This window comes from Zingiber officinale, chromosome 9B (assembly GCF_018446385.1).
Source record: "Zingiber officinale cultivar Zhangliang chromosome 9B, Zo_v1.1, whole genome shotgun sequence".
In the NCBI taxonomy this organism is placed as follows: Eukaryota; Viridiplantae; Streptophyta; class Magnoliopsida; order Zingiberales; family Zingiberaceae; genus Zingiber; species Zingiber officinale.
Window position 1 is genome coordinate 2247898 of NC_056003.1, and position 70523 is coordinate 2318420.

Consider the following 70523-nt stretch of genomic DNA (forward strand, 5'->3'; position numbering starts at 1 on the left):
TTTTCAAGATAGAAATCGAAATTACTTTACAATTTATTATTTCAAAATAAATGTGAAAGTGATTTCAAAAAATTTCTCTAAAAATAATTTAAAAATATTTACAACTAGTTTTCATATAAAAATATCTAATAGTTTTTCAAAAATAATTACTTTGCCTAGCCTAGAGTGACACATGCCTCCTTTGATACAATTCAAGGCGGTCGGAGAAGAAGGTCGTGTTGTACGATACAACTTAACCCCCTTTTGTTTTTTATTATTTTTTGGTTTTTATTTTACTAAAACAAAATTAAAATAAAAATTCTTTAGTATTTATCCACATAAAAAAGGTATCCGTCTAATTCACCCCCCGAAATTTTTTTTCTTGTTCCATCTCTGCTAGTAGCTTAGGGGTGCCATGTCAAACTCCACTTACGCTTAATATATTTAGTAGTGGGTCTGTGGAGTTGAGTTGTCTAGCTCAAGATTAATTACATCCAAGATTTAGGTACCTAAATTAAAAACAAAAAACAGAAAAAAAAAAAAAAAGGGAAAAGAAATAATTAAATATGAGAACAAGTTACACGATCGAGGAACACTGAAATGAAATGAAGAAGAAAGAGAAAGGGAGCGGCGAAAAAATTAATAGAAAATGATAAAATCAAATCTGTAATTTTGTTATTTGAAAGAGATATTAAAAATTAAAAGCAGCATTGTTGTCACATTTCTCTTCGCCTATGTAAAAGGTCTAAGGGTCAGTTTTTTTATATAGAAAATATTCTTTATATTTACGTACCTTTTTGGCAATATATACTATTTGAAAAAAAAAAATCTTTAAAAAAACGAAAAAATTATTTTACTTATTAATTCATAAATTCATATGTTATTTATTACCAAAAATAATTCTTTAAAAATTTAACTTTTTTACAAAATAATATATTAAAAAAATATTTTAAATGTAATTTATCTTTACTATCAAATTTGTCTTCCTAGCAAGGGAGGGAAATCAAGTAGAGTCGCGTCCATTATGTTAAAGTAGATCTATAGATACGAAGATCAAAATTTAAAATTTTCTTTTTCTTTTTCTTTTTCTTTTTCTTCTCCTTCTTCTTTTCACGGTTGCTTTACGAGTAAGTCTTACCCATGCAAGCCAAGCTTTTGAGGTAGCAGATGATTAATTCCTTATCCTCCAACAGCATTTGAAAATTTGAGCTGGCCATGATAACAAGAACCCCTTTAGTTTTGTAGAACTTACTTTACTTTTCGCCCTTTTCTTTTCTTGTTGCATCCAAATATACACAAAGTTATTTGCTTACGATATCACGCTTTTGATCGTGAGATCTCAAATCGCTACATGTCTAACTAGCAGACAGGTTAAGCAAGTTGAGTTGTCGAATGAACTCGAGTGACACATGTGCAAGATCGTAGTAGGTTTGGTCCTGTAAGCTTTTAACTTATATAGATCTTTGTAATTCATATATGATCGAAAATCTCTTACAATGCATATTTACACAAGAATACGTCTCTTCAATATTTCATATAAAGACCCAAACTCAGAAGGTCTAAAACATGATACAAAAGATATTGGACAAACAATCTGCTATCATATATTTATGAAGTACTTTACGAATTTAAACTACATGAAATTAAATTTAATTTAAATGTAAAGATGACCTGAACTAATAATCTCAGACTACCGTTTCTATTCATTACTGAGTACAAATTGAGATCCGAGGCCGAGCAACAAAGTCAAAGCAGACTGATGGGTCGGGCGGGCAATCAATAGATTGGTCGATCGGGAAGAGTGCAGAGCGGCCGTGCGAGCAGTTAGGCCGAGCGGGTGAGCGACCAACCTCACGTCCGAGTCACACAGCAGATAGGTCGACCGGGTAATAAGGCTGAGCAAGTTTGACTGGACAGAACAACCGACCGAGAGAGAGGCCGATCAGGCGAGCAGACAGATCGAGTGAGTGGCCGATCAGACAGAGCAGCAAAGCAACTGAACGAGTGAAAGGGCGGCCGAACTAATGGGTGACCGGGCAAGTGTGCGGTCGGCTGGTCCGAAGTCGAGCTGAATGACCGAGTGAGCCTGAGGCAGACCGGGCACAATCGGGCGAAGCGTAGAAATTGGCCGAGCGAGCGCACTAAGCGAACCGAGACCTACAATGAACGCAGTTTCCTTTAAACAGAATCGGCCCACCGTGATCCCCACCAAGTACTGATGGGCATGACGAACTAAGAGGTCCCCGACTGCCACATAATGTTAGTTGTTCCACTTGGGCAAATTTTGTCCCAACCAGTTCGACATTCGGACTGCGTAGGTCGTGCTCGCACATGAGTCAACTTAGTTCAATACAATCCGGACCCTGAATTTGCACTCATCCTGCTCACCCACGCGTGAGAAAAAGTTTCTTCCCATACATTTATTCACATCAAAGTATACGAATCAATATAAACTAACAAAAACACCTTAAAACTTCTAATGTGGAACTAAATTTTCATTGACAATGAAACTTCTTCCCTCTTCTGCCTCATCTCCATTCACATATATCTAACAAAAAATATATAAAATCGAGTCGATCATTGACATAATCAAAGCCCACCAATTATGCATCCAAAGGCATTACTACTACTACCTCAAGATCCAACAATTAATGCTCATGACAGATACAGAAACGAAGCATATTTTTCTACTTTTGCAGTGGGCTCACACACTGGGAGGATTAGCCAGAGATATCATGTTCAGATCCCACATGATCAATTATTCTCTTTCGGAGTCGAAATGCCAACCCCAACTAGTTGAGCCTAGTCGATTTGTGTGGATTGTTCGATGACAACTTGTGCTGCCTGAAATAATCTATCCTTGTCTTATCAGGACTTCTTACTTGAGGAACACCAAGTCTAGCTAGTGCATAGTTAAGCACCACCAGCAAAGTTGCCATCTAAAGACATCAGAATCTGCTCATCGAAACCCCAATTGGAAGTTGGAACTACTTGAGGAGCAACTTTTCATGGTGTTGGAGTTGTCACATGTGAATAAGTTTTTCAAAATTTAAAAGAGGATATTAAGAATCAAAATTAGATTTGATTATAGAAATATGCTAAAAATTAATATTTGGATCATACTTCCAATAAAAACTTAGATGAACATCAGATTGTTTGTTGATATTGTACTTCTACAACCAGAACACTTCTTACTTTAGAAGATAAATCCATTAAGCTTAATCAACTATTAACGAGCAACTCCAACGTGGGCTTTGGTGGAGATGTGCAAGGAATGCTTCAATACACCCATTTATTCTTCTTTACCCCACATATTTCCTTAAAAGAATAAGGATAAATTATCCTAAATTCTTACATGCAAACTCAATTTTCTCCACAGTTTCTGCGTAAAAAATATTATTTTCAATTCTTGTATATAAATTTTTCTTTGTTTCAACTCCCTAATACACATTGATTTATCTAATTATCCTTATTTTTTTAAGTACAAAAAGTATAAAATGAGGTGTAATTCCTCCTAAATTCAGTACATTTAAACTAGAATCTATTATATTTTCTAACAAGTTGAGCACAACTTTTTTTTTTTCTGCCTGACCAATCAATTGATATACTCGATTCTAGTTAAATAGTGTTGAATTTAAGAGGAATTATACTATTATTTCTATATAACAGAATCCCTCATTATTTATAATAGGTACACAAAGTCTAAAATGAAGTATAATTTCTCCTAAATTCAGCATCATTTAATTAGAATCAAGTATATCAATCGATTAGTTAGGCGGAAAAAGAGTTGTGCTCAAGTTGATAGAAAATATATTAAATTTTATTTTAAATGCGCTAAGAAATTATATTTAATTTTAGACTTTTTTTTACCTAAAATAAATAAAGATAATTAGGAAAATCGGTATACATTAGGGAGTTGAAACAAAGAAAAATTTATATGTAGGAAGTGAGAATAAATTTGTTCTGACGCAGGGATTACTATTAGGAGTTTTAGGATAATTTATTAAAATAACAATCTCTTAAGAATAATTAAAATGTCTCAATTATTATGTGATCCGGTAATGACGAGGGGTCCCATCGAAGAAGGGTTAGAGTAAGGAGGAACAGGTGACGTGGAAAATAAAGTCAAGCGGGATAACAAAGTTGGCCGAACGGACCAGGTAGGGCCGAGCGGACCAGGTAAGGCCGAGCGGACCAAGTAGGGCTGAGCAGACCAAGTATGGCCAAGCAGACATTGCAAGTTTTGAGACAAACAAGTTGGATATTTCCCGAACAAGTAAAAAGTCTTCCGACTGCAAAGAGAGCTAAGTAGCAGCTGGTCTCGCTGGCCGGGCTCCGCGTTCAGTCAAACAGAAATAACTAACGACAGACAGGGAGCAAGGAGACGAGTCGGTAGCTTCGATGGGCATTGCTGAGCGGAGCAACCCGACCGAGCGGACTCTGTCCAACCACGCATCGCCCCTCTAAATATATTATCGTATCCTTTTGGAAGTTTGTGCCGCTGACAACAGGACATGTCAGGCTCATAGGATTGCATGACTACCTAAGGAATAGAGTCAAAGACAATTTTTGACCTATATCTTCCTAGGACACCTAGGAGGACGTGTCTATGCTTTGAGAGGCGTGCATGAGCATCATGTTGACATTATAAAAGGGGATTCCTATCTACAGGGAAAAGTATGCACAACTTCATTCTCTACTCTCTTAGCTGCAATTCTCCATTTCTTGAGATCGCCATAGACTGATTTGAACTTCGAAGGACCAACACCGAAATCCCTTCCTGATCTGATATTGGCGCTTTTATGTTATCTTCACACTTCGAAGTCACATCCTCATCTTGTCATATTCAATGTTTATAAAGAGGATAATTATGTTTACTCTATTAATTTCCCCATAGGGAGAATGAGTCACCTATTTTACCACAGTATATATTCAAAATAAAATTAATAATTTTAATTATATTATAAATAAAAATCATATTAATAAATTATTTTTAAAAAAATAATCAGATTTTAATTTATAAACTCACCTGTTCTGTTTCGTAAAGCGCTTTATGGTCTCAAATAAGCATCTCGTGCTTGGTTTCAGAAATTATCTACAGTGATTACTTTATTGGGCTTTCATCCTAGTAATCATGATTTAGCATTATTTATCAGATGTACGAGTGCATGTCTTATTCTTTTATCATTATATGTTGATTGTAGGATCGAAAAGAATTTAGATATCTCCACAATTGCATGATATTGTCCACTTTGGGCCTAAGCCCTCATGGTTTTGCTCTTGGGCTCTCCCCAAAAGGCTTCCCACGTCCGATCCTCGACCCACCAGGTCTTTCTGCCCCTCGGTCCACCCGACCTACTAGGACTTCCTTGCCTAGTCGCAACTAGGACTTCCTGCCTGGTATCTGGTCCTCTTGATCCGAACATAGGAGCCCCCACATTCTTTGTTCGAGGTCAATATTATACCCACATGGCTCAATCAGACCATAGCTCTTGTGCACAGTCGGCGGTTAAACCTTCTGGCAGCCCGGGCTTTGATGCCAATTGTAGGATCGAAAAGAATTTAGATATCTCCACAATTGCATGATATTGTCCACTTTGGGCCTAAGCCCTCATGGTTTTGCTCTTGGGCTCTCCCCAAAAGGCCTCATGCCAATGGAGATATCTTTTCTCTTATAAACTCATGATCTTTCCCATGTGTTTTCAATATGGGACTATGTTTGCAACCTTGCAACCCCAACATTGATGACATGATTATTACTAGTGATGATTCTGATGGAATTGCTTCCTTGAAGTATGAGTTGGCTCATTGTTTTACTATGAAATACTTAGGTATACTACGCTACTTTTTGGGCATTGAGGTCTGATTATTCCTCGAAAGGTTATCTTTGATCTTAGTCAAAGTATATATTTGATTTGTTTGAGTGTGCTCGTCTTACTGATAATAGGGTTGTTGATACTCCTATTGAGACTAATGCTCAATATTCTCCATCTAATGGCTCACCTTTGCCGGATCCTAGTTTGTACAGAACTATTATCGGAAACTTAGTTTATCTCACCGTGACTCGTCCAGATATTACATATGCTATTCATGTGGTTAGTCAATTTGTCACTGCACCAACTACAGTAAAAAGTAAGCTGCTGTTCTTCGTATTCTCAGGTATCTTCGGGGCACTCAATTTCAAAGTCTTTTATTTTCTTCTACTTCATCTCTTGAGCTGCGTACATACTCTGATGCGGATTGGGTTGGTGATCCTACGGATTGCAAATCTACCACTGGCTTCTACATTTTTCTTGATGATTCCCTCATTTCTTGGAAGAGTAAAAAGTAAGATGTTATTTTTAGATCTTCCACAGAAGCTGAGTATTGTGCCATGACCTTAACTACTTGTGAGATAGTTTGGTTGCGTTGGTTGCTTGCGGATATGAGTATCTCTGTTCATCAACCTACTCCGTTATATTGTGATAATCAGAGTGCTATTCAAATTACGCGCAATTTAGTTTTTCATGAACGGATGAAACATATTGAAATCGATTGTGACATTACTCATCACCATCTTCAGATTGACACCATCACATTACCTTTTGTTCCTTCAAAACTACAGATTGCTGATATGTTTATCAAGGCTCATTCCACTTCACTCTTCCGATTTTTATCTGACAAACTCTCAATTTTTCTGACTGTAGCATCGTGAGTTTGAGGGGGGATGTTAGATTATATAATTTATATTATATAATCTATTAGAATTATTTGTTTATAGCCTTGAGGGCAATTTAGTCTTTTACTTTTCAGTTTAGGGTTTAGATTTAATCTTTTACCTTTTCAGTTTAGGGTTTAGATTTTTTTATAATTAGATATATAAAGGTCTTGTACTCTTTATTTCTCAATCAATTTTGGATTCAATAATATGATTAGTTTTTTCTTCTCTTAATTTCTACAATATCCAGCAGATAATCATACTTTAGAAACTTTCATGTTCAGAGGATTGCATGGCTGCTTAAGGAATGGAGTCAGAGACACTTTTTTACCTATCTCTTTCTAGGACACCTAGGATGACGTGTCTATACCTTGAGAGGCATACATGAGCATCATGTTGACATTATAAAAGAGGGTTCCTATCAACAGGGAAATGTATACACAACTTCATTCTCTACATCTCTTAACTACAATTCTCCATTTCTTGAGATCATCAGAGACTGACTTAAGTTTCGGAGGATCAATACCAGGAACTGCTTCTTAATCTGGTACTGACGCTTTTATATTGTCTTTATCGTGTAAACTTTGAAATCACATTCTGAACTTGTCATCTTCAATGTTTCTGAATAGGTTTATGTTTACTCCATTCATTTTCCCGTGGGCAGAATGAGTAACCTATTTTACCACACGTATATATTCAAAATAAAATTAATAATTTTAATTATATTATAAATAAATCCATATTAATAAATTATTTTTTAAAAAATAATCAGATTTTAATTTATAAAATTGGAAGTTATTGATTTAAGTAGTACTATTTTCGTAATCCACTGGGTTTATTATTACTATTTTCGTAATCCAACCCGATCGACCCCTCGAAATTTTTAGCATTCTCCGACACCACCAACTGTACTCCCTCCAATGGCGGCGCGTCGAGCTCGCCGGCGGTGACACTACGGCGACACGAGACGCAGTGTAAATCCCACATTGATTCGCCGCCGATGACTCTTCACCGTCGCCCTAACCGTGGCCCGACGTCCTCCTTCCCAGCCGCCGCCGCCGCCGCCACCAGTTTCTCCCCCTGCTCCCTCCTATTCCTCTTCTGCTGCTTCTCATCCCTCCTCCGATCCTCTGAAGCCCTCGTCCACCTCCGCTCCAAGCCCTTCTCCTTCACCTTCCTCGACGCCCCTGCACGTTTCGGTGATCCTTCATCCCCTCTCTCTCCCTTTCTCTCCATGCTAGGGTTAGGGCAACGCGGAGAATTCTATAACAGCAGTCGGCTTCTGCAGCTGTTCCGGTCGATGGATTCGGGATCTGCGGCTCTCTGCACGTTGCGGAACCCCTTGACGCTTGCTCTGGTCTCAGGAATAACTGGACGGCCCTCGGCGACGGTAGGGGTGGAGATTCGAGGTTCGTTCTGATCTCCAGGGGGGTGTGCAGCTTCGAGGAGAAGGTCAGGAACGCACAGGGTGCTGGATTTGGGGCTGCCATAATATTCGATGACCAGGAGAAGAACAGCTTGTACGCCAGTAAGTGCCCAATGTTCCTGTTTCTTTCCCACTTTTTCTTTGATGGATCATCTGTGGTTTCGCATCAAAGATGTCTAAGTGTGTATGGTATCTATTGTAATAGATTTGTCGAATGCATCTGAAGTGTATATGATGCCTGCTCATGCGTACAGAAGCACGCACTGCTTAAATGAGGATGGATTTGTAACCTGTGACCGACAACTTCCAAGCTTCTTAGAAACCCTATAATCTAGTACCTTCAGGTGCATTCTCAAGTTGTTGAGATAAATAACAAGGAGATGGAAGAATCACCCATTGTGTAATCAGTTACTTTGGAGAATAATGGTGGTCTAGATTCTAAGACATTCCTTGTGTTCTTTTGAGTTAACTCTCTAATTCAGAAACTCTAGGAAACTGGTGGGTATGAAGCCTAGTGTGAGGAAATATTTAGGTTGATATTATTGTTCTAGTAACAATTGATTATTTGCTGAATTCATTTTGTGTTAGTGTTGCATGATAGTTAATTGTAAGTGTCTGATGTTTTTTCCCTTGTTCATGGTAATCGTAAGTACATGAGTGTGATCTACTATACAGTTGCATGATTGTATGTTTAAGCTGATTGATATGGTCATAGCTTCAGTTTCAAATTGCTAGTATTCCTTCAATGTGTAGGGATTCACAACTTGATATGTGATATTAAGAGTGAACAATCAATTTCTAAGTCATTTGAATTTCAATGCACCAAATATTTTTTTTATAATAAAAAAAACACATATAGGTGGCATTCAGTTGACTCATTGTCCTGCATATGCGGTGCTTCTTAAAGGCAAGTGATTATTAGTGGGTTTGTTTGATTTGGTTCAATATAAACTGGTTGGAATCAACCACAGTTTCAATTTTTAGGTGCCCTCTGATGCTGGCAACATTTGAAATTGCTTGACCCTGCCTTCGAAAGCAATTGCAGGAGGGGGACTGCATAGAATATGCAATGTGGTTCCTTGTCTCACGATGGATGGCATAAACACAACCCTGTTTTTAAAATGCTACTTTCCCTAGATGTATCCTTTATGCAGTTTCTATGTCTTATCCATTTATACAGTTATACTATCCTCTAATTTTTATGCATTTTCTTGTTTCTGTGCTGCAGTGGTTGGAGATTCAGCTGGCATACATATACATGCAGTTTTTGTTTCAAAGATCGCAGGTGACACTCTGATGAAGCATGCCCGTGGGGAAGAAGGGGAATGTTGCATAGGATCCTCCATGGATGAAGCTACTGGAACCATCCTGGTTATATCTTTTGCATCTCTGGTATTCATAATAATAGTACTTGCTGCATTTTTGTTGGCTAGAAACTGTCAGCTTCTTCGGCATCGAATACAAAACCCACCTGCAAGCATGAAACAAGAAGCAGTCGAGCTACTTCCCTGCCTCACATTTAGAACTGCATTCTTAAGTAGCAAACGAACAGCCGAGACCTGTGCTATTTGCCTTGAAGATTACAAAGATGGAGAGTCTCTGAGAGTTCTTCCTTGTCAACACGGTAAACTTTTGTAATTAGCCTTCGATACAAATTGCTTATAAGTTTTCCTTCTTTGGCAAATAGAGATTTATCTTGTTCTGATCGGCTTTACTTTGCACGCTGGAACCATTCAAAAATGTCTTTCAATATTGATCCTTATTGGCTTTTACTACCATAGTGATAAAACTGGGTTAACCTGATGGTTGAATCAGAAAAAAGTGGAACCAAGTTGCGCTCCAGGTTGGTTTTGCTTATAGATTGGTTAGGTAAAAAATTGGGGGAAAATGGTTTGAATGATTTTTTTTAAACACAAAAAAAAAATCAGATGATTTTTCAAAAATCATCCTGGTTTTATCATGGAATCAAAATGTCAAATATGCCCCTTTTTGAAGTAATGGCATGAAGGGTACATTCCATTTGCTAAAATAAATAAATTAGTTTCTTAAATTTTTATGAAATATTATACGTCTCATTTCGTATCTTCTTAAGCTCTATGTTGTTAATCCTCCATGTTTTGATCCTTTACTCATGCCTTGAGTCATTTGATGTTTAGAATCAAACTATTTTTGTTATTTAAATGATGAATTTATAAATAAAATCAATAAATTTGCAGATTAATGAATTGACCTAGGTCGGTTACCAATTGACATGGCTGGGTCAATGTCAGAGTCGGTATGCAGTTCGACCAATTGATCCTTGTTCTGACCACTGAACCGGTGAGACACATCACTCATCCGGTTCAATTTCTATTTTGGTCTTTTTCAACTATGTTTACTGAATGCTTTGCTTTCTTGCATTATGCGTTTGATTAATTTAATCTTTCTCTTCATTTCTCTACTTGCTTTCTTGATTTTATCTCAGAAATCAATTCTATCATTTTAGTTTGCAAATCTACACCTGCTTTTTATTATCATAAACACTCGTTGGTCAGTAACATTGTTAAGCACACTTTTGCAGACTTCCATTTGGTGTGTGTGGATTCATGGTTAACCAAGTGGGGAACATTTTGCCCAGTCTGTAAACATGATATGCGCTCATGATAATGGTTTTCCACTCGAGTACTTTTAACTTTCCGTGTGTATATCAAGACTATAAGTGGATAAGGTTTATGATCCTAAAGATGATGCTGGTTAAACCGTCTCAGGCCTCTTACTGTAAAGGAGAGCAGCAGAGGCACAGAGTTGACACCTGATTGTTCACCTAACTTACTAAGTTAAGTGGGCAAATGTTTTCGCCATGGAGTTGAGCATCTCGCATCCAGTTGTTGTTTGTGTGAATTACTGGAAGGATGAGGAATAATGCGGATATTGTTCTCTTTGCAACCTGTTTTTTTTTTTTTGCTTGTAATGACTTCGTAGACGCTGGATTGGAAATATATTCTTTGATGAAACAAAGGCAAGCAGTTGAGACCTCTTAGCGTGGGTATTGAAGGCCTTGGAGTTACTTGTTTATGCAGTTAAATTTTTTGCTCTGAGGCCGACTTTTAAGATATAAAAATATCCCCTTTTGGCTTTTGATAGATAACCATTGATGCAGTATTAAATTTTCCTTGTCTAATTTATTCTATTTCTAATCTTCTTGATGATTTTAAATATTTGAGGAGTCGATAGCAAAAGAAACAATTTATTATTATTGTGGAATAAAAGCACTAATGCAAAAGATAATGGTTTCTGTTCTTCAACATATTTTCTAATTACATGAGTTCCCTCTTATCTTAGACTATAGAATAGTGAACACATTCTCCAGAGAGATGTCAATGTACTAAATGTTCGTTAATCTCGACGTTTGACTACAATCAATTACATTTTGGCCTCTAAAATTCTTGGATATTCATATATATACAGGCAAGTGCTCACCGCCATGTAAAGGGAAAACAAGCCTCTCTATTTGCATGCTCTATCTGCAGTCATTCTTGAAGAATTGAATTCACTTCATAGCTGTGAAAAAACTAGCATTTTCAGAAAGAATAAAAAGCAAAAAAATGGTATCCTCACTAATAAAAGGGTGTCGTTGGGTAATTACATCTATAGATGAGAATATACAAATATTGAAAGGCTGAAAATAAAGATATAATTGATTCGGTCAGGTAATAAATCATCTGCATTTGGTCACATTCACCGAATTCAGCAGTTAACAGACTCCTGATGAAGCTGACTCTTTCGCTCATGGATCTTTTTCAAGCTCACGAGAGATCAAAGGAACCCTGGCCTTCGCTGATGGCATAAAGGATTCTTTTGTGCATGATTTCCTGCAAAGAGATTCCATCAGAGAAGTGATAGATAAGGAGTATTACTTGGCAGTTAGATGATTAAATTATGGAAATAGACCTTAGTTGAGTAGGGTGGGAGTTTAAGGTAGTTTGCGCATGTCATAACGCTAGGCAAGTCGTCATCCACTGATTCAGAGACCCCATTCTCATTTGCTGTAGAGTTTGCTACCGCCGAAGAAAGCTGGCATAGATGCATTTTTAGATGATGAACCACAGCAAGAAAATAGGAATGTTAAAAATCATCACGCCTTAGATCCACAATGTGTTTTGATGATTCAGAATTACCTTCCTAACTATGGTCAGCTTTGGATTTAATGCAGCTAAACCACCAGGTGGAAGCCTTGGAGCACCGGTTACAAATTGGCAAAAAGCATGTTGCTGCTCTGCTGTGAATTCTCCCATTATATCAAGCAGCTGCATGATACAATAATTTAAAATAATAAATAAATCAATGATTAAAGTCAACTATGAGAAAATTAGTTACAATTCAGTTACATGAATAATTGAAGGGCTTTTGGCAGTGTAACCATGGTCGAACTTTATATTGTCAGCTAGAGTGTCAGGCTGCAGAATGCACAGTTGGTATTCCATTAGTTCCTAACGATTTGAATAAAAAAATAGCAAACTTGGTCATCTACTCGTTATACAAGGACAAGTTACCTCCCACAATTCTGTACGACCACAGGTTAGAATGTCGAGCTCATGTGACGAAAATATTTGTAAAGAGGAGATGTCAAAGACCTGAAAAAATAGGGGAACAAAGTGGTATGAATAGAAACGATTACTTTAACCAAATTTAAAATAAAAACCATAAATATATTTTTGGAAGTTTGCTATTACTGACTGCTGTTTCAGTGAAAAACATAAAAGACTAGTAATTCACGAGGAAGCATCGTATTTCTCATAGGTCTTTTGAAGGATCCAACGATAGCGTGGCAGAACCTAATGAGTGATAACTAAAACTCATTGTTTCATTACTTCTACTTTATTCAATATTTGCATTGGTGAGTCATTACTTCTATTTGCTACAATGGGACAAGGGATTAATTTCCGACAAACACATGCCCTTTGGGGAAAAAAACCTAGCCAAGTTAGTGGTCGGCTATAAGATGACCCCGTGATTTACCTCCCTTTACATAACCAGTAGATGGGTCGTGAGGGGCGTCTAGGATGAGTATAATCACCTTTTTGCTATAATTGGTGAGTGATAACCAAAACTCATTGATTCACTATTTTTGCTTTCACCAATATTGATGCAGTTCACCATTCCACCATAACATTTTTAAAATCTACCATCTGGATTTTGACAAAACGCAATCTTAAATCCGTGATGGAAATCCACCGTGATCAAAGATACAAAAAATGCAAAACATACCTCTGTTTCTATAATGGAATGAGTAACTGATAGGAAAATATGTAGAACTATCAACAATGCAAAAAAGCTTCAAGTGATATAAAAAATTGATAATTTTCAAGAGGGGTCCTTTTGATGTTTTTGATACAGCTTAGATTTTTGCCTATAAATTTTTATTATGCTTCTTGAAATCACAATAAAGCAATGTTTGACATGTTCATAATAAATCTAAATATTCAAAATTAATGCGTGTGAAATATAATAAAATACAACAAAGTAATAATTAGATTACATTGTTCATCTATCCACTTTATGAATAATCATGCTTTGAGATACTATAATGATGCAATGTTTAATTATATTATAAATGCCAAATATATTTTCCAAAAACAATTATAAGTTTAGGATCTTATAGTCCAACACTTTATCTTATGATCTGATCTTTGAAACCCTCACTGTTTTTAGGTATGATCTTATTTTGCTCAGCCAACTTGATCAGGTAAAGACCTTTTGGTGAATTAAAATGGAAAATAACACGAAGAAATGAGTATTCAAAAGCTATTACCTGGTTGAAACCCGCTCTAAATGCCTCCATCTGTCTTATAATGCCTGCCTTAATAGTTGCATCAACTACTAGAGTAACATACTCTTCCAAGTTGTTAGCATCAACCTAAAAGCAACAATGATTAATAATTCATCTAATGGTGCCAAACATTGAAACAGGAGAAATTAACTCTATCCTTCTAGTTAGTACCATTATATTTTCCCCTCCATCTTTAAGAATGTATTCAGGATAACCAGGAAGGGTGAAATTTAAGCACAGATCTTCAATTGAGGCACCTTGGAAACAGACATCAGCAATTGCCATTTGGTTATTACCAGGATTTGAATTCAGAAATTGTTTGCGGAGTACAAGGGCTTGCAATTCTTGTAATATCTTTCCAAACTCAGCATCAAATAAGAGGATGTCATGCAATTCAAGCTCCTGTATTAAAGAGTAAGTTCATCTTAACCAAACTAATGAATGATTTGCGTGTAATATAACTGAGATATAAGGTTTCAACTTAGTGACTTACTTGGCCCAATACAAGTTTGTAGAATGCCATTGAAAGCGGCAAGTCCAGCAGCCGACCATCTTGTAGAGCTTTTGCCATAGTCTGACCAATCAGACGAAAATACTCAATAACCATTGAAAACTGACTACCATCAGAAGCATCCACACTAGGCGGCCAAGGACGAGGGAATAAACCAAGAGGAGCTTGTATAATATCGCGTCCTCCAATAGGCAAATCCTTGACTGCTTTCTTTGCTCGTAAACTATCATCACTCTCTCTACTATCTGTTCCATTTCCATCAACTAGCATTGCAGAACTCTCCGATGTAGTGTTAGACCTCCATAAACTCAATTCAACCCTTTGCAAGTCATGACTTAAAAGGGTATAGAACTCCAATGTTGGGCCCAATCCAGTGCCTACCTCACCAAAATATTCTACTTCAAGGACAGCTTTCTGACTAGCATACATTGTCATAACCTTTACGGCAGAGTCCAAGATACGATTCCGGGCTACACGAACCTTTTGCCTTTGCAGCCTACCAACTCGAACCTCTCTTTCACTTGTTGAATTCTGATTATCAGAATTCTGTTGTTGCTGAAGTCGATGCAATGCTCGAGATAGACCAAAAGCTGTTGAATAGAAATATTGCCTCCTGGTGTCAAATGGAAAAAGAAAAGGGCACGCTTTTGTTAACTGACAACACCATGGAGGAAGGCTACCACTACAAAGGGCTAGCGCGTCCTGCATTTGCCGAGCAAGCTTTGGAGTTAGCTTTCTATTCACAAATTCCTCAGGTGACACCTTTGGACCAATTCTATTAAGTTCATCTAAATTAGAGATTTTTGCTTCTGCAAAATCATCAATAGTGGACTGAGTTCTCAGACAGGTTGACAAGTGATTTAAAACATTCAGGATACGGAATAATGCTAATACATTATATGAAGGATTGGATTTTTCAAGATCACAAGGAAGCTCCCCTTGCAAGATGCTATTGAGCAGGGACATTCCTTGACAATTATTATTACTAATGAAATCCGAATTAGATGCAGCTTTTAAAGATTTTGAAGAATTTGAACATCCTTGGGAAGTCTTGTCAATCTGCCCAACAGTTTTCTGGTATGTTATTGTAAATATATCACTCCAGAAGCCATTGTCATCACTGTGAAATTCAGATCCATTGAGTTTCTCATCTTCCTCTTCAAGATTAAGATGGCGCTGGAAAGCTTGATAAATGGTCAGGTTCTTGCTAAGCTGTTTTCCCCCGACTGTGAAGATCAGTTTATTCTGATGGTCACTTGAACTGGTACCAGATGCAAGTCCACGATAATCTCGGCCAACTCTGATACCTCTTCCACCTATTGAAGCAAGCCCTGCCATTGCAGCAGCAGCAAATGACATTGCCCCCTTTGAACCAAACACACTTCCCCTTCGGAACTCAGAAGATTCAGTGGCTCTTTCTGTGGAAGACCTGTCACTCAAAGTGGATATTGTTTTTAGCTGATTATGTGTTGCTGAACCATCTGCCACACCTTCATCGGAGGCATCTCCAAGCTTGACATCATGTACCTTCTCAGGTATGCAGACAGGAAGAGAGTCATCTCTCAATACCTGAAAGGTAACAATTTCCAGCATCATTATAATTTAACTACATAACAAGACATGAAAGTACAACATATAGAAATCCACAGATATTCTATTCAGAGTATAACAGCTTCAATTCTTTATGTTGATACTTACTTGTTATGCCAAGAGATGCAAAAATATATAGACTTCAAATCAGTACAAATGAGGGAAATTACTTCATAAAATGATGAAATAGAAATAAATATCTTAGAAATACCTCTTCATGATCATCTTCCTCATCAGAGATGTCATCATCAACAAGCATAAGTGTGTCGTCCATCTCAACAGGAGACATATCAAACTCCTCATCCTGTATATACCACCACTACTTTTATTAAAAAATAATTCAGTAGAATTGAAGAGAAAAGAAGTAACTAGAGTCACCACAGGATAACACTCTAAGAGATGCCAAAGAATTGTAACAAAAATAAGCAATCAATAATCATGGGATTGAAGCAAAATATAAATATCTAAGGGAGTAATTAGTTGAGCAACCGCTTAAGCAATTAGTATCATGATTCCTCAAGGATGCTATTTTTGACAGGCACTTTTAGTACATCCAATAATACTTTTATTTAAGATTTTTAATGCCAAACAGAGAATAATAAATTAAATGAAGTGCGCACAAAAGTGTAAGCTAAACATAACTCAGAAAATAGAGAGTAATTGCACACAGAAAGTTAAAAGGATGCATTCTAAACCCATCCTTTATTACCTGATTAACTTTTACATCCATGTTGTTTATGCATATCCCATTAGATAGTAACAGCACTAATCAGGAGGATCCATAAAATATACCAATAAGAGAGACATTGGCAAAATCTCAACTATTATCATAGCTAAAAATCAATCACCTTTTCTACACAGTTCAAAAAAATATTCTTAGTGACCACCCTTGTTTCTCTCTACCATTATAGAGGTGAATTTTTCTATAATGAAGCATATAAAATATCATAAACTTTTTTATTTGTATTTTTAAACTAATATTTTTTATAAAAAAAATTAATGAAAATACATTGCACAATAAATTTTTAGTTTCATGAAAAATTGACCTATATTTTGTGTTGAAAATGTATTCTCTATTACAAAATTATTAAAGATTAATTAAGTTCATTCAAAACATTCAACCATTGTCATCTATAAAAACTTTAAAATATATAATGATAAATGTGAAATTTGACCCTATATACCAACAAAAATGGTATTCTCTCTTTCTTAAAGAATAAATGTCCAAGTCTCCTTTGGTAAAAACTGCAACTCATTGAACCAACTAACATGCCCGACCAAATAAATTCTCAGATCAATGTGCAGTCCAATTAGTTGATCCAGTTGTTCAACCATAGAAACGGAACGCATGCATCTTGGCTGGTTCAATCTTCAATTTGGTTCTTATGACTATGTATGTAATGATTCAAAACAATGATATCAGGCCAGTTTCATTTCCTAATAATCCTTTTCTCTTTTATTTTATTTTCTCACTACCTTTTCCCAAACAATTTATACTCCACTCATTGAAAGTAAGGAGATCAAGGGATCTCTTCATCCTTGACGAACGTTAATTATCATCATTCATTGCTTTGATCATGTGCGTCTCTTTCCACCATGCTACAACAAGTGACATAGTGACAATATCATACAGCATCAAGCAAGGATATTAGCAGCATACTGACAGCAAAGGTATCTAGCAAGTTTTTATCTCAAAATAATTCCTTTCTCTTTTATTCCAAGTTTTCTCATATCCTCTTATAAAAAGATAAAATGAATCCAAGAAAATCTTAAATGTTAGCGATCCACACCTGTGAATGTGATCATGTCTCTTAGTCAGACCACCATGCTATATAATTCTGATAATGAAAATGAAAATTAAGTTGAAATGCATAGTGGAAGGTTAAGCCTTTCTCCTGCTAACCTAGGTATTAGGAATTTTCTTTCTTAATTTGGGATTCAAATAGGGATAGTTCTCATCAAATTTTGTCTTGGAGGGCTCTACTAGGATGGAATTAGATTGAATTTTGGGTTTGCAAAGGAGGTTGTAGTGTGCGGTTCAGTTTGGCTTAACTGCAGTTGCACCCAGATGGGTTAGGTTTAGGTTAGCCAAAATCAGACCAGCTGGTTGTGTTTAGAATAAATTTGGGTTTTGACCCTTACTTTGTTCTGGGTACCCTCTTCCAATCTCTCCCATCAGTCAACCTCTCCCCCTCCTGATAGTGATATCATCTTCACCAGCAGCTCAAATCACAATCTCATCACCATGAGCTCCTCATGATGCCTGCTCTCAATCATGTCTCTCCCACATGTTCAATTGTGCATCACCTTGTGATCAGTCACTTTTATTCATCACACAATTTTCCGTGTATGATTGCAAGTTTCTCCCCACATAGTTCCCTTTCATGAGTTTACTGAGATTCAGATTCGTTGATTCTTTCCTTTTGGATCAGCAATGATGGAGGTGAACATTCTTTTAATTTGGTAGATGTCTGTTCTGGTATTATATTAGTTATTAGAGGTTAATTTACTTTATAGGTCCATTAAATGGTTCCTTCTTGTGGTAGGATCTTGTGTATTTTGTGGGTGAAAGCTTGGAGAGGGTTGATATACGCAGCTCATCTATTGTGGGTGAAAACTTGGACAAGTAATGTGCACGAGGGCAAAACTTGATTTTATTTATTAAATTATCACTTTTATTTTGTTTGTTCAGCATTTTCTGTTTCTGCTTTAAGAAAGTTTATATGTCAATGCTATCGATCCCTCCTTTTACACAAAGTAGTCTACTGACGTATTCAATTGTACTTTCTATTAAACCAAAGAAACCCAATAATAAACAAACAGGTTTGCCATTATTAACATTTATGTCTCTTTCTCTAGCGTGGAATTCTTAGGGGTAAAATGTGCGATATATTCTGAATTGCCATAAGTGAGATACCCTAAAAATAAAATCCAATTTCTGATAGAATACACCGACCTCAGAGGTAGATTCGCCATGTGCAGTTTTCATTTCTGTGTCTTTGTCTGAGGCAGCTCTTCTGCGGGCAGCGTTTCTTGTTTGTGGTCCTCTTGATTCATCTGCACTACATTTCACGACAGCCTTACCCTTCCCTTTGGAAGAACTTGCACTTACTTCTGAACCATCTTTTGTAGCTGGAACTCCAGTCATAACTGATGATCTAGACCTGGTTGAAGGACGGTGTCCAGGAGTTGATGGTGTAGGAGCAGCAGATCCAGTAGTAGCAGCAGCTCCAGGATCAGAATTGCCAGCTGATGATGATGACTTATGTGCTGAGTCACTTCGCTGAACTCTTGGCCAGAGGAAATCTTCAACAGCAGCTAGACTGGCTAATGGATCAATAAGCACAACATTTGATGAATAATCACGAAGAGATTTTTCACCTTGTGCGCGGCATAAACGCAGCTTAAAAGGTTGACATAAGGCCCCTAGACCAGAGGAGAAGCGTACACTTCCATAGCTAGACCTAGCCAATGGACTTATTGCAACGGGAAAATGTTCTAAAGAAGATAAAGCATTTTGAAGCTTTTGGACCAAAATACTCATATGAACTTTGCTACCATCCTTAAGTTCCAAAGGAAGTGCAGTCGCAACAAAATACTTGTACCTTCGAAGAGCTTGCTGCCGAAACTTTGGCAAATTAGCTTCAGAAACTCTCTCTTTTCCAAATGTGCCACAAGTAAAATAGTCTAACAATGCCAAAACAACACCGCTGCCAATAAACTCAAAAGTAGATACACCATCACCTTTTTGAAGTTCGGTCAGTATCTCCATTATCACTTCATTTAGTTGTTCCTCATTACTAGCAGATAAGTCAAAGGAGGACACCCCAGAGGCTTTACCTTTACCTTTAGTCTTTCTCTTTGCATTTTCAATGATGGAGTTTAACTTAGAGCAAAGATTTTTCAAATGAATGAGATCCTCTGTGAGTCCAGCTTCAGTTGCACCTGGGTCTGCTGGAAAATATTTATCTTTGAAAGACTTGGCTAGAGAACTAACTGTACCACAAAAATTCGTATTTTCCATTAGTGATTCGCCTGAAGTTGCACTAGAAACTTCTGGTATAGATCCTTTTGGATCATTGGGTGAGATGTTTTCAATGTTTGAAGCACCATTACGTCGTTGATTACGACGAGAACGCCAAGATATTCCAAGTGAAGGATCACAGTCCTTTTCAGAGATAGGCGGAAGAGAAGGAACCGCACTTAAAGATTCTGATGATATTAGTACATCAACAGCATGAACAACCCCCTCCCTCACAAAAATCTTGGAAAATGTTCCAGGAAGCTTATCCATAAGAATCTCTGCAATCTGAATAGCAGGAATCAAGAGTTGTGGGTCTTTACATGCTAAAATGCCAGCTAAGAAACTGCAATTGAGTAGAACGAAATTTGTTATGCTTTCAAGCCAAGTTACCAAATTTGAAACCTAGTCAACAAAGAAGGTTTAAGCATAAATTATAGGAGTAACTACTTTGTATGATGTGAACTTTCAAGCTCCTTTCAAATATAAGTTGACATATGATTTCGCTTGGATAAATATAGTTCTCATCTTATTTCAATTATGGGGAAATCGTTCAGTGTGCACTTATTTTTGCCTGTGGACTTGCCATCTAGCATGACCAGTGAGGAAAGGAAATTGCATTAGTGGTGCCTTAGAAATTATAGCTAAAAATTGTCACTTGAATTTTGTCAACGGGGACTTGCCATGTGGTAATTCTTTCACTGTAAACAAATGGATAGCGTTCCACGCCTAAGATTATTTATATAAGTTGTGCAAATCTATCACGTCATGTGGGAATAGGAGGTGGCACTCCATCTGCTTACCTAGTGCAAATAAGCTTCTCATAACAGGCAAAAGCAGAATTAAGGTGGCATTCAGCGCTTGTCCATAACTGAAACATGATGAGAGGTATATGTACAAATACTTAGAAATTAAAAGCTGTGCTATATTTGAGAAGAACATATACATTCTAACTTCAGATGACAGGTAGCCAAGCCATCTACTTGTTTACAGCGCAAAATTGTCACACAACAGGGAAGCAAAATTAACATGTCACTCAACTTTTGGCGATGATTGAAACAAGATGAAAAGTATACGTACAATTGATTAGATAAATAAAGGTTAGGCTATAATTGAGAGAAGCTTCAAAAATCCCAGGTATATACAACAATTCACATTAAATCATAATGCATTTAAGAACACTGATACCTAGATATGTTTGCAACACTGAGCAAGGTCTGGATCATATCTGCTGAGCCAAAATACATCAACTTTGCAATAATAGACAAACATTTATGACGAACAGGACCACTTATACTGGAAGAATACACCTGCACAACAAAAGTTGTAGATGTGTGGAACAAAAAGGCTTTTAAAAAAATGTTCACACAAAACAATAGCAGTACTTGTATTATAACAGGAAGTAGGTCCATTCCAAACTGCTGCAAAAGTTCAGGTTGCTCTTGCAATAATTTCCCATGAGCTGATACTTCGGTAGTAGTTTCACTAGAACCATCATGCTTGCTAGAAGTGCTAGCAGAATGTTTCATAGTTGTTCCTTTCACAAGTACATTAGCGAGCATTGGCAAAGAAACTGTTCCACTTGGCAAGGATGGCAGAAGTTCATCCACAAGGTTCACTGTCACATAAACCTAAATAATTTCACTAGTTTAAGTTAATATCCAAAATGTCTAGAATGGAGGCCTTAGCAAGGGAGGCAAACGGTGGAAAGAAATTACAACCAAAGGTTAAATCAAAAGAGAGAGAGAGAGAGAAAACATCTACATTGTGATGCTAGGTGATCACTTAACTCTTCTAAAAAAAATGAAACCAACAAATAAAGATCTAGTAGGAAAGCAATAGATCAAGGAGCTTTTTAGAAAACATAGAAAAAACTAAACTGTATATGTTAGTTTACATTTGAATACATAGCAAGTCCAAAGATAAACAAAGTAATCAGTAGAGAGTAGTGAACAACATGTTCTCTCTATAAAGTGATACTAATCATAGTTAACTGTTCTATACAAATCTACCAAACTCTCTGATAAACTTTAATATAAACCTCATCTCATCACATAGAAGTTCTTGGAACATCAAAGGTTAAATTCATCCAATATCCTCGTAGAAAATTGGGCTTCAGTTTATTTACAATGTGCAAGGAGACAACACCCTTAGACGATGTCCTTCATCAAGTCAAGCAGCCTGTCCATTGATTAGATATGGTCATGCCATAAGAGGGAATCCTTCCAGCACTTCAAAACATTGTTCTTACTTTCTTTTTTCATTCTTTCGACATATTCAATTTCATTATGTTTACATGTGGCATATGTACCACCTCAGAGCCATCAACAATTTGAATAAAGAAAATGTTTTGTTCTCATTTGGTTATTGAACTATGCTATCCACCTCCAGTGAAGTCCTAATCAAAGAAAATGTCTTATTCACATTTCGCTGTCTAGCAAAGGGATTGTAATGTCCATCTTCCTTCTAGGAACTTCAAGTGTTTTGCTTTTCCCTTAGTTTATTGCATGTAGATGTAATCAACACTTCAGGAAGAAGCCCAGTCAAAACATTATTGATATTCTCTCTTCATCTGTCACCGCATTGGCTGGAAATTCATGCACTGAGCTGCACTTTATTCTCTTCATCTTTCGGTTCTATCAAATCAATGTGTCTGTTGGTCTGAGGGCAAAGGGATCATAACTTGCATGCTCCAACTATCTCTAGAGTTTCACAATTTCTAGGTAAAGGATCATTGGTTGCATGCCAAAATTTTGTTTCACCTATGTGTGAGTAATATGCTCTGGTTTCATTATTGTTGTGTCTAGTTCATTTTCAAGTTTTAGAGTTCCTCTAGTGTATGAATAGGCTAGAGATACATAGTATTTGTTCATCCATTTGAGGGAAGTATTAATGTCATTCAGTTAATAGATGTTATGTAGTAAGTTTAGTCCCAGATTAGTACTTCTAAGTTTAGATTTTTATTATGAGTGTATATATCCTCGTGTAATGGTTAATTACAATGAAGCAATATAATTTCCTTTCTCCAATTCCACAGAGTGCAAACATATTTTTCAATCAAAATTTTTAGAAAGATCCAACAAGTGGTCTACCACATGTTCTTTTAGTTTACCATGTGTTTTTGTATGTTGAAAGTCTCATTTATATTCCACATTAAAGCAAGGTTTAAAATCTCGATCCATCCCGAGGTTTCAGTAATTTTGGTATCTCGTGCTGTGCCAATATAGTTGCAATATTTTTTTAAATTTTAAATATAAATATATATTAATTTTATTAATATTTGATTATTAAATATAATGTATATTTTGAGATATTGAATTTATATTTCAATATTTTCTCATAAGATAATGCCTATTAAATTTTTATAAAAAATATTTTAAAAAAATAAGTAATTCTCAAAATTCAAAACTAAATTTAAAATTATAAAATCATTTTAAAAGCTAAAAAAAATTATAAAATCATTTAAAAAACTAAAAAAAATTATAAAATTATTTGAAAATCTTAAATTATTTTATAAAATATTTTTAATTTTTTTAAACTAATTAAAAATTTTGAAATAATTTTTAATATTTTATAACTATTATTAATAATAGTTTATTTATTAAAAATACATATTTAAAAAATAAAAAATTAACTAAACAAAAAAAAAAAAAATCATGGCTGTGGTGACCCACAGGCACTGCTACCCCGACGAAGGATTTTAGATACATATAAAATTTTCTTAGAAATTTTTATAATTTTAAATAAATTTTTATATATTTTAATGGGATACAATTTTAAGAAATATATTTTGCTATTTATTTAAGTTAGGGGTTGAGTGGGTCCATTAAAAAAATAATAACATAGTTAGGAGATAAATAAATAAATAAATAAAAATTTTATTATATATTTTTAGAATTAAATTAAATAAAATATATAATTTATTAGATAATTTTATTAGGATTTAATTAAGCCTCTTTGGATTATCCTATCATAGTTACGAGTTGATTGAGATAATCAACGTAAAGTTCAGTTTTACTTTTTAAAAAAACTCTCCATTTTAATTAAAAAAAAAATCCAACACATTGCGACCTCAGCGCGGCCGCGAGGGTCGCACGACCCCTCGAGCACGACCCCTGGGGTGGAGCAATCCCTCCAGAATGGCCACTGGGGTCGCACAACCATTCTGGAGCAGTCACGGGGGTCGCGTGACTTCTCCGCGACTGCCTCTGGGCCTGGTGTTGGGTCATACCGATGTCGGTGCGGAACGAAATGTTTCGACTAGCTCGACACGATATTTCAATCCATGCATCAAAGTGTTTGCATTCAAAGTCACAACAGGATTTGATAACACATCAAAAGCACACTATTGCTTCCCTCTTCTTCTACATAGATCTTTTCCCCTTAAAAGAGAAGACCATTGTAAGAGAATCCAATTGATAAGAAATGTTTATTGGTCAATCATGCTTAGATGAATAGATCAACAACAACAACCAAACCTTTTCCCACTAGGTGGGGTCGACTGTATGAATCTTTTTACGTCATTGAGCTCTATCTCCTATTATATCATCATCTATATTTAAATAAATTTTATCTTAATTTATTGTTGCTAACTAAGTCTTTTTTGGTCTTCCTCTTCCTCGTTTGATATGTATATTTATCATAGTTTCACATCGCCTAACTGGAACATTTATTAGTCGTCTAAGTATATGCCCGTACCATCTTAAATGTGTCTCTCGGAGTTTTTTCTCAATAGATGCAACTCCGACTTTCTCTCTAATGCTTTCATTTCTTATTTTGTCCATCCTCGTATGTCCACACATCCACCTTAACATTCTTATCTCTGCAACTCTCATCTTCTGCTTAGATGAATAGATCATTTCAAATAAATATTTAGATCAACATAGTAATAAATTGTCAATTCTCAGTCTTAGGTACTCTAAAATTAAATTGAAAGGGTCTAATGTGATTGAACTCCCACAAAATACTGATATTATTGCAAATTTATAGACAGATACAATTATAAAATTTGGTTCGTCAGTGCACAAGGCTCCCTTTCAAGCAGGGAATAATTTTCCAAAACTCAATCCTAACCGTAAACACCAAGTGTGCAAATAAGCAGCTTTTAGCAAGCTTCCCCAATACAAGTCAACAACTTAAGAGGGGGGCATCAAAACAAAGAAGAGATGATTGGCAAAATCATAGAAGTACATTAAAAATTAAAGTAGCAATTGTGATCTCAGATCTATTTGCACACAAAAGTTAACTAATATAGTATTCTATGAAAAGTCTTACATGGAGAAATCATTTAGCATTGACAGATGATATTCTTCACTCCATCCATGTTTTTAATAATTTAATTTTGTAAAGTAAATAGGAAATTGTTGGCCATGTTTGAAACACTGAATACAATGCTTTCAGTTAGGTAGAATGAAAGAGAGATACCTGTTCAGGTGGCCTAGTAATGGCAGGTGTAACAGAAGAACCAGAAACAAGTGCAGAACTGAGAAGAATATCTTTAAGTGTGCCACTAATTCCTAAAAGAAGAAGATTTTTAGCTGCTAGAGGAGATCCACTAGCACAAGTTGAAAGTAGACGAATTAAACCCTGAAATAGACAATATATGTACCAGTGAAATAAACTTGAATCAGTCTTCATTGGTAATTCAAAGCAATATGCCTACCGTATATGTAGAAGTACTAAGAGATGCTTGTCCTCCTGAATTACTGGGAGAGATCAGTCCTGCTGCTTGTGTAAGCAATCCATGATTACACAACTCATCTAATTTATCAGGACATAATGCAAATGCTTCTGCAATTCTTGTCAGGCACGCAGAAGCATGTTCTACAACCTTCCATCAGAATTAGCAATCATTCAGTAGCAGTAAATAAACATTCATCAAGTGGGAAAAAATATTGAGAACACAATTTGCAGGTTAAATTTTTTTAAATGATATCTTTAAATATGAGAAGATAAGTACAAAATAACATTCTAATGTGCTTTATATATTATATGTATTAATTTGTCGAGCATTTTCTTATTAAATGTTAATTGACTAACAATATTAATCATTTTTCAACCAAATCCACAGAATTGTGTACATATAGTTTCTGTTTTGATACGCCGACAGTTTTTGAATTTTCTTAGCTGTAAAAACGGGAGTAGAGTTTCTAAGATTCTCTATTTAACTGAAATGAAAAACTGGGGGATAAATCACAAAACAACTAAACTTAATTTACTGAAATGACAAACTGGAACAAGAAAATCACAAACAAAATAAGCCCTGACACCCTTTTGACATCAACATCAATAAGCCATAACAATCCCAACACCAACATTCTATCTTCTTTTGTGATGATAAATTAAACATTCATGTTACCTTTGCATCATGATAGTTGAGGAGGTTGGTCAACAATGGGATTGCTTCCATGACAAAATCAGCTGCATCAGATGGGAGTTTCTTGCACATATTTGCTGCAGTCGAGAGAGCCACTCTCTAAAATGTGGAATCAACAAGATAGATAGAACACAAAAGTAAGATAAATACAGCCACTTCAAAAAACTGATACAATACAACCTGCCAGCAATTAAATAAAATAATAGTCAATGACTGAAATAGACAGATCTTATTTTACCTGAACTCCTGTGGAGAAAAAGTCTAGGTAAGATAGAACTGCCATAAGTGCACCAGCACGTAAGCAAGCTGTTGGGTGTTCTTGTGATATCTTCTTGAGAGCTTGAAGTGACTGCAAAATATACAAGTAACTTAGATGAAAGAAGTTATCATCATCTGGTTCATAGCACATGTTCTTCATCCTACCAAATTTATGTTTCCAACATTTCAAAGAATACAGGCCAATGCACAGCACTACAGATGTACAAAGAAGATGATTCACATCACAAAACCAACTCATTAGTAAAATTAAAAAGGAGTGCCTAGGAAAATTTCAGAACCATGTTAAGCATCATTCCAGTGCTTTGATGCTCCAGGCAAATCAAATTGGGTATATCTATCTTATATTTCCAAGCAATCAAGCAAATAAGTGATGGCCTAATCAACTATTATCATATACTAAATGGAACATACAAACTCACCTGTTCTGCTAAGTCCATGTACTCTATAGTGAGAAGGCGAGCACAGAAACAAGGAATAGCACCATATCGAACAACAGACGCACATGATGAAGGCAGGACATCACATAAGTAGGTGAGGGCCCTGGCAGCAAGTAACATTATGTCGGGATTGCTTTCATGGTTGAGAAGTCCCACAAGCACTGGCACAAATGAGTCCATCGCTAGCGACCCAAGAGAATCCTCAGTTCCAATGGACAGCATCTCGCAGAGCTGGTTCAGTGCCTCAAATTGCTTATCCTCTTCGCCATCAGCACGAAGACCCGCCAAAATCTTTTTCAGACGCCCGCTCTGCTGCGAAGAAGAGGCTGACAGAGCAGACGACGGCAATAGATCATCAAGGCCAGCACCCAATTTCCTGAGAAGCCCCTGAAGGGCGCTGCTAGTTGATGACGGGTTCTGATGGTGGATACCTAGACTACCCTCACCATCAATATCATCATCGGCTCCGCCATCAAAATTCAACCCTAACATCCTCTCGGCGTCCCTATCCCTCTCTCTCGACCTTGACGCTCCCGCCTCCTTTCCCCTGTCGGCAGCATCCCGATCGCGGTCACCAGACTGATGGCTCTTGCCAGAGCTGCGGCGGCGACGACCGACGGAGTCTCCAGCCGAGGTGTCCATGGGTAGGGCAGCGGCAGCGGCAGTGGCAGTGGCAGTGGCGGCGGCAGCAGCAGCAGCAGAGGACGACAACGAGGGGGGAGACGATGGCAGGTTCTGTGAACGGCGGGATCGCGTAGACAGGGCAGGGGGAGCCTGAGAGGAAGCGACAGTGGTGCGGGAGCGTTTGGCGCGGCGGGTAACAGGGGAGGTCTGAGAAGAAGGCGCCGACGAGGAGGCCTCCGCCCGCTTCCGGCTGCGCGTTTCCATACAAAGAAGAAAACCTCCCTCGCCGCAAGGCGGCGGTGCCGATCAAGATTCGGCCGCGGTCATCTGCGATCTAACGCTAAAAGGAAAGTGAAAGGTGAGGCTTTGCGAGAGCGATCGATCGGAATCCCACAAATCGACGGAGATCGGCGGAGATCTTTGACGCGATGGAGAGTAGGTTTCTGGGGTGGTTCGCCCAGTAGGCGAGGCGAAACAGCGGATCGATTTCAAGGGCCGAGCCCGATTCGGTCGTTGGGTCAAGAAACGTCAGCGAGAGAGGAAGGGAGATTAAAAAGCTCGCAGACGCCTCGCATCCACTCATTCCGAGCTCGCGTTGCTACTCCGCAGGCTCTTAGTGGGCCGACCAACCCACTTATTTTGCAGCCCAACAACTTGCGCATCTGCAGTGAAAGACTTATAACATACAATTTATGCTATAAATCTCTCAATATAAACCTCTCCCTCACTACATAGGTAGGGTTTATATTTTTTTTTTATAAACCTGTATCAAAATCTTGAGACAAAGTTTATAAAAAAATGATGGAGAGTGGATAGAGAGAAAATTTAAAAAAAAAATGGAGTTTTTAAAAGAGAGAGCTTTTATGATAATAGAGAGTGGTTTTTAAAAGAAGTAAGAATTTTAGCTTTTGATGTGACAATGATATGGCAAGGCATAAGCCTCTTTAAGAGGTTTACGACTACGGATGTCCTAAGACGCACAACAAAGTACTAGTGCTCATGTCATCATTTCTAATTTTATAATATACAAATTATGGAAAAACAATATTTATATATTTAATTATTGATATGTCTGAGACCGCGGAGGAATAAATCAGGAATGAGTTGGCATTAATGTCAGGTTTATTGTCGTTCACCACGGAACAATAGAAACCAATGAAGAAATTGACTGAAGTTTACAAAACGCTTAAGTAAATCATCGACCTGGAAGAATGAAGAAAAACAATGATAATTTAGGTTTTCTAAAAATCTAGATATATGTCTACATTCCTATGCTCGTAGAAGTGGATGAACTTTTATAGAGTTACGGTTAAGCTCTTACATTCTCCACGTATTCTAAGATTCATGTTGTGTTACCCGCGGTTCTTGAAATAAATGACTATGTTGCTCATCTCTTCCAAAGAAAATGTTGTTTCCGGTAAATTCCGGAGTATGCAAACTGATCGTCGAGGCTAGTGTTCGACACTATCTCCGTAAACGATATTGCTCCGCTACGGTGCTTAACGGATTGTTGCAATTCGTTCCCAAGATACAACGACGACAATCGTCTCGGAATCGTAGCACTCCGACTTCCGAGACCAGCGAACCTTCTCGTAGGCTTCTTGGACTCTTGAATGCACAAGATGAGTGAGTGAATACTTGAGGAAGAGAAGATTAAGTTGAGTCATTTGATTCCAATCTGGAGGGTTCTATTTATACAGAAGGAAGAGGCTTTAGGGAGGGATGTGACCTTTGGGTGGATTAATCTGGGCCGTCCGGACTGAAGAGTTATAACCCTTCACATAGCCCCTTTAATCTCATCCATCAGATCTAAGAGTTGTAACCCTCAGATCTATCAGCCATCGGATCTGGATCCATTGATCCGATGCTTCAGATCATGTCTCATCCCAAGCCGTCAGATCGTGACTCATTGTGATCCTGCCATGTCAGGTACTAGCCTGACACGTCACCCGAGTGCCATGTAGGCACTGCAATGTCACCTGGAGCATAAATTTAAGCTCCTCGCGACGATGCGAAGTGCAAAGTGCAAAGTGCAAAGTGCAAAGTGCAAAGTGCGCCTACAAAGCGCCCAAAGCGCCCATTGCGCACGTGGCGGGTGGCGGGCTCACAGGTGCGAGCACCTGCTCGCCCCTGAGCAGAGAGTACCTGGTACTTTTCTGAGTTAACTCTAATAACTCAACATCATTAATAAGTAAGGAATGCACATCGGAAATTTCCGATGTGGGACTATTCTCCCTTGCATTTCCTTAATGAATAACCAACGTTATTTTGGGCCGACTTTGAACATTAATTTCTCATTCACCCTTAATCGGTTTTGAGCAAATTAATAGTCTAAATCTATCTACGCGAAACGTAGATTTCAATTTTGAAGTCAATTACGACTTTCAACAATTGATGGCTTCCGATTTTTCCTCCTCAAAATCGTATTGGTCCATTTAGGCCCTAATATCCAACAATCCCCCACATGAATGGAAATTAATGTAATGCGTGTATGCATGCTGACACTTTACAAGAGTCCAATCGATAAGTCACTGCATCGGGAGAGGTAGCTTGTGGCTTTGAACCTTCCGTAGTGGAATGCTATCGAGTATACTAGGCTGCGCAGTGAACGTGATGTCTTGAACTGCTCAGCTGTTTGTGTATACTAAGACAATAACACCCACACAGAGACCTATCTCACCTACTTTAGGTTCTCATGGTTGGTTCCGTTTTGGCCATGGACACCATCTTGGATTCATGAGTGTTTCATTGAAGCGGCCTGTCTTCACACTCACATAGGTGACACTTCTATCAAGAGTATCCTACCATACTCCACCTTATAAGATATAGAAGTCACTAAAAGCATAAGCTTAACCTCACTACATGAGGTAGGACAGCACAAATTCATCCTAGGATTGGGATAGAGATAAACTATCTCCTGTGCTGAACCACAACTTCTGAAACTTTGTTGTCCCATTGAACCAAGGTCTTGGGATCTCCAGTCAACAAGGTTGGGTTTTCCACTTCAGTCGTTTTCAGTTGTAGATTTTTTAATCCCATTCCTCTTGATGAGCAGTATACTTGATCTCGACTCAACCCTTTCGTAAGAGGATCTGCCAAATTATCTTTGGACTTAACATAGTCGATTGCAATCACTCCATTCGAGATCAACTGCCTAATGGTATTATGTCTACGACGTATATGTCTTGACATCCCATTATACATACTACTCTGTGCCCTTCCAATCGCCGATTGACTATCACAGTGGATCAGTATGGCAGGTACAGGTTTTTCCCAGCTCGGAATATCTTCCAAGAAGTTCCGCAGCCATTCAGCTTCCTCAGCTGCTTTGTCTAGTGCTATAAACTCGGATTCCATAGTTAACCGAGCAATGCACGTCTGCTTAGTGGATTTCCAAGATACTGCTCCCCCACCGATCGTGAATACATATCCACTAGTGGATTTGGAGTCTTTTGTATCTGATATCCAATTAGCATCACAATATCCCTCCAACACAGCGTGATATTTTCCATAATGTAATCCATAGTTCATAGTATATTTTAAATATCTAAGAACTCGCATCAATGCCTTCCAATGGGCGTCGTTTGGATTACTGGTGAAACGACTCAGCTTGTTGACCGTACAGGCAATATCCGGATGTGTGCAGTTTGTAAGATACATCAAACTGCCTATTATCCGAGAGTATTCCAACTGCGATATGGTCTCACCATGGTTTTTCGCTAAGTGTTGACTTAGATCCATAGGTGTTTTTACAGTAGAAAGATCGTACGCATTGAATCTTTTCAATCGATTCTACATAATGGGATTGTGTTAGAACTATCCTCGATGTCCCGAGAATTTTAATTCCCAATATAACATCTGCTTGACCCATATCTTTCATATCGAAATTTTGGTCAACATTTTCTTTGTAGTCATGATTACATGCCCATTATTAGCATGTCGTCTACGTATGACAGACGATTATATAGCCTTTGGGTGTGTTTTGACATAAATGCATTTGTCACATTCATTTATTCTGAATTCGTTTGACAGCATTACTTTGTCAAATTTTTCGTGCCATTGTTTAGGCGCTTGCTTAAGTCCGTATAACGACTTAACAAGTCGACACACCTTTTTCTCATTTCTTGGAGCTATGAACCCTTCGGGTTGCTCCATATAAATTTCTTCTTCCAACTCACCATTTAAGAACGCAGTCTTAACATCCATTTGATGTATTTCAAGGTCATACAGTGTTGCAATGGCTATTAGCACTCGTATGGACGTAATCCTTGTCACCGGTGAGTAGGTGTCGAAGTAATTAAGGCCTTTCTCTTGCTTGTACCCTTTGGCTACAAGTCTGGCCTTATACTTGTCAATTGATCCATCAGCTTTATACTTGCGTTTTAGTATCCACTTACAACCTAATGGTTTATTACCAGAAGGAAGGTCTACTAATTCCCAAGTATGATTATTCATGATAGACTCAATCTCACTATTGACAGCTTCTTTCCACATTGGAGCATCGGGACTAGAGAGAGCCTCACTTAATGTTCTTGGTTCCATTTCTGACATGAAAGTCATGAAATCTGGCCCGAACGATTTCTCAACTCTAGCCCGTTTGCTACGACGTGGCTCTTTGTTTTGATCGTCAATAGTTCTTTTATAACAGCTAAGTTCGGTAACGACATTCTCGTTTGAACTTCCGTTGTTATCATTTTCAACATTTCCCTTCTTATTTGGGAATACGTTTTCAAAGAATATTGCATTCCGAGATTCTATGGTTGTTCCCACATGAATATCAGGAATGTCTGATTTGTGAACTAGGAAACAATATGCACTACTATTATGGGCATATCCGACAAATACCGCATCGAACGTTTTAGGTCCGATCTTTACTTGCTTTGGTTTAGGTACTTCGACCTTTGCCAAGCACCCCCACACTTTCAGGTATTTGTTTGATGGCTCGCGGCCTTTCCATAGTTCATAAGGAGTTTTATCACTTTTCTTATGAGGGATTTTGTTGAGAATGTGATTTGCCGATAATATTGCTTCCCCCCACAAATTTTGAGGTAAGCCTGAATTTATCAACAAGGCATTCATCATCTCTTTTAGTGTCCGATTTTTACGTTCGGCAACACCGTTCGATTGACGTGAGTAAGGTGCCGTTGTTTGATGAATAATGCCAGATTCTGAACAAAATTCATTAAACGGTGCACCATATTCTCCACCTCTATCGCTACGAATTATTTTAATTCGTTTGTCAAGTTGATTTTCAACTTCTGTTTTATAAGTTCTAAATGCCTCTAGGGCTTCGTCTTTACTTCTTAAAAGAAAGACATAACAGAACTTTGTGCAGTCATCAATAAAAGTAATAAAATACTTTTTACCTCCTCTAGTTTGCACAAATTTCAAGTCGCATAGATCACTATGTATTAACTCTAGAGGAGTCGTTGACCTTTCCACCGAATGAAAAGGTAGTTTCGTCATTTTTGCTTCCACTCACACTTCACATTTGTGTGTTCCGTCAACATTGACGTTTGGTAATAAATTTAATTTGACGAGACGTTTAAGAGTATTATTATGCACATGTCCGAGTCGATCATGCCACAAATTAAAACACTCAACAACATAGCTGGAAGCATTTATTTTATTACCATCAATATTTCGGAGTACAGGCATTACAACCATTTTGAATAGACCCTTTTCTAGGTACCCCTTTCCTACGAAGATATTATTCTTCGTAAGTACAAAGTTGTCTGACTGGAACACTAGCCTAAATCCGGCCTTAACTAGTGCCGCTCCAGAAACTAGGTTCTTACTGATGTCGGGAACATGGAGTACATCAATGAGTGTTAGCTCCTTTCCGGACGTCATCTTCAGAACAACTTTTCCGAGTCCGACAATTGGCGACGTCGTGGAATTACCCATATAGAGCTTCATGCCATTTATCGGAGTATACTTGGAGAACATCGCCTTATCGGAACAGATATGACGAGTTGCTCCAGTATCAATGAACCACTGCTTCGGGTTGGTATCCACCAAGTTGGCTTCAAATACAACCGCAGTGAGATCCAAGTCCTCAAGAGAGGTTGCGACGTGGTTCGCAGCATCCTTTGGCCCCTTGGTTGGCTTCTTCGGGCGTCTGCAGTCCTTGGACAGGTGTCCTGCCTTTCCACAGTTGTAGCAGGATCCCTTGAACTTCTTTGCTTGTGCCTTCTTCTTGAACTGTTTCGGCTTTTTAGCGTTCGGCTCGACCAGGTTGGACATATCGTCTATAGTCCGCTTGGTTCCTCTGCAGTCGGATAACTTTCGATTATCCTCCTCTATTCGTAGCCTCAGGATCAGGTCTTGCAGCCCTATCTCCTTTTGCTTGTGCTTTAGGTAATTCTTGAAATCCTTCCATGACGGAGGGAGCTTCTCAATTACCGCAGCAACTGCGAATGACTCGTTCAGCTTCATTCCTTCGGCGTCCAGATCATGCAGTATTAATTGCATATCTTGGACTTGAGATGAGACGCTCTTTGAGTCCACCATCTTGAAATCCAGAAACCGGCCGACGATGAATTTCTTCAGTCCGGCATTTTCGGTCTTGTATTTCTTCTCAAGCGATTCCCACAAAGATTTCGCTGTCTCCAATGAACAATACACGTTATACAACGTGTTGTCCAAGGCGTTGAGAATGTAGTTGCGACACAGAAAATCTCCGTGCGTCCACGTATCGCAAGCAGCCTTGCTACCGTCCGTAGCGACTGGCGGGTCTTCACGCAAAAACCGTACAAGGTTTAGCGTTGTTAAGTAGAACAGCATCTTCTGCTGCCATCTTTTGAAGTCGGCTCCGGTGAATTTCTCCGGCTTTTCTCCGTGCGGAATGGATGTCGGAACGACCGTCGGAACAGCGGTCGGAATGGCGGTTGGAACGTCGTTGGTAGCCATATCAGTTTGTACGGACTATCGTTTACGACTGTTGTTTCCGGTAAATTCCAGAGTATGCAAACTGATCGTCGAGGCTAGTGTTCGACACTATCTCCGTAAACGATATTGCTCCGCTACGGTGCTTAACGGATTGTTGCAATTCGTTCCCAAGATACAACGACGACAATCGTCTCGGAATCGTAGCACTCCGACTTCCGAGACCAGCGAACCTTCTCGTAGGCTTCTTGGACTCTTGAATGCACAAGATGAGTGAGTGAATACTTGAGGAAGAGAAGATTAAGTTGAGTGATTTGATTCCAATCTGGAGGGTTCTATTTATACAGAAGGAAGAGGCTTTAGGGAGGGGTGTGACCTTTGGGTGGATTAATCTGGGCCGTCCGGACTGAAGAGTTATAACCCTTCACATAGCCCCTTTAATCTCATCCATCAGATCTAAGAGTTGTGACCCTCAGATCTATCAGCCATCGGATCTGGATCCATTGATCCGATGCTTCAGATCATGTCTCATCCCAAGCCGTCAGATCGTGACTCATTGTGATCCAACGCTCTAGATCGCATCACAAGCGATCCACCATACTTCTTTGATCAACGGCTGCCATCCGTTCGCCCAACCAACTGTCCAGTCATCTCCCTTTGCCCACGAGGATGCCACATAGGCACTGCCATGTCAGGTACTAGCCTGACACGTCACCCGAGTGCCATGTAGGCACTGCAATGTCACCTGGAGCATAAATTTAAGCTCCTCAATGCGAAGTGCAAAGTGCGCCTACAAAGCGCCCATTGCGCACGTGCGCACGTGGCGGGTGGCGGGCTCACAGGTGCGAGCACCTGCTCGCCCCTGAGCAGAGAGTACCTGGTACTTTTCTGAGTTAACTCCAATAACTCAACATCATTAATAAGTAAGGAATGCACATCGGAAATTTCCGATGTGGGACTATTCTCCCTTGCATTTCCTTAATGAATAACCAACGTTATTTTGGGCCGACTTTGAACATTAATTTCTCATTCACCCTTAATCGGTTTTGAGCAAATTAATAGTCTAAATCTATCTACGCGAAACGTAGATTTCAATTTTGAAGTCAATTACGACTTTCAACAATTGATGGCTTCCGATTTTTCCTCCTCAAAATCGTATTGGTCCATTTAGGCCCCAATATCCAACAGAAAATGGCTGTGTTGTCCTTATTTCCACGAACAATGGTATGGATATTGAGATCGCACGGAGTCAAGAGCAGCGCAGAGTTGAGAACAACATAGAGCAAAGAGTGGCATGAAGTTAGGGACGATCCAAAGATGGGAACTACCTGGAGTCGAGGAGATACCTTCTATTAAATTTGACCACCACTTCAGTAGGATTATTCACTTCTTCTTAACACGTGACATCCTCTAATTACACCCTATATGTTGCGATATGGCTGATGCGGTGCATGCTAAAAACACGTTTCATAAACATGCACAGCGAAAGACTTAACAATAAATAAACTAATTTATTACATCATGCACACCACTCGCATACAAGATACAATCGCGCAGACAAGATCATAAAATAAAATAAAATCGAATAACAATTATTCTAAATATACTTTACGGATGACCTATAACGAGAATGACATTAACCTTTTGCGACATTATGAACCTCGCCTCTATTCATATCCATGCCGAGCTCTTCAAGGCAACTCAAAGAGAACAAGTTTCGCCTTCGGAATGTACTAACCACGAGCAAAGGAGAGAGATCAAGAAGAGAAAGAAGAAGCAAAAGGAAGATCTTCTTCCTTTGGGTGGCTCACGACAACAAGAGACCCTCTTGTTGTGGTTGATGGCAAGAGAAAGGGAGAGAGGAGAGAAAAGTATTGGGTTTAGTTTTCCAAAACATAATCAACCTAATAATGAATTGTGTGTTAATTCTCTTTTAACCATATCAATATATAGTGTCCTTTAATGAGTTGGATTAGAAAGTCCAAATTCAATCAATTATGCCTTGACCAAAAATTAACTCATTAACCCCTTGGTTTGATTCACAACTAAATTAAATTGGTTCATGGCTAAACTAAATTAGTTCATGACTAAACCAAATATGGTACAATTCTTTCATAAGAGATGTGGCTTATCTGTGCTTCAATTTCGATAAATATTTTCATATTTGTCTTATGTGTGGTTCAACCAAATATTTATCTCTTCATTTGAGAAATTTATTCTCTAACTTATTTTACGTCTTTTAGAGACTCGTAGTGCGTGTAACTCAATAATTAACTACTTAATTATGAAATAGTCATGTGTGACACCTAATAGTATATCATGATTTCCAATTAACCGAAAAATCACAGTTAATCTTAAAACTAATTCTGAACCCTTCAGCAACTACAGTGAGTTGTGTTTCGTTCTTTTCACTCGTCTTATATCTACTTGGTTCAGGACATGGTCTATGTATCTGCTCTCATTAGGCTGACTACGTCACACCTAGCCAAAGTAATATTTCATCGTCATGAGAATTCAAATTACTCATACATGTGTACAAGATTCTCATACTCTTAACATATGATATTTTGGTCAAAGATTTGAGTAATAATTCTAACGAATTGTCATAGGGTATACGTCTTCTCGCAATAAACGATAAAGCCTCTGTGGGCTATCTAAATACTTTCGGATACTTCAACTTATACTTAATTATCTTGGATCCACACCTCCAAGAGATGTTTATTTAAGATGTCAAAATATAAGTCTTCATAACCAAGATTACTTGTATACCTTAATTTGAAGGAAACTTGCACTCGAACTATAGTAAAAACTTCACAAATATATTCATATATGTAGAGAATCATATGAAGTTTTACAGCAAGTCGCTCCAATAAACTAGTTACCATACTAATATCAACGTTTAACTCTCGACATTCTAATGTCTTCAGCTAGTGAGAAATAGTTGTTTGGTCGAACCAAGAAGTATATAACCTATGCTAATCTTATAGAATTGATGATGTCCGAATGTACCAATTCGATGACTAGAAAAATTTCAATATATTCATAATTGCACATGTAGAGATAATCACAAGTTGTGATCCAATCACAAATTCTCATGCTATGAATTGTATTGTGAACATTTAATAAATAAATTTAAAACTATTTAAACATATAATATGCACTCAAATAGTGAATCTATATTTATCAAATAAATAGTAAAATCATAAAGTGATTGCCTTAGGACATCTCTCAAAATCTAACACTATATCACCTGTCTCTCCTTTCAAGTCTAATCAAAGGAGGTGAAAGTCTAACTTGATGGATTGTTGTGTAGTCAAATATGGTGGTTCTTTTTGTCCTGACTATAACAACCACATGGTGAATCCCCAAACGTGTTTTCAAATAGCACTTGCGCATTAAATATGACTACACCTATTAAATGCACACAATGGCCAATCTGTCTTAGTCCTCGAGTCCGAAGTACACGAGTATATTTTTAAGGTTGTATCTCATTAATGTGATGTGACCATCTTATGTGTCCTACCCCGACTGAGGGGGAGGTTGACATCTAGCATTGGATATTGATCTCAACTATGTTCTAAGTCGGGGAAGTTCAGACCCGTAAACGGATGTATGTCGGTGGAGACATACATGATATGCGTAATGCGTTCGACCCTTGCACTATGAGGAGGTTTATATCTCAGAAATATCGTGGTAATTCATCTGAATGATATTCTTTTAAAATGGAGGGCCCTGAAGGCCTCCGTCCCACTAGGGGCGGGAACATTTTATAGGAGATCGGTGGTCGGCTAGAAGGGGGGTTGGATAGTTAGGTCACCTCCAACTCAATTGCTTCTCTACAAAACGTTAGTGCGCAAGCAAAAATACAAAAACTAAAGCAATGAAGGTAAACAAGAATACAAACACTAACACAATTCTTTTACGTGGTTCGGAGATTACTTGTTCCTATTCCACGGTGTGTCCTTGAAGTGGACGAATCCTTGATCCTTCGGTGGATCAGTCCCCGACAATCTCCGGCTAGAGCTTACTCTTCCTCGGTGGAGTACAACCTCTCACAAAGCACTCTTCTTCTTTTGCAAGATGGAGATTAAGAGTAGGAAGAAGAGTATGACTTGGAAGCTTTGGATAATGACAAAGGAGTGATTCAACAATAATCAGTAACCTCCTTCATGCCCCAAAGCTACCTATAAATAAGAGAAGAGAGTTGATCATCATATCAACTCATTTCGGCACCAGTCGACTGGTACTTCCATCAGTCGACTTGTGCTACCATTTGATGTAGCCAACGGCTACTTTGCAGTGTCAACGGTTTGCCAACAACTACTTACCAGTCGATTGGTCGCTGCTGGCTGAACGAACAGAATATTTCTGTTCGCTCCCAATCAACTGCATAGTCGACTGTCACTTCCTACAGTTGACTAGTCCTTATTACATACTCACTCTCATCCTTTCCGGAGTCACCCTTGAAGCCCTTTTCCTTGACCTAGGTTGATTGCATAAAAAATCTCCCTCTTTTTGATGTGTGACAATATATTTAAGTTAGACATAAAAACAACTTGAAATTCACCAGCATAAATATAAATATGAAGCATAAATCCAAGCTCCCCCTTAACATATGCTATACCACTTAATTTTCAAGTTTTACCAAATATGGAGAATTAAGTTTCTAACTTAAAGTTTTCCATTTCTCTCCCTTTGACACCATCAAAAGATTGCACTAAACAATCATGCATACCATGACATCAAAGTTTAACTAAGTTAACCAAAACCATCTCTTGACAGTGCTGGAAAACAGTTACCAGTCGACTGTCATCTGTTTCAGTTGACTGACACATTACCAATCCAAATTCCAACATTCTAAAGCCAACTTCAGAAATGCATAGAAAATTTGAAAAATCATGAAATTTTGAACACATATTTTTTATAATGTTCTTTAACAAGGAAAAATATGTTTCCAAGAAAATTCATCATATTTTTAAAGTTTTGATAAAAACTCAAACACCTTGAAAGTTACTCAAGTTTATATCAATTTGAAAACTTGCTTTGAATTCATATGTTTCAAAATAACTATACCACAGTAAGTAAAACATAGAATTATTTTCAAAATATTTAAAATGCCAAACTATGATCTATAGGCAAGATATCCATTAATTAAACATTTATTTTCTCTATGATTGGCCTATGATCACTAAAAATTGTTGCATTTCATTACTCATCAAAATGTCATAAGTATAAGTGAATTATTTGTATCATCCTATCATCTCACATCTATGTTTAGAAAATAATGCAAAGTCATTGTGAGATGAAATAAAGGTAACATCTACTTAGCCCTCTTTATCATGAATTTCTATCAAGGCTAAGTGCTCCCCCTTAAGATCTCAAATCAATCATTTTTCAAAGATTTGAATTATGATTTCAATGGTTGACTAACCCAAAAATCCTCTACCCTTTGAGAATTGACTTTGGCACCTAATAGAAATTCTTTTTAATTGAGTTAACCAAATATTCCTTGGAGATTCATTTTCTATCTATGGTCTTAGTTTTTGATTGCCCCTAGCAAGTAGACAATGATATGTCTTTTCATTGTTGAATTCATTGTATCCTAACTCATTTTTCTTAAAACTTGCCCTTTGACTCCCAATGATCATATTTAAGGTTTTGAATCTAATTTTAAATTTTATAAGAGCATTGGTAAGTTATTCTACTTTTTCCCTCAATTTCCTATTTTCTTTTTCTAAACATGAATTATTCGAATTAGTAGAAGAAGCATGCATATCATTATCCCTAATAGGCATGGATTCTAATTTTTTTCTTAAACATGCAAATATCATTTTTCAAAGACTTATTTTTCCTTTTTGCCTTGAACAAATTCTCATTTATACTTTTAATAATTTTAATCAAAACATGAAGGGAAAGATTGTATATCTCACTTATCGAGACGTCTGATTCCGAAGTTTATCCTCCCCCTTCACTTAAGCTCCCTTCTTCTTCACTTGAGCTCTTTTCCTCCTCTTTTTCAGATGAAGTGGAGACTATATCTTCTATTCCCATCAAGGTAAAATGGGAGACATGGTGTTCTTCTTCCTCCGATGATGATGGATCATCCCATGTCAAGTCTTTAGATTTTTAACTTTCTTCCCCTATTCTTTTGTCTTCTTCTTCTCTTCCTTCTTCTTTTCTTCTTTCTTCTTCAAGAGGGGGCATTCATCCCTTATGTGCCCTTCTCTTTGGCAATTATAACAAATGACCCTCCTTATTCTACTTTTGCTTCTTGAGCTCTTCCTAACATGAGATTTGTTAATTGAAAACTTTTTAAATGTCCTTCTCATTTTCATTACCATATACGTCTCTTGATCGCTATCCATTGAGGTGCTTGATTCTTCGGAGTCGGAGGATGGTAGGGATGAAGACTTTTTCTTCTTACCCTTTCCCTTGTTTGCCACAAGGGCTACTCCTCTTGATCTATAAGCTTCTCCATCTAACCCTTCAACTCGAATCACGTAAAGCTCCATTGTTGAGAATAACTCATCTAGAGTGCACTTCTCTAGATCCTTTGAGATGTAGAACGAGTCTATTATTGACATCCAATTTGTGGTTCTTGGGAAGGCATTAAGGGCTTTCATCATCATGTCTCGATTTGAAAGTGACTCACCTACACTTGTTAGTCCATTAATAATTTTCTTAATTCTAGAATGTAAAATTGATATTTTTTCTCCTTTCTCAAGCTTGATGTTGTTGAGTTGAGATTAGAGAATGTCTCTTTTTGCCAATTTTGCTTCCGATGGCCCCTCATGAAGCTCCACTAGCTTTTCCCACAAATCTTTGACGCTTGTATAGTTTCCAATCCTTGTTACTTCTTGTTGGGGAAGAACACTTAGAAGATGATGCAATGCTCTTGAGTTTGCTACGTGTTCTTCTCTTTGTTTCTTGTTCCACCTTATTTTTTAATTAACTTATTGTCTTGGTCCTTAGGCATCTCAAAATCATTTTCTATAATTAGCATTATATCGAAATCGATTTCAAATAATACCTCCATTCTCTTCTTCCACAAAGAGAAGTCTCCTTCGAATTTGGGTAGATGGATACTTGAACCGGCCATTTTGATGAAGTGCTCTTCTCGGCAATTAGTCTGTTGAAAGGTGTCCTCGCTCTGATACCACTTGTAGGAGATCGGTGGCCGGCTAGAAGAGGAGTTAGATAGCTAGGTCAACCCTAACTAGATTGCTTCTCTACAAAATGTTGGTGCGCAAGCGAAAATACAAAAACTAAAGCAATGAAGGCAAACAAGAATACAAATGCTAACACGATTCTTTTACGTTGTTCGGAGATTGTTTGCTTCTACTTCACAGCATGTCCTTGAGGTGGACGAACCCTTGATCCTTCGGTGGATCAGTATCCGGCAATCTCCGGCTAGAGCTTACTCCTTCTCGGTGGAATACAACCTCTCACAAAGCACTCTTCTTCTTTTACAAGATGGAGATTAAGAGTAGGAAGAAGAGTATGACTTGGAAGCTTTGGACAATGACAAAGGAGTGATTCAACAATAATCAATAACCTCCTTCATGCCACAAAGCTACCTATAAATAAGATAAGAGAGTTGATCATCATATCAACTGTTCTCGACACCAGTCGACTGACACTTCCATCAGTCGACTGGTGCTATCGTTGGAGGTAGCCAACGACTACTTCACAGTGCCAACGGTTTGCCAACAACTACTTACCAGTCGACTGTAAAAGTACCAGTCGACTGGTCATTGCTGGCTGAGCGAACAAAATGCTTCTGTTCGCTCCCAGTCGACTATCACTTCTAGCTGTCGACTGGTCCCAGTTACACACTCACACTCATCCTCTCCGGAGTCACTCTTGAAGCTTCCTCGGCCTTCGTCCCTCAGATGCATCCGAGCCCACGACTCCTTTCCGTGTCAATTTCACGTTGCCTTCAAGTCTGCTTCCTTCGGTTTCACTCCATTGCTCCTCGTCCGCGGTCCCTCTAATGCACCATTGTTCACCGATCTCATGGACCCGAGCCATAGGATGAGCTTCCCAAGCTTAGCCGCACCAAGTTCCTCATGTGTGTTTCACCAAGTCCTGCATGACTCAAACACATATCAAACCAATATGAAACCTAACTTAAACTCTTTTGCACATATATCAAAACAATGATCGAACTCCGATCAATCCTAGGTCGATTGCAACAACACATTTCCCCTCGAAGGATCTCGATGTGGGGTTTTTGCCAGAGAATTTCAAGGATGATACCCTCAAGGTTGATCTCTCGATACGAGTGGGGATTGCAGCCTGGAGCATTCCAGTTGGTCGAGTCAACATTTGATGAGATGCTTGTAGCACTTTAATTGTTCAAGTCAGCATCTTGAATGGTGAAGGGTTAGGTACTAGCAGTGTTGACTATTGGGATTGCCTTGCAACACCGCCTGAACTATGGCAGCCACTAGCCTGTTGAAATCATCTGTTACCATGGTGATGACATTTGGTCTTCTGGTGTCATCCATCTCAACGTCTCAATTCATGTCTTAACTTAGTTTTCATACAAACGGTGTCAATTTGATCCTGCTTGAGACCGTTGACGAATGAACTGCCGATGAGTTGGCGTTGATATTGACTTTATCATCATTAACTAAGGAACAACAGGGGCCAGTGAAGGGATTAGCCGAAGTCTAAACGAAAGAAAACAAGAAAGAGATAGTTAGAATGATGGTCGGGGTTCCCAATGACTCTAATGCTCAAGTAAGTTTTGGGACAGGGAGAATGAAGAAGAAGAATGGTGTGGTTTAGGATTTATGGAAGTCTAGATGTGTGTCCATGTACCTACACCCGTAGGAGCGTGCGATCTTTTATAGAGTTACGACTATGCTCTCACATTCTTCACCTACTCCGAGATCCACACTTGCGTTACCTACGTTTCCTTAAATTAATGACTACGTTGCCCACCTCTTCCGGAGCAAATGTCTACATTGTATGTATCTTCCGCGAGCAACAATACGGATACAAATATTACACAAAACTGAGCGTGGTGTGGAGTCAGGGATGATCTAGAGTTGAGAATAGCATGGAGCTAGGAGTGATATGAAGTTAGGAACGACCTGAAGTCAGGGAACTGCCTTATGTTAACTTTGGCTATCACCCCAGCAGAACTATTGACTTTTTCTTAACATGTGACACCCTCTGATTTCCTCCCATATCAATTATCATAAACTTTTAATTATTAAATAGATTGAATAACATCAATACTAATTGAATCAGTTCAATTAAATTATTTTCTACTTGATTTATTATTTATTCTACCATTACTTTTTGACTGATGTAGGTTTACATTACAAACTCTGTGTTTACATTGATATGGTGAATGAGGTAGGGCTCCCAAGGTCAAGGTCGAAATCAAGAAAGTTGGCTGAGCTGACAGTCAAAACTAAGGAAGGGTCAACACTCAGGACTAACGTGGTCATACAACTTAGCCAAATAGTCTATCTAATCAGATCTCTTGTCCGATCAGGTCCCAAAGGCTCCACGCTCAATGGAGGCCCACCAAGTCCTCAAAAAGATCGAGTCCTCAGAGAGATCGAGTTCTCAGAAAGTCGAGTCCTCAGAGAGGTCGAGTCCTCAAGAAAGGTCGAGTCCTAAAAAGGTCGATTTCTAAGAAAGTCGAATCCTTAGAAAGGTCGAGTCCTCAGAAAAGTCGAGCCCTCGAGAAAGCTGAGTCCTCAAGAAAGTCGAGTCCTTAGAAAGGTTGAGTTCTTAGAAAGGTCAAGTCCTCGAGATGATCAACATTCCTTAGTCGACCCGATCATGTTCGTGAACAAGGTTCGACGGGATGCTATAGGGGACTCAGTCAGTCTACCATCAAAGCATATTAATAGTCCATTAACCAATGACCTAATATTCCTTTTTAGTAAGTTGTATAATCGTTGTCAGAGCATCAAGAGAATATTCCCTGTGCAATTCATACAGCGGAAGCTTCTACCTTGTAAAGTACAAAAGTGATAGGTCTCATTTGGGAAAGACAATAGTGTGTCAATTTGGTGGGTCCTATTTTAGTAATGCAATAATATTCATGTGGATAGGTGTTACCCCCTTAAGTTTGGCGGCTAGGCTGGACATGAAGGATTGACTCGTTGCTCCTTGATCCAACCTATTAGACATGTGTGCGGGGCACATGCCAAGCAACGGAGCATTTGGACGGCGCGGGGCTGTCCAAGCCCAAGTTTGGCAGGAGGCAGACTTGGCAAGGCGTGGCATGCGCGCAAGGCATGCCAAGCGAAGCGGTGGCGCGGGGCTGCCCAAGCCCAAGTCTTACAGGAGGAAGACTTGGCAAAACAGCAAGCATGGCATGGGCGCAGGTCATGCCAAGCAGCAGATTGGCAGTGCGCGGGGCACTATCCAAGCCCAAGTCTGCAGGAGGCGGACTTGGCAAACTAGCGAGCGTGGCATGTGCGAAAGCCATGCCAAGCAGAGGATTGGCAGTGCGCAGGGTACTGTCAAAGCATAAGTCTGCAGGAGGTGGACTTAGTAGCGAAGCGGGCGTGGCATGTATGCTAGACATGCCAAGCGACAAGTGGAGCAGCAGCATGGGGTTGTCCAAAGCCCAAGCCTTAGTTGAGCAAGGCTTGGCAATGATCCGAGCGTGGCTGTGCACAAGCCATGTCGATGTTGCGGATACGGTAGCACGCGGGGTGCTGCCCAAGCCCAAGTCGTGCATATGGCAGACTTGGCATTGTGGCGAGCAAGACATGTGTGTTGGGCATGCCGAAGCAGCAAAGGCGGACAGACGGGACTTGTCTGTTGTGCGAGCAGATGGACTTGCTCATGTTGCCGACGGAGTAGACAGACGGACTTGTCTATGGTAACGAAGGTGCGGGCTGAGGGACTTGCCCGTGGCGCCAAGGAAGCGAACAGACGGGACTTGTTCGTGGTGCCAAAGAGACGGAACCGTGGGCCGAGCACTTGGCGTGCAAACGTGCTTTGGCGCGGGGCCAAAGAAGCGGAGCCATGGAGAAACGCGGACAGGTGGACTGTTCGTGGTGCGGACAGATGGACTGCCCGTGGTGCCAAAGGTGGACAGATGGACTGTTCGTGGTGTCGAAGACTTGGAGTCGTTGTGCGAACACTGGGCGGACAGATGGACTGTTCGTGGGTGCCAACAAAGCCAGGACGTGGTCAAGCACAAGGGGTGCGGATTGACACTTGGCGTGGACCAATGCGGTGAAGACATGGGGCGAAGCACAAGCGGAACATGCTGACACTTGGCGTGGATCCAATGCAGCATTATGATGGAGCAAGCACATGGGTGCAGGCTGCCACTTGGCATGGAGCCAATGGAAGCCAAAGACACTTGGACATGACAGTTTTGTAAGTTGAGGAAGTTATGTCCATGTGGCACAAGTGGTTGGTGTAACCACCACGTAACCTCCTTTGTAACCGTCGCCTATGCATGATAAATAGGCTTGGTGGGTTCATTGGCAAGGGCATCCAAGAGGGAGTGCCAAGAGAGTGCCAAAGGTGCAAGGGTGTGCCTAAGGAGTGTGCATTGTGAGCAAATTCGTGGGGAATTTGTGAAGGCGGATTGTGAAGAGTTGTGAGCAACTCGTGAAGGATTTGTATGAGTGGATCCTTAGCGGCTTATAAGTGATTCTGTAATTGTTCCATTGTATTTCTTTGTTGAGGCAATAAAGGTTGGGAAGTTTTCCCGTAATTTGTTGGTGTTGCTTTGCTGTGGCTTTCTTGTGGTGTCGCCTTGAGATTTTCGTGTGCATTTGTTGGGAAAGACAATAGTGAGTCAAGTTGATGGATCCTATTTTTGTAAGGCAAAATATTCCTGTGACAATAGGACAAATAGCATTGTATAAGGGGTCTTCTTCCAAAAACATAAGTACGCTTCGCTATCAGAGTTCACTACTCGTCACCACTGTTTTTCATCCTTTTTTTTCTGTCTGACTTGAACATCGGAGTGTCAGCGCATTGGGACATCTTCCTGACCCGGTAACTGACATTTTCTTCTCCCAATTCTTCTTTTTGACATGCAGGATCGATCCAGCACCAGGTTTCTTCTTCCCAAAGTCTTCTTGCAATCAACATCGGGACCAACTAATCAACGCGTATCTTTCCCAATTTCAAACAGAATCATACATATTCATGAAATCTCACCTGGATTTTAAATCATCTCAAAGCATCCAACAAAATCATGGAGAGAGAGGAGGGAGAGACAGAGAAGATTGCCATCATAATATTTTTTAGTAAAGATGATACATTTGTATAATTGTGTCCATGCATGACTAATCACTGGCTTTCAGTTAAAGAATGGACTATACTTTGTTTGAAGTTTTTGTATCATGATCTCGTAGCCTCTTTCTGTTGGATGATAGACATCCCAAAATAGGTACTTTGAAACATCTTCACAGACTCCCGCTGTGAATCTGTTGCAAGTCAGCGTGACCTCAAAGATCCCTGTGCCACAGCATCCCTTCGCGACCTCTTCGAACCCTGCACCAAATGAAAAATTGTAAGAGCTGATCAATGAATGCAGTAGCAGGCACAGATCGATCAAATTTACCGTAAGCATTTGGGTGCTGTATCATATCGAGCAAAGTGTCATACATATCGACGAAAAGAAACTCCGATCCCGGCAGAGTATAATTCAGCCTCTGGATCTCTTTTGCTAGAACAGAGTTGAGCATGAGGGCAGCTTCGTTGTAGCGAGTGACGCATTCTCTTTCGATTCCTCCGGCTAAGCTCCTTTGTGACGGTAGACATCCAATCGGAGAAACTCCGGCGACGGCCACCTTTCGAGCCCCCAAATGGTAAAGTTCCTAGAGTCGATTGGTTGTTCTTTAGTATCATTCAAGCTTAAACCCGAAAAGCATAAACACAGTCATCACCTGCAAGAAACTCGAAGCACATTGCACCACAAATTTGATGTAGGAAGGAAGATCATACTCTACGCTTCGAAAAGGGGTTGAAAAATATGTGTTGGCTAGGTCATCAGTCCCCGTGATCACAGAGTAGAGGCTCTTGGAGATTATGGCATTTGCTCTTTTCTCTCCTGCAATCTCTTTCAGCTTTTGCTTGTACTCCTTGAACAAATTCAGTTGCTGAGTCATCGATATGGCTTGCTGAATCAAGTAGATGAAGTTAGTAGCGTACAAGGTCTTACAAGGACATACAATTCAAGATCGAGATGTGATCAATTACCACTAGTTCACTGGTGAGGGGGTCGTATCCCGAGCCACCGGAGGCAAAGCTTACGCCGGTGAGGATATCGAACGCGCTGAGCTCAGTTCCGAGATACGCCGGCACGTATTGCTTGATTCCTAGATTAGAAGCTGCAACAAGATACGATTGATGAGTGATTATAGGTAATGATGAGTTGTTACTTACCATGGAGGCTAGATTTTGGCATACCCATGATGTCTGAGGGGATGTTGTCACCTCGAGCTAGTCTTGAGACGCAATAACCTGACAAACTAAATATAATCAAGATAGTAAGGATACATCAAGGCAACTATACATAGAGCAAGAAATGAAGATTGACAAAATTACTATTAATAGCGGAAAACCATTCATTTCGATACAAGAAAAAGATTTCTTCTTTGGAGGGAACAGAGGAGCACCATTCATGCTTGAGGTGATCTCCATTCGCTCATCTCTTGCTAGAACAGTTAGTTGCCTGTAATAAAACACCATATCCGTTGAATTGGGTGGAATTAATGGCGTCAAAACAAAAATCATGAGTTTAGGCAGCACCTTTGGCCATGGCCATCACTATGTACGTCAAAACCAAGCAAACCATCTTCATCACTACTGCATGCCTGCAAATTACAATAAGGCAAACGTAAGCTATTTCTTAAAGAATTTTGGTAGATGCGTTGAACATATCACAAATAATATATATGAATATGATATAATTTCAAACGAACTTTATTAGCATTACTTTTAAATTGTTTTCTTTCGTCTCAATAGCACAACTACCACATAGAGTTGAGATGGCCCCAGAATGACAGTTGTTATTAGCCTAGAGACTCAGATTGATTCAGAATACAAATCAGCAACTAATTGTTGTAGCATAGTCAGAAGATATACCAGGAAACAAAGAAAGATGACATGAAACAATAGCTTGTCTTTATTTCTTTCAAAAAATTGTTCTCAAATCTGCATGCAAATCTAAGTTAACTATTAAATTATGCATCAGGAAGCAATGTCTTGCAGCATTTGATAATGAATGCAAAGTTGGATTAAGAATTATGCAAGAAACAGATAGAACTACTAAGGAGAGTTAGACTTGGGAGTACAATCTCATCTATTTGGAGGAGTTATTACTATCTGATAATAATATTTCTGGTCAAATACCAGAAAACATGGGTAATCTTCACAACTTAAGGTATTTTGATGCATCAATGAATAACTTGATGGGGCAAATACCATTGAGTTTGGGTGATCTATGCAACTTGGAAACTCTTGATTTGTCTTTGAATAATATTGGTGGAGAACTAACAAATCTACTTGATGGTTTGTCTAAATGTCCACAAGGATCTCAGTTATGGAACTTTAACATTCATGGCAATAAGTTAAGTGGGTCAATCCCTTTCAGTCTTGGGCAATTATCTCAACTGTAATTCTTGGATATCTCATGGAATTTATTACAGGGCAATATTCCAAGTTGTTTCTTGGATTTCATTTTCAATAATAGCTTTAGAGTGCAGCGTCTGCATTTGCAAAGGGGGAAGTAACTCATCTTGCAACCCAGATAGAAACAACGCATGGACAAAATTAGTAGGATATTACTAATGCATGGACAAAATTAGTAGGATAAATACTTAAAATGTTTTTTCATTTACAATTTAATAAATTGAGAACTTTTACTAAAATTGTTCTAGCATTCAACTCACCTTGACAATTTGTGTACATTTAGTTGCTTCACCGAGACCAATCATGCTTTCTGCAGATATCTAATAATGAGAGGATTTAATCATTTAACATGATTGTACTGACGTAATTATTTTTCTTTCATCAATAATATCACAACTTACCATCTTGACATATGGGAAATCACTCTCTATACCAATTGTAGCTGCCATTGAAGTTTTGCCACTGACATAAAAGAATAAATAGCAGATTGAATAGACAGAAAAGTCAGATTAATCAATTAGAAAGATGGTTGTAAATTTACCTTCCAGAAGGTATGTAACAAGTGGGCTCTGATTGTCTTTGATTTGCTCCACAAGAAGCAGGGCTCTCTCATGGATGTGTTTGTGCCTCTCACCACAATCGATAATCCCATTAAGCTTGAAAGCCATTTGCACAATAAAGATAATGCCACATTATGTAACATTAAGAAAATTCAGAGCACAAAAATCTGTAGGCCCTCCTGAACATCCCCAAGTAGAATTGCTTTCAAGGATGTGGAATCAGCTTCAACCGAGACAATGTCAAACTTGAACATACCTGCGTCGTTCAAGATCATCCATTGATGCACCAAAAGCTGTCCAACCTCATGAAGAGCATTCAAAAAATCATCCATAGTGACTTTTATGCTCTCCTCATCCAAGGGCTTGGTCAAATCATCGAAGCTTATCTGTCGATTCAAGGCATATGAGACAACACTTCTAACAACACCTTCCAGTTTAGCGCCACTGTAATTTTTAGTTCGTGCAACTGCGGTAAGTACATAAAAACATGTAAGGAAATATGCAGCTTAACAAGTCTGTCATTTAACCTCCAAATGATCTGAAAATGTATGCAATCAAAAATCAAACTAGAATACCTAGATGATGAACAAAACAAGAACAAAAACTGCAATATCTGAGTATTCAAAACAAAAGAAAGCATGAAGAAAAGTTTGCCTCTAATTGAATATAAGTAACCCAATCAGAAGGCAACAACTACAAGAATAAAAGTTATTAAAAATTAAGACATCAATCAGCAACAAAATATAGCCTATGAAAGTCTCAAACTATTTGAACAATGAGATTTTAAAAACATTGGCAGGTTCTCTTATCCATTTGTAACAGTTTTACTCCTTCAGTAAGCAAAACACTCAAACTCTTCACAAGGATGCTGACATTCTCTAACAAATATCACATTTACGGCAGCAACTAAACTCCAAAAGAAGAAAACAAAGAATAAAAAATATTCATCATTGTCCACCAAACAAGATTAAGTGTAAGACAACTCACCTCGAATTTGACAGTTCCCTTCCTCACAACAATGTTTTCGGTCTAAACCTCCAGATTTCACTTCTCCTTCCAGTAGAACTAGGAAGCGGTCTCTGACCAGAACCAGCTGGATCCTCTATCAATTTCTGTACATGTTTCGATACTGAAGATACATGATATTAATGTTGAGAAAAAAAAGGCAAAACAAGTTTATCCAAGAAACTAAACAACGTTCCATTTTAAAGTTTTCGCATTCTTCCGAATCGGGAAAAAAAGCACACAACTAGTTCTGTACAATAGCAAATATCACAATCTACAAGTTTCCACAAAAGAATAAAACTTACATAAACCTAAACAAAGACAAAACTTACTTACAAAAACAATGGAATGCCCAACAAAGGAGGAACCTTCAAGCCCATAAAATGGAATTAGCCCAAGAAAGCTCGAACCGAAGAGTTCAAGTACAAGCAGCACGCACCTGTTCGGGAGAGGAGACGAGGGCCTGGCTAGAAAATTCTTGTGAGGGGAAGATGAGGTCGTTCTCCTCATTCTAGGGACTCACCGAGGATGACGGCGTTAAGGTGTGAGATCCGACCAGCGCCCGAGGGGTGCAGGGACAAGGATTCCACGTGCCGGAGGCGGTTGGAGAACGCGATGCCCACCTTCGGAGATGCCGTCGCCTCACCTGTCGTCATCACACACCGATCACGACACCCTTCGGACGAGGAAGAAGACCAACGAGGAGGGAAGAGGTTTTGGCGAAGAGGGACCAAGCACAAGCAAGGAGACGAGTCACCGCTGAGATCTGAGACACCCTAAGCCCTTCACATCCTCTTCCAGGATGAAGAAGAGGAGAAAACAAAAGAAGTGCAGATTCATTCTGCCTTCCTCTTACAGGATGAAGAAGAGCTCGTCGGGGAAGTTGGGTGGATTTTGGTGGCAGCGAGGTGGGATCGAGAAGAGATCAAGAAAGAAAAACGTGAAGTAGATGAAGAGATCGTAGGTTGGACGGAAATGCTTAGGGATCGAGAAGGTAAAGGGGTGGAATCGGCGGCAAAAATTTCGGGGAGAGGGAAAGAAAAACTCGGCGGTAAAAAATGACGAAGGGAAAAAAATGGTGAGGAAAAAATATGGTATTCAACAACACTTAATAGACAACGGTTTTTAAAAACCGTTGTCGTAACCCCCAAAAAAAGCGCACATAGACAACGGTTTTCAAAAATCGTTGTCGTAGCCTTTAAAAATTGTTGTTGTAGCTCCAAAAAAGCATAAATAGACAACGGTTTTTAAAAACCGTTGTTGTAGGTCAAAAAAATTGCTAAAAGACAACGGTTTTTGTTAAAACCGTTGTTAAAAGGTAAAAAAACAACAGTTTGGTATAAAACAGTTGTCGTTTGAGTATTGTTGAATGAGGATTTTCTTGTAGTGTGTATTAAATTTGACCACCACTTCAGTAGGATTATTCACTTCTTCTTAACACGTGACATCCTCTAATTACACCTTATATGTTGGGATATGTCTGATACGGTACGTGCTAAAAACATGTTTCATAAACATGCACATCGAAAGACTTAACGATAAATAAACTAATTTATTACATCACGCACGCCACTCACATACAAGATATAATCGTACAGATAAGATCATAAAATAAAATGAAATCGAATAATAATTATTCTAGATATACTTTACGGATGACCTATAACGAGAATGACATTAACCTTTTGCGACATTATGAACCTCACCTCTACTCGTATCCACGCCGAGCTCTTCAAGGCAACTCAAAGAGAACAAGTTTCGCCTTCAGAATATACTAACCACGAGCAAAGGAGAAAGATCAAGAAGAGAAAGAAGAAGCAAAAGGAAGATCTTTCTTCCTTTTGGGTGGCTCACGACAACAAAAGGAGACCCTCTTGTTGTGGTTGACGGCAAGAGAGAGGGAGAGGGAGAGAAAAGTATTGGGTTTAGGTTTCCAAAACTTAATCAAGCTAATAATGAATTGTGTGTTAATTCTCTTTTAACCATATCAATATATAGTGTTCATTAATGAGTTGGATTAGAAAGTTCAAATCCAATCAATTATGCCTTAATCAAAAATTAACCCATTAACCTTTTGATTTGATTCACAACTAAATTAAATTGGTTCATGGCTAAACTAAATTAGTTCATGACTAAACCAAATAGAGTCCAATTATTTCATAAGAGATGTGGCTCATCTATGCTTCGATTTCGACAAATATTTTCATATTTGTCTTATGTATGGTCTAATCAAATATTTATCTCTTCATCTGAGAAATTTATTCTCTAACTTATTTTACGTCTTTTAGAGACTCGTAGTGCGTGTGACTCAATAGATTTCCGATTTATCTTAACCATCTATAATTAACTACTTAATTATGAAATAGTCATGAGTGACACCTAATAGTATATCATGATCTCCAATTAATCGAAAAATCACAGTTAATCTCAAAACTAATTATGAACTCTTTAGCAACTACAGTGAGTCATGTTTTGTTCTTTTCACTCGTCTTATATCTACTTGGTTCGGGACATGGTCTATGTATCTGCTCCCATTAGGCTGACTATGTCACACCTAGCCCAAGTAATATTTCATCGTTATGAGAATTCAAATTACTCATACATGTGTACAAGATTCTCATACTCTTAACATGTGATATTTTGGTCAAAGATTTTGAGTAATAATTCTAACGAATGGTCATAGGGCATACGTCTTCTCGCAAGGAGCGATAAAGCCTCTGTGGGCTATCCAAATACTTTCGGATACTTCAACTTATACTTAATCATCTCGGATCCACACCTCCAAGAGATGTTTGTTTAAGATGCCAAAGTATAAGTTTTCATAACCAAGATTACTTGTAACCTTAATTTGAAGGAAACTTGCACTCGAACTATAGTAAGAACTTCACAAACATATCCATATATATAGAGAATCATATGAAGTCTTACAATAAGTCACTCCAATGAATTAGTTATCATAACTAATATCAACGTTTAACTCTCGACATCCTAATGTCTTTAGCTAATAAGAAACAGTTGTTTGGCCGAACCAATAAGTATAACCTGTGCTAATCTTACAGAATTGATGATGTCCGAATGTACCAATTCGATGACTAGGAAAATTTCAATATATTCATAATTGTACATGTAGAGATAATCACAAGTTGTGATCCAATCATAAATTATCTCATGCTATGAATTGTATTGTGAACATTTAGTAAATAAATTTAAAACTATCCAAACATATAATATGCACTCAAATAGTGAATCTATATTTATCAAATAAATAGTAAAATCATAAATCGATTGCTTTAGGACATTCCTCAAAATCTAACACTATATCACTAGTCTCTCCCTTCAAATCTAATCGAAGGAGGTGAAAGTCTGCATTCTTGTCCCAACTATAACAACCACATGGTGAATCCCCAAACATGTTTTCAAATAGCATTTGTGCATTAAATATGACTACACCTATTAAATGCACACAATGGCCAATCTGTCTTAGTCCTCGAGTCGGAAGTGCGCTAGTATATTTTTAAGGTTATGCCTCATTAATGTGATGTGACCATCTTATATGTCCTACCCCGACTGAGGGGGAGGTTGACATCTAGCATTGGATATTGATCTCAACTATGTTCTAAGTCGGGGAAGTTCAGACCCGTAAACGGATGTCTGCCGGTGGAGACATACATGATATGCGTTCGACCCTTACACTACGAGGAGGTTTATATCTCAAAAATATCGTGGTAATTCATCTGAATGATATTCTTTTAAAATGGAGGGCCCTGAAGGGCCTCCATTCCACTAGGGGCAGGAACATTTCGTAGGAGATCGGTAGCCAGCTAAAAGGGGGGTTGGATAGCTAGGTCACCTCCAACTCAATTGCTTCTCTACAAACCGTTAATGCACAAGCGAAAATACAAAAACTAAAGCAATGAAGGTATACAAGAATATAAACGCTAACATGATTCCTTTACGTGGTTCGGAGATTACTTGCTCCTATTCCATGATGTGTCCTTGAGGTGGACGAACCTTTGATCCTTTGGTGGATCAGTCTCCGACAAACTCCGGTTAGAGCTTACTCCTTCTCGATGGAGTACAACCTCTCACAAAGCACTCTTCTTCTTTTGCAAGATGGAGATTAAGAGGAGGAAGAAGAGTATGGCTTGGAAGTTTTGGACAATGACAAAGGAGTGATTCAACAATAATCAGTAACCTCCTTCATGCCCCCAAGCTACCTATAAATAAGAGAAGAGAGTTGATCATCATATCAACTCATCTCGGCACCAGTCGACTGGTACTTCCATCAGTCGACTTGTGCTACCATTTGATGTAGCCAACGACTACTTTGCAGTGCCAACAGTTTACCAACAACTACTTACCAGTCGACTAGTCGATGCTGGCTGAGCGAATAGAATGCTTCTGTTCGCTCCCAATCGACTATCACTTCCTGTAGTTGACTGGTCCCGATTACACACTCACTCTCATCCTCTTCGGAGTCACCCTGGAAGCCCTCTTCCTCGACCTTCGTCCCTCAGATGCACCCGAGCCCGCGACTCCTTTCCGTGCCATCCTTCACGTTACCTTGAAGTCCTCTTCCTTCGGCTTCATTCTGTTGCTCCTCGTCCGCAGTCCCTCAGATGCACCATCCTTCACCGATCTCATGGACCCGAGCCATAGGATGAGCTTCCCAAGCTTAGCCGCACCAAACTCCTCATGTGTGTTTCACCAAGTCCTGCATGGCTCAAACACATATCAAACCAATATAAAATCTAACTTAAACTCTTTGACAGACACATCAAAACAATGATCGAACCCCAATCAACCCTAGGTTGATTGCACCATCAATCTCTCCTTTTTGATGTGTGACAATATTTTTAAGTTAGACATAAAAACAACTTGAAAATTACCAGCATAAATGTAAACATGAAGTATAAATCCAAGCTCCCCCTTAACATATGCTATATCACTTAATTTTCAAGTTTTACCAAATATGGAGAATTAAGTTTCAAACTTAAACTTTTCCATTTCTCTCCCTTTGACACCATCAAAAGATTGCACTAAACAATCATGCATACCATGACATCAAAGTTTAACTAAGTTAACCAAAACCAACTCTTGACAGTGCTGGAAAACAGCTACCAGTCGACTGCCATCTATTTCAATTGACTGACACATTACCAATCCAAATTCCAGCCTTCTAAAGTCAACTTCAGAAATGCATAGAAAATTTTAGAAAATTTGAAAAATCATGAAATTTTGAACACATATTTTTTATAATGTTCTTTAACAAGGAAAAATATGTTTCTAGGAAAATTCATCATATTTTTTGAAGTTTTGATAAAAACTCAAACACCTTGAAAGTCACTCAAGTTTGTATCAATTTGAAAACTTGTTTTGAATTCATATGTTTCAAAATAACTATACCACAGTAAGTAAAACATAGAATTATTTTTAAAATATTTAAAATGTCCAATTATGATTTATGGGCAAGATGTCCATTAATTAAATATTTATTTTCCCCATAATTGGCCTATGATCACTAAAATTGATATATTTCATAACTCATCAAAATATCATAAGCATAAGTGAATTATTTGTATCATCCTATCATCTCACATCTATGTTTAGAAAATAATGCAAAGTCATTGTGAGATGAAATAAAGGTAATCTCTACTTAGCCCTCTTTATCATGAATTTCTATTAAAACTAAGTGCTCCCTCTTAAGATCTCAAGTCAACCATTTTTCAAAGATTTGAATTATGATTTCAATGGTTGACTAACCCAAAATCCTCTAACCTTTAAGGATTGACTTTGCACCTAATAGAAATACGTTCTAATTGGGTTAACCAAATATTTCTTGGAGATTTATTTCCTATCTATAGTCTTAGTTTTTTATTGCCCCTAGCAAGTAGACAATGATAGGTCTTTTCATTGTTGAGTTCATTGTATCCTAACTCATTTTTCTTAAAACTTGCCCTTTGACTCCCAATGATCATATTTAAGGTTTTGGATCCAATTTAAAATTTTATAATAGCATTGGTAAGGTATTCTACTTTTTCCCTCAATTTTCTATTTTCTTCTTCTAAACATGAATTATTCGAATTAGTAGAAGAAGCATGCATATCATTATCCCTAATAGGCATGGATTCTAATTTTTTCCTTAAGCATGCAAATATCATTTTTCAAGGACTTATTTTTCCTTTTTGCCTTGAACAAATTCTCATTTATACTTTTAATAATTTTAATCTAAACATGAGGGGGAAGATTGTATATTTCACTTATCGAGACGTCTGATTCCGAAGTTTGTTCTCCCCCTTCACTTGAGCTCCTTTCTTCTTCACTTGAGCTCTTTTCCTCCTCTTTTTCGGATGAAGTGGAGACTATATCTTCTATTCCCATCAAGGCAAAATGGGAGACATGGTGTTATTCTTCCTCCGATGATGATGGATCATCCCATGTCAAGCCTTTAGATTTTTTACTTTCTTCCCCCTTTCTTTTGTCTTCTTCTTCTCTTCCTTCTTCTTTTCTTCTTTCTTCTTCAATAGGGGGCATTCATCCCTTATGTATCTTTCTCCTTGGCAATTATAGCAAATGACCCTCCTTATTCTACTTTTACTTCTTGATCTCTTCCTTGCATGAGATTTGTTAGTTGAAAACTTTTTAAATGCCCTTGTCATTTTCATTACCATATATGCCTCTTACTCACTAACCATTGAGGTGCTTGATTCTTCGGAGTCAAAGGATGGTGGGGATGAAGACTTCTTCTTCTTATCCTTTTCCTTGTTTGCCACAAGGGCTACTCCTTTTGATCTATAAGTTTCTCCATCTAACCCTTCAACTCGAGTCTCGTAAAGCTCCATTGTTGAGAAGAACACATCTAGAGTGCACTTCTCTAGATCCTTTGAGATGTAGAACGAGTTTATTATTGACATCCAATTTGTGATTCTTGGGAAGGCATTGAGAACTTTCATCATCATGTCTCGATTTGAAAGTGACTCACCTACACTTGTTAGCCCATTAATAATTTCCTTAATTCTAGAATGTAAAATTGATACCTTTTCTCCTTTCTCAAGCTTGATGTTGTTGAGTTGAGATTGGGGAAGGACTCTTTTTGCCAATTTTATTTTCGATGGCCCCTCATGAAGCTCCACTAGCTTTTCCCACAAGTCTTTGGTGCTTGTATAGTTTCCAATCCGTGTTACTTCTTGTTGGGGAAGAACACTTAGAAGATGATGCAATGCTCTTGAGTTTGCTACGTGTTCTTCTCTTTGCTTCTTGTTCCACCTTATTTTCTCAATTAACTTATTGTCTTGGTCCATAGGCATCTCAAAACCATTTTCTATAATTAGCATTATATTGAAATCGGTTTCGAAGAATACCTCTATTCTCTTCTTCCACCAAAAGAAGTCTCCTTCGAATTTGGGTAGATGGATGCTTGAATCGGCCATTTTGATGAAGTGCTCTTCTCGACAATTAGTCCGTTGAATGGTGTCCTCGCTCTGATACCACTTGTAGGATATCGGTGACCGGTTAGAAGAGGGGTTGGATAGCTAGGTCACCTCCAACTCGATTGCTTCTCTACAAAAGATTAGTGCACAAGCGAAAATACAAAAACTAAAGCAATGAAGGCAAACAAGAATACAAACGTTAACACTATTCTTTTACATGGTTCAGAGATTGTTTGCTTATACTCCACAGTGTGTCCTTGAGGTGGACGAACCCTTGATCCTTGGGTGGATCAATCTTCGGCAATCTCCGACTAGAGCTTACTCCTTCTCGGTGGAGTACAACCTCTCACAAAGCACTCTTCTTCTTTTACAAGATGGAGATTAAGAGTAGGAAGAAGAGTATGACTTGGAAGCTTTGGACAATGACAAAAGAGTGATTCAATAATAATCAGTAACCTCATTCATGCCCCAAAGCTACATATAAATAAGAGAAGAGAATTGATCATCATATCAACTCATCTCGGCACTAGTCGACTGACACTTCCATCAATCTATTGGTGCTACCGTTGGAGGTAGACAACGACTACTTAGCAGTGTCAACGACTACTTACCAGTCGACTAATAAAAGTACCAGTCGACTGGTCGCTGCTGGCAAAGCGAACAGAATGCTTCTGTTCGCTCCTAGTCGACTATCACTTCCAGCAGTCAACTGGTCTCGGTTACACACTCACACTCATCCTCTCCGGAGTCACCCTTGAAGCCCTCTTCCTCGGCCTTCGTCCCTCAGATGCACCCGAGCCCGCGGCTCCTTTCCGTGTCATCCTTCACGTTGCCTTGAAGTTCGCTTCCTTCAACTTCCTTCCACCAATATGAAATCTTACTTAAACTCTTTGACACACACATCAAAACAATGATCGAACCCCGATCAATCCTAGGTCGATTGCACCAACACATTTCCCCTTGAAGGATCTCGATGTGGGGTTTTTGCCAGAGAATTCCAAGGATGATGCCCTTAAGGCTGATCTCTCGACAGGAGTGGGGATCGCAGCCTGTAGTATTCCAGTTGGTCGAGTCAACATATGATGCCCTCAAGGCTTAACATGTGACACCCTCTGATTTCCTCCCATATCAATTATCATAAACTTTTAATTATTAAATAGATTGAATAATATCAATACTAATTGAATCAGTTCAATTAAATGATTTTCTACTTGATTTATTATTTATTCTACCATTACTTTTTGACTGATGTAGGTTTACATTACAAACTCTGTGTTTATATTGATATGGTGAATGAGGTAGGGCCTCCAAGGTCAAGGTCAAAATCAAGAAAGCTGGCTGAGGTGACAGTCAAAACTAAGGAAGGGTCAACACTCATGACTAACTTGGTCATACAACTCAGCCAAATAGTCTAACTAATCGAATCTCTTGTCTGATTGGGTCCCAAAGGCTCCCGTCTCAATGGAGGTCCACCAAGTCCTCAAAAAGATCGAGTCCTCAGAGAGACGGAGTTCTCAGAAAGTTGAGTCCTCAAGAAAGGTCGAGTCCTAAAAAGGTCAATTTCTAAGAAAGTCGAATCCTCAAAAAAGTCGAGTCCTCAGAAAAGTCGAGTCTTCAAGAAAACCGAGTCCTCAAGAAAGCCGAGTCCTTAGAAAGGTTGAGTCCTTAGAAAGGTTAAGTCATCGAGATGGTCAATATTCCTTAGCCGTCCCGATCCTGTTCGAGAACAAGGTTCAACAGGATGTTATAGGGGACTCAGTCAGTCTACCATCAAAGCGTATTAATAGTCCATTAACCGATGGTCTAATATTCCTTTTTAGTAACTTGTATAATCGTTGTCAGAGCATCAAGAGAATATTCCCTGTGCAATCCATACGACAGAAGCTTCTACCTTGTAAAACACAGAAGTGATAGGTCTCATTTGGCAAAGACAATAGTGTGTTAATTTGGTGGATCCTATTTTAGTAATGCAATAATATTCATGTGGATAGGGCAAATAGCATTGTATAAGGGGTCTTCTTCTAAAAGCACAAGTATGCTTTGCTATCAGAGTTCACTATTCGTCACCACCGTTCTTCATCCTTTTCTTTCTGTCTGACTTGAACATCGGAGTATCAGCGCTTGGGACCTCTCCCTGACTCGATTACTGACATTTTCTTCTCCCAATTCTTCTTTTTTACATGCAAGATCGATCCAGCACTAGGTTTCTTCTTCCTAAAGTCTTCTTGCAATCAACATCGGACCAGCTAATCAACGCATCATCTTTCCCAATTTCAAACAGAATCATACATATTCATGAAATCTCACCTGGATTTTAAATCATCTCAGAGCATCCAACAAAATCATGGAGAGAGAGAGGAGGGAGAGACAGAGAAGATTGCCATCATAATATTTTTTAGTAAAGATGATACATTTGTATAATTGTGTCCATGCATGACTAATCACTGGCTTTCAGTTAAAGAATGGACTATACTTTGTTTGAAGTTTTTGTATCATGATCTCGTAGCCTCTTTCTGTTGGATGATAGACATCCCAAAATAGGTACTTTGAAACATCTTCACAGACTCCCGCTGTGAATCTGTTGCAAGTCAGCGTGACCTCAAAGATCCCTGTGCCACAGCATCCCTTCGCGACCTCTTCGAACCCTGCACCAAATGAAAAATTGTAAGAGCTGATCAATGAATGCAGTAGCAGGCACAGATCGATCGAATTTACCGTAAGCATTTGGGTGCTGTATCATATCGAGCAAAGTGTCATACATATCGACGAAAAGAAACTCCGATCCCGGCAGAGTATAATTCAGCCTCTGGATCTCTTTTGCTAGAACAGAGTTGAGCATGAGGGCAGCTTCGTTGTAGCGAGTGACGCATTCTCTTTCGATTCCTCCGGCTAAGCTCCTTTGTGACGGTAGACATCCAATCGGAGAAACTCCGGCGACGGCCACCTTTCGAGCCCCCAAATGGTAAAGTTCCTAGAGTCGATTGGTTGTTCTTTAGTATCATTCAAGCTTAAACCCGAAAAGCATAAACACAGTCATCACCTGCAAGAAACTCGAAGCACATTGCACCACAAATTTGATGTAGGAAGGAAGATCATACTCTACGCTTCGAAAAGGGGTTGAAAAATATGTGTTGGCTAGGTCATCAGTCCCCGTGATCACAGAGTAGAGGCTCTTGGAGATTATGGCATTTGCTCTTTTCTCTCCTGCAATCTCTTTCAGCTTTTGCTTGTACTCCTTGAACAAATTCAGTTGCTGAGTCATCGATATGGCTTGCTGAATCAAGTAGATGAAGTAAGTAGCGTACAAGGTCTTACAAAAAGGTAGAACGGCTATCTTAGCGGCCCCCTTAGTGCCGGTCCCACGGATATAGAGGGAGGGTGTACAAGGTCTTACAAGGACATACAATTCAAGATAGAGATGTGATCAATTACCACTAGTTCACTCGTGAGGGGGTCGTATCCCGAGCCACCGGAGGCAAAGCTTACGCCGGTGAGGATATCGAACGCGCTGAGCTCAGTTCCGAGATACGCCGGCACGTATTGCTTGATTCCTAGATTAGAAGCTGTAACAAGATACGATTGATGAGTGATTATAGGTAATGATTAGTTGTTACTTACCATGGAGGCTAGATTTTGGCATACCCATAATGTCTGAGGGGATCTTGCCATTGCTGAACCTGCCGGTGGCTTGACCCCCGGGGAAGTCCTGCCCGTACGGCGCGAAGTTGCACTTGACCATAGTGGCGATCGCATTGTTGTTGCCCGGGTCGACTATTGAGTCACCGAAAACGATAATCGCCGGAGATCTTGTTTTGTTTTGCCACTTAGTCTCGGCTTGAGAGTTCTCTAGCAAAAGGATGAACATACAGCAAATAGAGATCGATGTAGTCCTTGCTCCCTTCATGCTTCCTCTTTCAGTTTGTAGTGTGTAATCGGTGGCACTGCCTGTTCCTTATTTATATTTTGATCTATGAAATAAATTGTGTTTATTCATTTACTTTTCTTGAAAGGAACCATTCTTGACGGTTAAAATATAAAAAAAAACAGTGTGTTTTGTGAAACTTGTGGGTGGAAGCTAATGTGCGACGGAAGAAAACGATAGCTCAAATTCAATTGCTTGTGTGTTTATGTTTAATACTTTATTATTATTAAACAATTTACATGTTGGCCTTTAAAATGTTCATTTTACTTCTAAAATGTACTTTCTCGCTGTAAAATCTCTCATTTCAGTCTTCAAAATGTCTTTTTTCCTACCTAATTTACCTATTGTCATTTAATACCTAATAGATTTTTATTTACCTTTTTCATTTTTATAGTACAATTTAATTATTCTTTTAATGGTAAAAAAAATAAAAACTCATCTTTTAACGATGCAATATTTGAGTTGGATTCATCGGATTGACTTACCCGATGACTAATTGCTCATAGATGATCGTGTAACATATCATCCCTCACTCATATATATAAAGCCATCAATTTATGTTGGGTCCATCAAGTTGATCTATCCCATTAAATAATTTAAATGAATTATGTTAAAATTTTATCAAACTTATTTAAAGGCGGGTCCAAATAGGTCAATCCATCTGGATTAGCGACCATCTCGTGATGGGTTTGTATTAGCTTGCAGGTTGAGAGAAAAAAAAATCTCTAAAATTTAAAACTAAAATAAAAAATTTAATGGACTTGTGGGTTTGATAGCGAGTAGGTTTGAAGACAACTTGATCATCTTTGGATATGATATCTAATATTAAGAATACTATATAATTCAGCTAAAAATTAACTAACAAGGTTTTTATTATCCTAGAGCATACTTCGAAAACATACATATCGTAATAATAAATAAATTGAAAATTTGATAGCATAGTGCTGCAAAGTTTAATTTGTTAGGAACATTGAGCACGCCATGGTGCAAATGGTGCATCTAAACATGCTTATAGAATGCAATCAAATTAACTAAGATACCAGAAAAATATAAACGTATCTTCTTTTCAAAGTATATGATCAAATCCATAATCAAATTTAAAAATTTTAATTTTTTTCTATAAATATTTTTTCAGTAAACTCATGGATTGACCATCTTAATCCGTAACTGATCTTGAATTGTTTAGAGATTTCTTAATCCGTCAAGATGATTGATTAACCTAACCCTTCTCATTAAATGGTCGGCCCATTATAAGTTAATCTGTCCCACCATCCTACTAGAAATCAGCCCATCTCATAGCTCTATTCATATAAGCTGTTCATCCTATTTTTTATATTTTAAAAATATCTTTTTTATTATAGTATTATTGAAGCCTATCACATATTCACATATATAACTTTAATCCAAACTACTCAAAAAAAAAAATTAAATTAAAATAGTTTTAACTATTATTTAAATAATTTTTTAATCGATATTAAAATTATCTAAAACAATTGGTATTTTAGGAAAAAAAATAGGATAGGTTTTTTTGGTGATAAGGATTTTACTTTCGGCCCTCGCTAAATAACGATGTTTCTATGGGTATAGAAATTGATTATGAAGTCCAATTTTAGAGCAAGCATAATTTCAATGAAGCAGCCAGCAATCGACACGTAGTTTGTTAAAGTGGACCACCACTTCCTTTTGTCTAAGGAATCTAATGCAAGATTGAAGATACTGAGATCTTTACACGTTGGATCGCCGTAAAAGTAAGTTTGACCTTTCTTGTCGTTTTCTCGTGGCATCTCCTGACTCAGTTTAATTAATTTAAAACATTTTATAAATTATTAAATAAATAAATACAGCCTTTCGAGTTTTCCATAATCAATAGGAATAAATAAATATATATATATATATAATATTTTAAATATATTTTAGTCCGGGACTATAGCACAAGCTTTATTATTCAAATATTTAATATTATCTTGTTCATATTATTTCCCTTGGATTGAAAGGAATGTTACAGCGAATGCATTCCGCAAAAGGCTTCACAAAAAAGATGGCCTCATGGAGTTTAATTTTTTGTTGTTTTGTTTCATCTTAAAAAGGTAGCCATGTCTTCTCTCTAATATGATAAATTCAATGAGTATCATCCCAAACTTGTTTGCCATTTATGGTATTTAATTCAATTCATTGTTTCTCTAATATATAAATTATTTTCAATTTATTAGCATCCTAAGTTCCTAACACAATTAAACTATAATTTATTAAACCATTAATTGCATCCATCTATTTTTGATCATTTTATGGATGTGACCGCACCACTTAATTGTTAATTTCTCTGAGCTATTATAAATCTAAATCATCAGTCGAGTCATCCTAATACATATACGTCTGTCGACTTGATACTTAATTTTAATATCTCAATTCATATACGAGACATGATTACAATAAATAAAATAAATAAACTCAGTTAAATAAATTAACTAGTCATGACAGACCAGATTAATCCATAGAATTTTTTTTATCAATCATCAAGATAAATCAAAAAATACTCATGACAAATAATCCAGAAGTCTAGTATCCTTTGACTGTACATCTTATTTGAAGTAAAAATTTCTACAAATATATTATAGTGGGGATCAAACTATGGATGTTTGGGTGACACTAAGGATAAGACAAAAAAAATTGATAATCCTAGTTAGCTTCATTGACGGCCTCACGCGGCGGCTAGCCCAGAAATCCAGTATCCTTTGATTACGTCCTCCATTTAGAGGAAAAATTCCTATAAATATATCATAATTAAGGTTCGAACTGTGGTACATGGATGATAACCTAGATATTGTACCACAGTACCATAACCCCGGGGATATATTAAGGATAAGACAAGAAGCATAATGAAATTGATTTAAAGTATTTATAAGATGTCTAAATTTATTAATAAATTTTGATCGAAATTGATTACTCTTTAATGATGTTTAAGTCAATATTAATGAGCTCATGATAAAACATTCAATCTAAGTTACGAAATTTATAGCTGAAGTCATAATTACATTTAAGAGAATGTAAGTGTTAAATGAACTTAATTTAAAGTATTTTTGAGATACTTAATGTCATCAGTAATGTTTTATAATTTTTCATGAATATAAAAATATAATTAAATATAATCATGTCCTCTTTTCCATGAATATTTTTTTAATTTATAATCAATAAATTTTTTTTCATAAGACTAAATTAATTATTATTAAAATTAATCGATTCAAAAATTAAATATCTAATATTAATTAAAATATATATATAATGTCCTCAAACACTAATTGAAATATTAAATTTATGACAATGATTTATCTAAATCTATGATTACTCAAGGAAATTAACAACAAATATAATAAATTCAAGAATCAACTAGTACGGCCGACTATGGGCGTACGATAAGAAATAATTATGTATTTTTTTATAAATAATAAATTATACATATGTATTTTTCCCTTTAAATATTTAAGTTTTACTAGGTTGTTCCTTAAATACTGCAATAAAAATGATAGATAGAAATAAAGTAAGTATTCCGACCATCGAAGCATATTATAATATAATTACAGAGACCATAATGCCTAAATAACCGAGAGACAAAGCAAGAGCCCTACAAAGAGGAACAGTACTAGAATCCATGTAACTAGGTCACGTCACGTCCCATCACTCCATATACGCATTATCATCTTGCCTTTTCTCAGGCTACGTACCGTCATCGGCAGCCTCCCATGGCCCGGCCGTTGCCATTCCTGCTACATATCTTCAAACACACAAAGCTCTTCCTCCTCCGGACCAGACCAGGGATTCAATCATTAATCATTATACATACATATATATATATATTTAGGCGCTCTGCGTGTTCATATTCACTTTCACATTCACATTGGGCGAGTTCTTCTTCGATCAGAACGAGTGATGATTAAAATATCTAACATTTGGGAATGGTTGCAGAGTTGTTCAGAATGATGCAGTTGAGCTCCTCTGCAGCTTGTTCTTTGAGGGGAATAGTTGCTTGGAGGCCATCACCTTGTGTAGCTGCAAAGAAAGAAAGAAAGAGGGGAATTAATTACAGAGTGAAGTTGGTGAGTAGCCGGCGTTGAGATTGATGATGAGTGATAACGAAATGACCTTCTTGAGTTCCTTCTTTAGCCGGGAATTCTCCTCCTGAAGCTGCGAGATTTCCACTTCGAGCTCGTTGACGTAGGCCTGCAGGGGGCAATTGCCGAATTAAGTTAATTGTAACTCGGGGAGGCATTTCGTCGAACGGGTGGTGGGTCGAACGGGACCTGCTTCCTGGCTCGCGAGCGGGAGGCGGACTCGCGGTTCTTCATCATGCGGTTGTGGCGGCGGACCACGCCGGAGTTAGAGGGGGGATCGGAGAGGGGTTTTTTCTTGGAGCAGAAGGAGAAGAGGCCGATGGGGGACGACGGGGGCGGGTTGGTGTCGGAGAAAGCAGGGAAGACGAACGAGGGGGAGGGGGAGGGGGAGGCGGCGGAACCGGAGTGGATGGAATCGGGCGGGATGAGGTGGATCTCGAGGCTGAGTGCGGTGGGGTGGACGGCAGCGGAGGGAGGGCAGTCGAATGCGGTGGCCGCGGAAGGAGGGCGGATGAGGGGGCCGGAGAGGAAGTCCTGCAGGATCATGGTGCGGAGGGAGCGATGGGGGAGCGGGTGGGTGCGATGCCAGTGGCTGTCGTCGCGGTGGAGGCTGATGTCGTTCCACACATCCTCGATAGTGTGGCCCTTGGGGGCCGTGGGTTGCGCAGAGGAGGTGGCGGCGGAGGAAGGGGAGGCGCGGGAGGAGGAAGAGACCGCTCGGGTGTTGGCGGGGTGGTCGGAGACGTCATAGTGGTTGCCGTTCTCGTTCGTATCCTTCGGCGACGGCCTGTGGTTGTCAATCATGGCAACGAGAGAGAAAGAGGCAGCAACGGCGGTGGTGGAAGAGAAAGCAGCAGTGAAGTCTTTATGGGTTTGTGTACGAAAGATGCAAAGGGAACAGGTCCAGAGCAGTAGATATTTTTTTTCTACCGTAAAAATATTAAAATAATTATAATATAATTTAAAATATTTAATAAAACAATACCTACGATGTAAATATTTATTTGTGAAATAATAAATCTACGTCTGAAATATTTCGACCATGCCATGATCTCCTTTCAGCCCAAATTCACAGTTGCAATTTAGGCATAGCTGCGATTCCCACCCAAGTCGCAAGCTCACGGCTGCAATTCATAGTCGTGATCACTGCATGTGAAGTAGCAACATGACACTGCCGAGTGAGCTTCGTCGATCAAAGGGAAAAAATGCAGCGATGTGGTTGATCGGATTTCAATTTTAGGGTTCTTAAACTCACCTCAAAGTTTCTCGCTACATGTCCCATTTGTTATGGACTTTTGGTACAAAATAATAATTAGATCAGAAATTTCTAAATGTGTTAGGACAAGTGACACCAAACCTTAAACGGCCGTTGTGCTCAAGCGCAAGAGTAGAAGAAACAAAGACATAATTAACATTTCCATGGTATTTACTTTAATCATAGCAAGAAAAAGGTGATTATATAATATCTTTCATAATCCGTATCTCAATTATGTGAAGAAGGATAAATAATAGAGTCAGACTATAGTCGTCTATCACCCTTTAACCAACTAAATATATACTTTAATGTACGTATATTTATTTTTTAAAAGCTTAATGATTTGACTAAATTACAATGACAATTATATTACCAAGGACATCCATATTAATTTAAACATTAATATATATCATCTTCATATCTCTCTTTTATTAACACACTCATATTCATTTTAATATTAATATTGATTATATATGAATCCCACTATCCATTTATTAATTTTTATTTTTATATCTAAAATTTATTTTCTTAATTTTTAAAATTTTTTATATAAAATTCATTCATTAACTGTATTCAAAGAATTGAACACTACGTGGATGTTATAACACATCATATTGATTTGTAACACCAATGTGGAACATGAAATGGCTTAATGAGTTTTTTTTTAATATCCAAAGTTGATGAAACTTTTAAATAACATAAAACTTAGTTCGGCTTATTTACAACCTATTTCAACTAGAGTTAACCTGCCTTGTCAATTGTAGAGGTGATCATGGGTCGGATTGATTCAGTTATTGGGGTAAAAAACTATCCGGTCCTACTAGATCAGATAATGTAATATCAAGACCTACATCCGGCCCTATATCCAGCGGTTCTTATGTATCAGATATCTGACGGGTTGTCAGTTATTTGGATATCCAACCTTATATCCAATGAAATATAAAATATAAATATAAGTACAACAAAAAAAATAAAATATTTTAAAATGATAATAAGCATTACTCATTATACATTGTAGCAGCTAATCGAAAATAGCTACAATAACATATAGTAACTTATCGACACTAGCTGCTACAACGTATAGCAGCTTATCAACAGTAGTTGCTACAAGTAGGGGTGATCGAGGATCGGGTTGGTTTGGTTATTGGGATAAAAAACTATCCGACCCTACTAGATCAGATAATGTAATATCATGACCCTACATCCGGCCTTATATCCGGCGGATTATTTTTTTTCGGTTCGGTTCGGATCGGTATAAGCGGGTTGGTCGGTTTGACTGCTCACCCCTAGTCAATTGTAATCACAAAACAGCATCATAACTAACAAAACAACCATCTTAATATGAGTCATACCTCGAATTATTATCATTATTGACTGAAGAAGTCAGAGAGAAAAGATTGGTGACATCCACATGTTGATGTTTAATTATTCAAAGATTCTTGTTTTTCTGAAGCAATATTGAACAAGTAATTAATTCTTGATTAAATTAATGAATGAGTCCGAGTTTGTCCATTATATCCACATGCTCAGCGTGACATTTACATACCATAATCAGAAAAACAAGGGTTAATTATATCCTTTATGATAGAGCAATCAGAACAAGTCATTTAATAATCATATGATTAAGTTTGGCTCAGTAGCATGAGCCAATCACATGCTGGTACAGAGGGAATCTGGTGTGCTAGTTGATGATATCAGATGCAATCTTTACAGCTTATCCAAGTAGATGCCAAGTTAATTCTTTAATTATTGTGTTACTTAATTTCCAGTTTGTTACTTGCTTTTTTATTCTACATGTATCTTATCCTTCCATTGCAAAATGAGACACATTTTTCAGAATCTCACCGTGGACAATGCTTCCTCATTCCTAGTGTTGGATCAATATCACAACTAGAATCGAGCATTTCTTTCACATATCATTCCCAACAGTATGATCATACGAGTTTTCAGTGATAAAATGCACCTACGAATAAGATACCTCAGCTTTTAACTAAAAGCAAGAACGATATAAGAACAAGACAAGAACAGCATCTTAGTTGGTATCTTAACTTTTGACTAAAAGCATGAACGATATAAGAACAAGACAAGAACAGCATCTTAGTTTTCACTTGATCGCCTAACTCTTAAAGGAATGAGTTAAATGGTAACAAGTGAACATGATGATGAAAAAAATGAAGGAATTGTGATCTCAAAGTATATTTCAATGCCATTGAGTTTTATAAATTACACATGAATGAAAATGGATGGATAGACAAGTGGAAGGATTAATAATCAAAATTAAAGAAAAAGATAGCAATGACCACTACTAATCTCCTTTATACTCCACTAAGTAGATTGTAACAGAGAGATGATTAACTAAGTTTTAGTCGATTCCAGAATTTTTTGTTGGAAAAAAAAAGAGGGATTGAAACATCAAAAACTTGTTGGAGCATCAGTTACTGATGAAGAAATGAGAGAAAGGATAGAAAGTGGGGGAGAACATGCAATTAGAGGAAAGATACAAAGCATGAATAATTTTAAAACTGTGCATGAGAAAGGGGAGGGGTGTGAATATGAGAGAGCAGTAGAGGAAAAGATAGATCAGATTTCGCTCAAAGTAGATTATGAACCTGGAGAAATAAAATCAAGAATGAAATCTTATGAAAAAACTCAATTTGAGAAGATAAAAAAAAAATGAAGGATAAGCAATCATTTGTCCATTCTGATTTTTGAATTGATTTTTTTACTTATCATACTTTCACTTAATTCTTTCAAATGCAAACACCTAAAGACCTCGTTCTCTTATAAGGATGATCAATTAAAGGGATAGATATGAAAATGGAAAGACGAACGGCAGGATGACAAGAAAATTATCTTTTGCATTGTATCCCTTTTTTTAAATTGATGTCTTCGATTGATTGCTTCAAATTCTTTGTATGAAAGAAACAATATCTAACCAAGAGACGAAAATAACTGAAGAAATTTATCAATT

General features: G+C 38.1%; 6 protein-coding genes across 16 annotated transcripts in view; 1 reads left to right on the forward strand and 5 right to left on the reverse strand.

Moving 5' to 3' along the window:
* Positions 1 to 7513: 7513 nt before the first annotated feature.
* On the forward strand, positions 7514 to 10766 carry LOC122025010 (receptor homology region, transmembrane domain- and RING domain-containing protein 1-like). 2 transcript variants are annotated; one of them, XR_006123575.1, is made up of 5 exons: positions 7514 to 7875; positions 7965 to 8204; positions 9331 to 9726; positions 10319 to 10421; positions 10663 to 10766. XR_006123575.1 is itself a non-coding variant. In XM_042583768.1 (4 exons), the coding sequence occupies exons 1-4, from the start codon at positions 7677 to 7679 to the stop codon at positions 10743 to 10745; spliced, it is 918 nt and encodes a 305-aa protein (XP_042439702.1). In that variant the 5' UTR covers positions 7514 to 7676; the 3' UTR covers positions 10746 to 10766. The 2 variants fall into 2 exon arrangements, 1 of the variants encoding a protein (XP_042439702.1); XM_042583768.1 differs by lacking the exon at positions 10319 to 10421.
* A 906-nt stretch (positions 10767 to 11672) lies between these two features.
* Positions 11673 to 28263, reverse strand: LOC122023488 (E3 ubiquitin-protein ligase UPL3-like). The gene is made up of 17 exons (XM_042581612.1): positions 27108 to 28263; positions 26648 to 26758; positions 26392 to 26508; positions 25696 to 25863; positions 25458 to 25619; positions 21419 to 21664; positions 21222 to 21343; positions 18969 to 20379; positions 16224 to 16316; positions 14405 to 15991; positions 14083 to 14313; positions 13894 to 13998; positions 12635 to 12715; positions 12470 to 12538; positions 12260 to 12388; positions 12033 to 12155; positions 11673 to 11953 (listed from the first exon to the last, which is right to left on the reverse strand). The coding sequence occupies exons 1-17, from the start codon at positions 28011 to 28013 to the stop codon at positions 11888 to 11890; spliced, it is 5727 nt and encodes a 1908-aa protein (XP_042437546.1). The 5' UTR covers positions 28014 to 28263; the 3' UTR covers positions 11673 to 11887.
* An 18587-nt stretch (positions 28264 to 46850) lies between these two features.
* On the reverse strand, positions 46851 to 51886 carry LOC122023876 (GDSL esterase/lipase EXL3-like). Of its 10 annotated transcripts, none has more exons than XM_042582286.1 (14): positions 51279 to 51886; positions 51176 to 51207; positions 50822 to 50963; positions 50091 to 50300; positions 49816 to 49930; positions 49676 to 49736; positions 49535 to 49594; positions 48393 to 48457; positions 48260 to 48315; positions 48051 to 48104; positions 47841 to 47971; positions 47528 to 47761; positions 47203 to 47458; positions 46851 to 47132 (listed from the first exon to the last, which is right to left on the reverse strand). In XM_042582286.1, the coding sequence occupies exons 6-14, from the start codon at positions 49721 to 49723 to the stop codon at positions 46939 to 46941; spliced, it is 1098 nt and encodes a 365-aa protein (XP_042438220.1). In that variant the 5' UTR covers positions 49724 to 49736; positions 49816 to 49930; positions 50091 to 50300; positions 50822 to 50963; positions 51176 to 51207; positions 51279 to 51886; the 3' UTR covers positions 46851 to 46938. The 10 variants fall into 10 exon arrangements, with proteins under 10 accessions (XP_042438220.1, XP_042438224.1, XP_042438221.1 ...); XM_042582290.1 differs by having other exon boundaries at positions 51172 to 51207; XM_042582287.1 differs by having other exon boundaries at positions 50822 to 51485; positions 51571 to 51886.
* An 8746-nt stretch (positions 51887 to 60632) lies between these two features.
* On the reverse strand, positions 60633 to 62197 carry LOC122024087 (GDSL esterase/lipase EXL3-like). The gene is made up of 5 exons (XM_042582630.1): positions 61912 to 62197; positions 61702 to 61832; positions 61310 to 61543; positions 60985 to 61240; positions 60633 to 60914 (listed from the first exon to the last, which is right to left on the reverse strand). Exons 1-5 carry the CDS (start codon positions 62171 to 62173, stop codon positions 60721 to 60723), a joined length of 1077 nt encoding a protein of 358 aa, XP_042438564.1. The 5' UTR covers positions 62174 to 62197; the 3' UTR covers positions 60633 to 60720.
* A 3512-nt stretch (positions 62198 to 65709) lies between these two features.
* LOC122022440 (bZIP transcription factor 27-like) lies at positions 65710 to 67816 on the reverse strand. The gene is made up of 3 exons (XM_042580445.1): positions 66487 to 67816; positions 66329 to 66406; positions 65710 to 66235 (listed from the first exon to the last, which is right to left on the reverse strand). Exons 1-3 carry the CDS (start codon positions 67099 to 67101, stop codon positions 66158 to 66160), a joined length of 771 nt encoding a protein of 256 aa, XP_042436379.1. The 5' UTR covers positions 67102 to 67816; the 3' UTR covers positions 65710 to 66157.
* A 2685-nt stretch (positions 67817 to 70501) lies between these two features.
* Positions 70502 to 70523, reverse strand: part of LOC122024072 (uncharacterized protein At4g08330, chloroplastic-like) — a 997-nt gene continuing 975 nt past the window's right edge. The window contains exon 2 of the mRNA XM_042582606.1: positions 70502 to 70523. This exon is cut by the window's right edge and continues 645 nt beyond it. The gene's annotated coding sequence lies outside the window, so the exon portion shown is untranslated.

Excerpts from the sequence above, each read along its gene's own strand:
- LOC122025010 (XM_042583768.1), top strand. The coding sequence starts at position 7,677 with ATGACTCTTCACCGTCGCCCTAACCGTGGCCCGACGTCCTCCTTCCCA. Across the intron at positions 7,876-7,964 it reads CGACGCCCCTGCACGTTTCG|CTGTTCCGGTCGATGGATTC; the intron begins GTGATCCTTCAT and ends CGGCTTCTGCAG. Across the intron at positions 9,727-10,662 it reads AGTTCTTCCTTGTCAACACG|ACTTCCATTTGGTGTGTGTG; the intron begins GTAAACTTTTGT and ends ACACTTTTGCAG.
- LOC122023488 (XM_042581612.1), bottom strand. The coding sequence starts at position 28,013 with ATGGAAACGCGCAGCCGGAAGCGGGCGGAGGCCTCCTCGTCGGCGCCT. Across the intron at positions 21,344-21,418 it reads TACTTCCTGTTATAATACAA|GTGTATTCTTCCAGTATAAG; the intron begins GTACTGCTATTG and ends TTTGTTGTGCAG. Across the intron at positions 15,992-16,223 it reads AGGAAGATGATCATGAAGAG|GTATTGAGAGATGACTCTCT; the intron begins GTATTTCTAAGA and ends GTTACCTTTCAG.
- LOC122023876 (XM_042582287.1), bottom strand. The coding sequence starts at position 49,723 with ATGGCAGCTACAATTGGTATAGAGAGTGATTTCCCATATGTCAAGATG. Across the intron at positions 47,459-47,527 it reads GTGCTTCGAGTTTCTTGCAG|GAACTTTACCATTTGGGGGC; the intron begins GTGATGACTGTG and ends AATCGACTCTAG. Across the intron at positions 47,133-47,202 it reads ACAGCACCCAAATGCTTACG|GGTTCGAAGAGGTCGCGAAG; the intron begins GTAAATTTGATC and ends CATTTGGTGCAG.
- LOC122024087 (XM_042582630.1), bottom strand. The coding sequence starts at position 62,173 with ATGAAGGGAGCAAGGACTACATCGATCTCTATTTGCTGTATGTTCATC. Across the intron at positions 61,833-61,911 it reads GATCCCCTCAGACATTATGG|CTTCTAATCTAGGAATCAAG; the intron begins GTATGCCAAAAT and ends ATCTTGTTACAG. Across the intron at positions 61,544-61,701 it reads CCCTCACGAGTGAACTAGTG|CAAGCCATATCGATGACTCA; the intron begins GTAATTGATCAC and ends TACTTGATTCAG.
- LOC122022440 (XM_042580445.1), bottom strand. The coding sequence starts at position 67,101 with ATGATTGACAACCACAGGCCGTCGCCGAAGGATACGAACGAGAACGGC. Across the intron at positions 66,407-66,486 it reads GCTCGCGAGCCAGGAAGCAG|GCCTACGTCAACGAGCTCGA; the intron begins GTCCCGTTCGAC and ends TGCCCCCTGCAG. Across the intron at positions 66,236-66,328 it reads TAAAGAAGGAACTCAAGAAG|CTACACAAGGTGATGGCCTC; the intron begins GTCATTTCGTTA and ends CTTTCTTTGCAG.